Source organism: Microcebus murinus, chromosome 3, assembly GCF_040939455.1.
Source record: "Microcebus murinus isolate Inina chromosome 3, M.murinus_Inina_mat1.0, whole genome shotgun sequence".
In the NCBI taxonomy this organism is placed as follows: Eukaryota; Metazoa; Chordata; class Mammalia; order Primates; family Cheirogaleidae; genus Microcebus; species Microcebus murinus.
In genome coordinates, this window is record NC_134106.1 from 54,683,842 (window position 1) to 54,755,930 (window position 72,089).

Consider the following 72,089-nt stretch of genomic DNA (forward strand, 5'->3'; position numbering starts at 1 on the left):
TTGATTCTGGTAAGACTATCAGTTTGGAGAAAAGGATGATGAAGGCACCACCACTAATAAAGGGGCAAAGTTGGAAACATTTTTGGTTGTTTACATCTGTGTCTTGTTACAAGAGTCTCCACGTCACTGTATGTTGTTATGTCTCTATGCAACACTGATGTTTGTCTGCCTTGGAAAGGTCAGAGGATGGCCGTGCCAACGGCCCCTTTGATCCTCTGTCACCATATCCAATCAGCCGGCCTCATCTGTGAGGACCTGGAAGTGGAGAGGGTACACCAGTAAATGGTGCACACTCTGCTGATGTGTGATGTGTGTAGCATTAAGGAAGATTCTGCCATGCATGTCTGCATTTTGCAACAGTTTCCCTATCCGTTTTATTTTCAAATATTGCTGGCACATGGCCAGATATCCTAATAGCAAAAGTCACATTGTTCCAACACATAGCACAAAAATGCACACACACACACAATCCACATTTACAATGTGTGTTTCCTCAGTGTTTCTCCCCTAGGCAGCATAGGTTTCCTTTCATCATCTCACCACAACTTTAGCAAGCTTTCAACACAACAGGGTCATTTAGGAATAATTATACAAGCATGTGTAAATGAGCCAAGAGCTCCGGTGATACACACATGGTTTAAAAGTAAGAAAATTCACAATCCACCCATTTCCTTTAACTAGTATATTGATGTTGAACTCTGTGATGTTTTGCCTGTTTAAGCAGAAAGCAAATTGGATTATTGGTTTCCTAAGAAATATTTATGGCAGAAATCCTACCCTCTTCCCATCATCTCAAGAAATCAATGTGGAAGTTTCTTGGGTCTCAGCTCCATGATGCAGAGAGACCATCTCTCACCAATTCTTCCTTCCCTGTTCTCCTCGGTCCTTACTTGTAACCCTAGGACAGTTCATTTCCAGAGCTTAGTTAAGAATGCTGACCTCACTTACTTATTTCCCTGCATATATTCTGGGGAGAAAGCATATTAGAAAAACAGAGCTGTGAGTTTGTAATCTTTGGGTATTTTCAAATGTGGCTAAGTTTCTTCTGGGCCCTTAGGGAGTTGGACGATTTTCTAACCATCCAGATTAAAACAAGAGTGCTACAAATTTGGCACAGGTCTTGGTAGCATCATTTAATTTTATGGCAATGCCATTTGTTAAGAGGCAGAACCCAGACAAATGGCACCCTGGCCTGGCTAATTCAATAACCAATGGTATCCACATGTCTGCCACACCGTTTGCTCTCCAAATACTATTATTTATTGAAGTTTTCCTGTAGCAAAAGCACATGGGCTGGATTCTCTAGACAGGCAGGCATTCTTGGGGCACGTTCCTATGGTTATAAGGAAAGGAGTTTGACCAAACTGTGTGACTCTGGGTCTTCATTACTAACCCCTGCCTAATATGGTCACCACTTAGTTGATGTCCTTCACTCTGATGATTAAGAACGATGAGCAACATAGAAAACTGGTGTTTCCACTTAACTGATTCATTCCAGGCAGTATTTCCCAAAGGCTGAGCCAAAAGCCATCTGCATGGAAATCATATGTGGGGGCACACGTCTTGAAAAATGAAAATTTCTGGGCTCTATTCTAGACCTACCAAATCAGTATATGCAGAAAGGACCAGGAATCTGAACTTCAAAAGAATTCTCCACCCGATTCTTTATATGCATTAAAGTTTGAGGAATCCTGCTGTTAATCAAGTGAACAAATTATAGAGTTCTTAAGTAAGCAGGGGTACTAGTGAAGTGGACAATGCCAAGAACAGGAGAATTATTGCAAATGCACAGTCTCATATTTTCTTAAGTTCTAGTTCTTTGTTACTCAAAGTGTGGTCCCTGGACCAGCTGTATCAGCATCAACTGGGACTTATTAGAAATTTGGAATCTCAGGTCCTATGTCAAACAAAATCAAAATCCACATTTTAACAAGATTCCCAGAAAATTCATGTGCACATTTAAATTTTGAGAAGCACCAATCTAAGCGACTTACAGATTCTATTGTCATGTTTGCTTTATATTTGGAAGTCTTCCTTTTCATAAGTCCCCAAAACTCAAGAAAACAGAACAATGTCAAGCAATAAAATATGGAGACAGTGAGTAAAATCTAAAGATTTCTTCCATTAGGACAGAGGGATTATTGTGTAATGACTTGGAAATATGGAGGAAAGGCAGCCAAAGATACCTTATAGCCCTGCACTTTGCCTCCTACTAGAATTAGTGGGCTGATGCTCTGAGAAGTTAGCAGAGTCACCTTTAGAGTTATAGTTACACCACAGCTCAGTGTGACTCAGAAGAACCTCAACAGTGGAGCCATTTCAAGACTGAATAGGTTACTTTGAAAGGTAATGAGTTCCCCATCCCTGGAAAAGTTCAATCATTATTTATTTATTTTTAGAGATGGGGCCTTGCCATGTTGCCCAGGCTGGAGTCCATTGGCTCATCACAGCCATGATCATGGCATACTGCAGCCTTGAACTCCTGGCCTCACGGAACCTCCTACCTCAGCCTCCTGAATACCTAGGAGTGCAAGCCCACACCACCGTGCTCAACCTGGACAGGTTATTAATGAATGCTTTATAGAGGGGACACAAACGTGGGCTTGGTGGTTGATCTAGATAACTTTTACATTCAAGATTATTTTATTCCATACTCATTGAAGCCTTATTTTCCTGTGTGCATATATACACATGTATTTATATCTGCTAATATGTTGTATCTAACTAAATAGTATTTTTTATATTTCTCTAATATTGTTCATATTAAGAAATTCATTAATCAAGAAATCAATCTTGTGTCAGACCAAGAGTTAGAAGACGAAATATGATCTCTATATCTCATGGACCAAAAAAAAAATAAAAATAAAAAAGAAATCATCTAAACCTGTGGAGCAGTAAGGATCCATGGCCTGTTAGGAACCAGGCTGCACAGCAGGAGGTGAGTGGCGGGGAGCAAGCAAAGTTTCCTCTATTTGCAGCTGCTCCCCATCACTCACATCACCATCTGAGCTCTGCCTCCTCCCTCCACCCCAACCATGGAACCATTGTCTTTCGTAAAACCAGTCCCTGGTGCCAAAAAGGTTGGGGATCACTGATCTAAACCACTCTTTGGTTATATTTGCTGCATGTTCCTTTCCAAGTCCATTCATTCATTCACGAAATGAATGTGGACTTGGAAATGTGGACTCCCTGCTGTGTGCTCTAGCAGTAAAGAAAACAGAACCAAAATTCTGAGTTTGTCCTCTGACAGTTTCAATGCTCAGAATCTGAGTTTGTCCACCAGCAGTTTCAATGCTCAGCAGCTGTGTGGCTGTGTTATTTAACCTTTAAGGGGCTGTTTAACCATTCTAGGACTCAGTTTTGTCATTTGTAAGATGAGTGAAACAACAGAAGCTGCCTCCTAGAATTGTTGTAAAGATTAATGAGTGAATATATATATGTGAGCCACCTAGAACGATGGCTGGCACATAGTAATCACTATATGAGTGTTAGCTTTCATTATCATCACATCATCATTTAACAACACTATTGTTATTCCAGGCTTGAGGAACATAAAAATAAACAGGACAGGGCCTCTTTTCTCTAAAGGTGCGCAGTCTGGCCAGAAAAAGCATGCAGGTAAACAGTGCCAGAGGAGGAGAGAATTGCTATAATTGGGCAAGGTGTTAGCAACTCTGACTGAACTGGGAGAATCTGGACAGGGCTCCAGGAAGGTAAGATCTTACACTGGATTTTGAGGACTGAGAAGGAATTTTCCAGGTGGAAAAGGGGAAAGTGATCCAGGCTGAAGGATCGTCACTCTGTGTTTTGCAATACGGAGGTTGCCTTAAATTGGCCTCAGTCCCTTCTGCTGAGTCGAAGCCTCTGCTTTCTGTCCTGCCCCTGCGGTTCTTGGCTGCAGGTCATGGACTCTTCAGTCAAGGCAACAGTCCCTGAGAGCTCACCTGGGGCCATCCTGGGGCAGAGCTCAGAGAGCAGAGCCACATTCCCAGAGAGGGCCGGGAGGCCCAAGGGAGGAGGTGAAGGTGAGTAGACACTCACCTTCTGCTAGAAGGTGGTGAGCTGATTGCATTAGGGGCTGGGTGAGCTCCCTCCAGGAAAACAAGTGCAGAACAGGAAAAACACTTTTCTTTGTCTCATATGCACACCCAGCCGCACCACCCGTATGTGAAGTGGCTTGTCCTGGTCCCACTTCCAGCTTTCCTGCCAAATATTCAGCACTCTCTGAAAGAGAGGCCACAAGGTAACTTCCTTGTCACCCGTGGTTCATGTGATGTTTAAGGCTTATCTGGAGTTTCTTGCCTATTCATAGCATCTTTGTCTCTACTGCCCCTTTCATCATACCTTCCTTTGGGAAGCAAGGAGAGGATGCTTAGCTGGTTTCACTTCTTTGAAGCGGCTCTGCTGCAAATTTCTGGATTTTATATACCACGTTGTATCTCCAGCCTGACTTACAAAGTGAGGGTAGGAAATGAGACCTTTGGGCTGGAGGAAAAGTGGGAGCAAGGAGATGAGTGCCTACAGCAAGAACATCCTCAGCTATAGGAGTGATGTCACCACAACCCACACTGGAGCCAATGCCCCACTGTCCCCTGAGCTCCTTATCCTCACTCTCTCAACTTCCATGTCTTGGTGTCTTTAAAAAAAAATGTAGAAGCAGCAGGTATTTTCTATCGAAATCCATGTCCACAAGAGGTTTCCTTCACTGGCTTCTTGCTGCCAGGTCCTGTCTTTACATTTTAGATTCACTTTAATCCAAACTCAGCCAGTGCTGAGCTGGAAAGTGGGAAGTGGCTGCCTGGCTGGGGGTCAGGGCAAGGGATACACATGGAAGGGGGGTATTGTTTCTAGTAAAAATGGCCAACACCACAGCTGTGGGCTGGTCCCTACTCTACCTGAAACTGCAATGTAAGGCTTGTCCTGTGTCATGGATAGGCTACTGAAATCCAGGTTATTGAATCACTTTTGAAAACAGATGCAAATTCAGACTGATCAGCCTGGAGTAAAATTCTCTTTGGCATGTTCCCTCAGCGAAGCTGTTCTGTAGAAAAGTACTTTTATCAAAAAAAAAAAAAATCTAGGGACTAAAACATCGCTGGAGTCGCTTTATAGCAAATCTAATATATTTTACTTCCCATTGTTTACAATAACGATTGCAAATTACCATAGTTGTTAAATGTTTGCTGGATTCACTCCTTACTTCCGTCTTAAGAATTGGTGTGGGTTTAGTCATAAGAATCTCCCTAATCTCAGAGCATCTCATTTCATCCAAGATGTTATATACATGAGAGACTCACTGCTAACCTTGCTCTCAAGGAAGCTCCAAACTAAAGCATAAAAAATATGATGAGTTTGGGCAAAAAGCCCATCCACAGCTATCAGAATGCTATGTCTGAGCATATGAGATACCTGATTTTCAGCCCAAGGAAACACCATCTGAGAGACATACAGTATCACAATCTGGCTATATTTTATGCTCCCTTTCCATCAGTCTGGGATAAATTGTGTGTGTCAAGTTTGGCAAGCATGGGTGAGCTAAATGGAGCTGTTAGCTGTCTTTTCAACATATTTATCTGTTTCACCGCCTACTCTAGGATGTCTTTGTGATCATTATATAGGGATCACAGATAATAGACCATTTAAAATCTTACTTCAATTAAAACTTAATCCTCAGATGTCAATAACAGTGTTTTATATAGAAGGTTGCAATGAAAGCAATGTCTTTTGCACATATCATTAAAATAAAAAAAGCAAGAATAAGAAATGGCCTGAACATTTTCCAAAACATGATGCTCTACTGTCTCATGTACCTTGTCACTGTGATAAAATTATGGTTACATTTCAATATCTAGGCTAGTTGACAAAGTCACATAAGATTTGTAAGGAAAAAAACACAAAAACTTTCTCATCTCTCAACTTAAATCCATTCACTATTATTGGTTTTTATTTTATATAACAGAATTGACTACAAAAGATGCTTTTATTTTATACAATTATTGATATAACTCAAGTTTATAGAGGATTTAGACTTCTCATTCACATATTATAGTACATAAGGATATCCAAAAAATTCCAGAAAATATAAAATAATGGAATGTATTTATTGGGGAAGGAGCTGTTGAAGAGTGAGAGATTGGAATGAAAAAAAATTTTTTTAGCAAGCCAGAAGCTTGGAAGAATTACTCTGTTTGTTGCAATGAAGCAGGTAAACCATTTCATCAAAATGTTTTGTGAGGGTGATGGTGATGATAAAATTTCCTCTCCTTCTCCCCATTTTACAGCATCATTAGGATTGAAGATGTTCTCTATGGTTTACAAATCAATAGAGTACTTCTGCTATTTTTGGCATCCATTGTCTCTTCCTCTTGTTAATAGTGCCTTGATTTTGCTTTGGGTTTCTAATCCCTACTGCGAAGTCCCAGTGCTTCAGTGTAAGATGACCCTAGCTCCAGTCAAGGAGTAATACACGATTAGCTTATGCCAGGCAATACTTCCCATCCCTGAGGCCACAGTGACTGGTTCAGGATGGGCTTGTGAATGCCAGAGTTCCTGCTTCTAGGCAAGCACTTTATAGCCATGAGGAATGAAGTCTCTAGAGGGAAGAAAGACAGAGGGTATTGTAGAAAAACATGACCAGAATCCTCATCTAGAGATGTTAATCCTAAAGGTTCCGATGGAGGGGATATGATACTGACAATGATAATATGCTCTCCTTGCTTGTGGCTAATTCATCTACTCAATATTTATTCAACAAATATATATTCAGTTCTTACAATGTGCCAGACAGTGTTGTAAGTACTGAAGATGCTACTCTCATGGAACACACATATAGTGGTGGAGATAGACAATAAACAGATAAATATACACTTCAGTGTCAGGTATTGACGAATGCTATCAAGAAAATGAAAACAAGGTAAAGAGAGCCAAAGCAGGCTGCAAAAATAATGGTCAGTACAAAAAGATTTGATGTAAATTCATCAGTATAATCAAGTTAAAATTTCCAAGGGCAAACAACTCCATTCTAATCCATAAACAGATATTACAAGTTCAAGCAGATCAGAGACATCATGTCCCTAGATATAGTTTCTATCTCTATGATACCCAAGTGTAGCTATCAGGAAAACTGCAATTATCAGAACGGCACAGGAACATCGTGGAAGAGCACAATCCACGAAGCATGCAGGCATCCAGACAATCAAGGCAAGAGGCCTCCAAAATCAGTTAACCTTCTTGGTAAGATGGCTTAGGGTACAAACACCAAATATCAACAACCAGAGCCAAGGATCAGCAGATGATCTTGGCCAGGAACTGCCAGAGAAATAGGAGATATCTGGGGTGGAGAGAGGAGGACGACTGGGTATGTATTGCCCAGGAAAATTCATGAAAGGGAGGCAATAGCCAACACTAAATGCAGTATAATTTTTAGCAAGAAAAAATATATACTTTAGAATTTTTTATACTGCCAGGATTAGGAACCAGCATCTGAACCTAATAGGAAGTTATTGCCATCAACTGGAATTTAAGAGAAATACCTGGGGAAAGAGCTTTCAATTCTGTTTAGGTATAAATGATGGGTCGAAAGAAGTGTTCTACACTGGTTAAAACCATTTATATTAAGCAACAATTAATATGAGCAAATGAATAAACAATTAGCAAACAGTTTATTCATAGATAGAACTTATTCTATCTTCAAATCTTGTTCTAATTGACTATACTTAGATGAGTAATAATAGTTAGTAATAGACTATTTAACTAGATTAGTAAGACTATTAAAAAGGGAGCATGATCAGTTCTTTTCCAATTAACCAGACATTTGATACTCTTGACTGTTCAGACATGAATCATGGCACCAAAGCAGATTATCCAGATTGAAAAGTACCCACAGGGACATGAAAAAATTGGCCAAAAACAGTGGCACTCTTAAGAAGCCTAAATGATCCAACCGACTGCCTTTTATACTAGGGAGGAATGAGGTTTAGTTGCTACCCCGGTCTTCATGCTTTTTTTTTGGTCAAAATTTGGCATAAACCACTAAAAGCACGTTGAACCACCCACTTGAATTGGGTGCCTCACCCATCGTAAACATTAACCTCTTTGTGCCAGGGGTTATTTACATTGACCTACATAAGTCATGCGCTTGAATAATGGGTTCCAGGGCTCTCACAGAATCTACCACTGCACATTAGGAATGTCCTTGATTGAAAAGTGAATTTGAGGGTTTTTTTTCTTTTTTTTTCTTCTCATTCCCCAGGTAGCCCTGCAAGCTGCCTTTTGGATCAGCAACGATCCACCAACTTTGAGGCAACCAAGACATAACACAGGATGGAAGGAAGAGAAAGGCTCTGGGGATGTCTGCTGTTTCATCAAGAAAATTCAGGAATGGTGCTGCTGAGTAGGTAAAGCTTATGAACCACAGAAGGTCTGACTCTCTCAACCCAGTGGGCTGAACAGGGAGGGGAGGGGAGCCAGCCGCAGAATTGGGACTGAGAGCGGGTCCCAGTGGCTGCTCATCTCCTGCCCCACTGCTTAAGCTGTAAAACGCTCCTGTCCAGAGGTGGTGGGGATGGGGGATGGAGAAGAGAATTATTGTACATACACCATCGGGTCACCCAGAGTCACTTTCTTCGCCTCCAACCAAGGCACAGCAGCCCCACTCGGGGACCTCTGTGGATCCCGCTCTGCACATGTGCAGCAGGAATGGTCTCTGTCATGATCCCCGTTCCTGAGTCAGGGGTGGTGAGTCTGATACGGTTTTACAGCTTCAGAGAATTGCAGAAAAGCCACTGGGGGTATAGGCTAAGTTATTGGTAGGGGCAGAATGGGCCTCAAGAAGAGGGGCTTGTGGGCTCTGGTGTCCGACTGCTTGTGTTCAAATCCCAGCTCCATCAATCACTTCCCAGGTGCCGTAAGACCTTGGGCCAATCAGCAAACCACATTTTGCCTGTCCTAGAATGGATATAACCATTGTGCCTACCTCAAAGCACTATTACAAGGATTCAATGGGATGATAAATTTAAAGTGCTATGCCAGTAGCACCTCAATTCATTTTAACTATTGCCGTTATTATAAGAGAAAGTACAGGGCTCTCCGCTGAGAGAGTAGCAGTGGTCTCTAACTGTGCCCACCCGCACTGCACATGCCCCACTGTGTTCCCTGAATCACAGAAGCCACTCTTATGATTACCTGGACAGCCAGGATTACAATTCCACTTTATGAACATGGAACTCACTTACATAATGCTGATTCTATAACTCATCAAATAATTCAATCCTTCTTCCACTAAGACTGCAAAGTCTTGGGTTTTGCCTCTGCTAGATCACTCCATCCCTGCACAGCACATAACTGGGCTGGTGACACTTTTCACACTATGTTCTAATGGTCTGTTTTCATGTCTGTTTTCCCATTGAATGGCCTGATCTTTAAGACTAAAGACTGTGTCTTACAGACTAGTCTTATATCCAATGAGTGGCATGGTGTCCACAGCATTGTAGACGTTAAATAAATGTTTGTTGAGTAAGAATGTAAAATAAATGAACAGTAAGTGCTATTATTACACAAGATACAGTTCTTAGGATATCCCTGCAAGTGGCTTGAGTGCATCTTGAGGCCTTGGCCAGTGGTAGAGAGTCCCCAGGGAAGTTGACCAAAAAGTGCTATGGTTGTAGTGTCTCTCTGTCTCTCAACATCTCCCCAGTTCCTTCCCTGCCTTCCTCCCTTCTCTTTCTTTCCCTTTCCTTTCCTTTCCTTTCCTTTTTCCTTTTTTCTTTTCTTTTCTCTATATATGTGTGTATGTGTTGTCACTTTTCTAGAGAGTTGAGAAGTTTCTGTAGAAGGTACAGGTGACTTGGTAGGAGAAGGTACAGGTGGTTGGCTTTGGCACTCTACATCTTTCTCACCTTAATTATCACAAAACACCGAAGGGCCATTCCCTATACACTGATTGTCCAATTGCATGGAGGTCATAGACTCTATAATTTGGCTTAGCTGGGAAATAAGGAGTGTCCCTTTCCAAGGCCATTTTCATACCAAGATACATTCTAGGCCAAGCAAAGTGGGAGAGCACACTGATCCTTGGGTATAGAATAACCTTTTTTTTTCTTTTTTTAACTATCTGAAAGTTCTTGATTCCTTGGTGGCCAACCTAAAAATCTGGTATGCATTGGTTTCCTTCCCAAAACAAGTGGAACTTTAGTCCTTTCTTCCAGCCATATTATGGAATGTGTGTACATCCCACATCTAGACTCTTAGGGCTTCCTGCAACATGGCACCAACTCAGTTATCCTGAGTTTTCAGAAGGATAGTCAGAGGGCACTATCCAGATTATAGTTACATTTTACAGTTGCCAGAGAAACTGTAAAATGGCACGAGGAACACATAAATCAGAATGAGCAAATAAATCCATGTCTTCTCCATGCCTACCATTGGCCAGCAGGGCTTCCGGCTATTCAAGGAATGTTTATTATAAGTTGCCCCAAGTTTATATATGTCTACAGCACCTTCTCTCATTAACTCCTGCTGCCTCTCCCCAGCACCAGTACAGCCTCTTCTGACCCAAGACCTAGTGATGTCTCTGAGTTTCCTTTGCTTACTACCACCACACCTTTTGAGCCAACTCCTTGGGAATGCCTCCCTTTTGCTCTTCTGACCTTATCAACAATTAAAATATTTTAAATATTTTATATATTTGACATATTTTTACAAATCCATCTAGCAGGGAACCCAGACCCTGTATTCACTTGGGAATATCAAATTGTTACTTCTGACATTATCTTCAGATGACTATATGCTGTCATTTGTCCATATAGCATCACAGGGATACATAGAGAGGATTGAAAAAAAAATTATACAAATTGAATCCAGATTCCTGTTCCTGGACCACATTGCCTTTAGGGTACCATGGATTAATATATATCTTATTAATAAATCCTGAAGTTATCTTCTGAATAATTCAATTATATTGCATTTTTTTCTTAAAAGTGTTAATTTGTTAAATGTAAACATTTTTAAAACCTGCTACAATTCTTTGTAACCCTGTTTTGACATATCTTCATGATATATGAAAGCTTAAAGGAATTTCGAAAGTGGAAAGAAAGAAAAAGAGGTGGCCCTGCCTTCTCTCACACTGAGAAGCACTCCTGGTAGTTAAGGCCCCCGCCCCCTCAGGCTGTGACGACTTTTGAGGGGTCCCGCGCTTTGTTTGTGAAGGAGACAGTGCACCAGCTTGGGCTCGAAGTTCCTCTTGCAGTAACTAAGAGCCCTCCTGGGTCCATGAGACCTGGTCCTGTTTTTCCTTTCTACTCTGTCCTCTCAGGATTCATAAAAACCAGACAGCTAAACATTTTAAATAAGTAACTTGAAGAATTATGTGATGTTGAGCCATTCAGCTTTTTTTTTTAAAAAATAGATAATCCTGTGGATTCTAAAAGCAAATGGTGGACTGTAATATAGGGAATTAGGCACTAAATTTCTATTAATTCATAAAAACTAAAATAGAATCCATTAAGAGTGGTAGGGCATTGGTGCAAAAGGAGATGTAAATTATCCATGATCATGCTTGAAATGCAAAACCTGATCATGTTTGGCATCGGGCCAGCTCCCATTAAAGTAATTATTTTTAATCATCAGCACTTGGTGACATGAATACTCATATTTGTTGATTTACTGTGAAAAGCACTTTATATTGTAAATAAAAAGGGTGGAAAAATATACATTTGGATTTTAGAACAAATAATAATGATTATTCTTGTTTTTTGAAGAGTCTTTCCTTTAACAAAGTCATTTTTTTTAAAAAAAAAGTCTTGTTTCCATGTGGCTCAGATGTGGCCCTGGAATAAAAGTCAATGGGACAGGATGGAGCTTATTTTTATGTCTCATTTTCTAATGGTAAAATTGATCCTATTCTTTAATAAAGATTGGGTAATAGAGAATTTCTGGTGATTTCTTTCATGGTAACCAAAGAAGACATAGAAAGTGGCTATTAAAATGCACCCTAAGAACTGCCATGAGCAACCTTGGAAGCCTTGGAACAAATAATTACTTTTCTTCTACCTCAGTCTGCCAGTATCTACTGGGATTTGAGAGGTGAGTCACATTCCAGACAAGGCAAAGACACATGCAAAAGAATCTAGGAAACAGCCTTGTGTGTGTCAGAAGAGAGAGAAGTGCCCTTGTGGACGAAAGAGTGGTTTCCAAACATAAGTGCATATTATCAATAGAAAAAAAAAGTCAAACTTGCTTAAAAATGCAAATTTCCAGGTCTTACCTCCTGCCTCCTCCAAAAGATTCAGATTCTGTTGTCTCAGGGCAGGACGCAGGGCAGAACCCAGGAATCTGCACCTTAATAGCATTAAGCTCACAGCTTTGCTCTACCTCCCCTGGCCCCGCACTGCTGCGGAAGCAGGCAGTCTCTCTTTGGGCAGTTCCGAAAGGTTTTGAACAAAGCAGCAGTTCCTCTCTTGGAAATTTGGAATATGGACCACAAGGGGCGTGACTGAAGGCAGGGAGACTGGATATTGTAATAACTGAATTACTGCAGTGCTGCTGGGGATGGGAAGGAGGAAATAAAGTTGAGAGACATTTGACGGGGAAATTTGAGAAGATATGAGGGCTGATTACATGGGAGGTCCAAGGAGAAAAGGCAAAAGTGACCCTAGTGCACCTGGCCCAGGTGACTGGGAGGTGAGAAGAGGGTGCTCTCAACTACAGCAGGAGGGAGAGGAAGGCTTTCTTTCTTTTGTTCTCTGGGGGAGACAGAATTGGGAAGGAATTTGGGGGGAATGAGTGTGCTTGGACAAATCTCACTCGATTCATCTGTGAGACGTGTCCATAGGAGGCATGAGGTAGGTCTGATGTTCAGGAAGATGGTATGAGCCTGTGGGACAAACCTGAGAGTCGTCACTTTATAGTCAATGGGTAAGAAAGAGGTCACCTGGAGAAATTTGTAGGGAAGACCAGAAAAGGGACATTGGTTTTGATATAATGAGAAAAGACTGCAAGAAACCCACCATTTCTTGCCTTCAGAAAACTACCACTCTTCAGTTTTTCTTTTCCTATCAACTTCCCATTTGTAAGCCTCCAAACCAATCCTGAAATGAGCAACTTGCAGCACCAAGGAAAAGAAAATTTGTTTATTTTGATAGAAATGTAATTTAATAAAGAACAGTGCCATTAATTTTGCAACCCCTAATAGTGCCTGGAAAGCCCCCTTCAAATCTCCATATAAACCTACATAAAAATTTTCCTCTTGTTTACCTACCTTTCCTCAACTACCCATATTTAAGATAAATGATTCTTTAGGCTTTTGCTTGTTATCATGTGTATTTTTTCAGTAACCTTTCTGAACTTCGTTTCTCCTCTTGCATTGTTATCGCAATAATTTTTAAAGCTCTTACCTTTATTTTTCTCTGACCATGACAATGATATTATTTTAGAGTATTTTTTTTTTCATTTAATTAGGCACAATTGTATAGGCTAGCTTGGAAAGGTACAACGTGTAGTAAATTCTATGGAAAACCATGTTCCAATAATGTAGTTTTGGAACACATATAAATTGTAATTGGTGACTGCCAGTGTTTGGGAGTATCACTATAGACTATTTTAAAATAACATAATGTTGCTGTCCACAAATGAATAGAGGTTACTACAGGTGGGTTTAAAAAAAACAAAAAAAAAAACAAACGTTAGTTTTGAGGAAAAGCAGCTTGATTTCACAGGAATATAATGGCTCATTAGGAAAACGTGTTTGGACAGAAGTGGCTCAGAAATACAAGCATACGATTTAACCAGAGGACATTAAGGTTAGAAAGAAAACTCCACCTGCACTCTTCCCATATGTGAAAGCAGCATGGCCAAAGTCTGGGGAACAGACCTCAGAGACCAGCAGGGACCCCTGTTCTTACAGCTCCCACTAAATCCTCACGATGCTGCCCTCAAATCATTCTATTAAAAATACTGGATTCTTAGTCATTAATCCCCAGGGGAGTTTCCTGGGCCTGTGTTGAAGAAGAAAGGGGACTTATGCCTAGCAAAGAACATTAAGCTCGCTTTTTATCCTTTCATTTTCAAGTTCTTGGGCAAGAAGCCAAAGCACTAATGTGAGTGTTCAAAAGAGAGGTTCAGGCCAGGGGGGTGGGAGATGGGATTGACGGGGTGATAGATTTTACACTGGAAAGATTTGGCCTTGCAGAAGCCAACTCTTCCCATCATTTAGGCGATTTTCTTCTGTGAGTTAAATTGCCTTTATTTGTTTGCCTCAATACCAATATTTCCTATGCTGTCTTTGGACCCATGCATGCTAACCCGCCCAAATGTTTTACAAGTGTGGCTCTCCTTTCTGATTGGACAATAAATCTAATGCCATGTGTAGACTTTAGATGTAATCCTTTATATTAATTTTACTCACACTTAGAAATGGCAAAGACACAAGCCGCTGCCTCTTTCTTGCTGACCACAACTTGTACGGCTGTGTCTCTCAAGAGAGTGGTGCTGGGAACAGGGTTGGCCGCTGCTGCCTCCAGACTTTCAGGTCTGGGGAAGAGGGGTCCTCACTATGGGTGTTTTATTCTAAGGCAGCCGTGCAGGTAAACACCAGCTTTCTGGCCTGGGAAGTTTCACAATAGAGCTCTGCCATAGACAAGTAGAAGAGGCATCATTGTTTGTGTGTTACTCTACAATGACAAAACTTTTATTTTAAACATACTTTACTTATTCTTATTTTAGAGACCCTCTTGAATTTTATGGGTGATCTTTTATTCCTCTATTATGTCCCTGGCACATATCTGGCAATTTCAGGCAGTTAAGTATCATATTTCTATTATTGTCAACTAGTAATTACATTGCTTTATTAAAGAATCTTAACCTAAATTTCTCTTTCTTTGTCCTATCAGTCTCTTTTCTTCTTCCCTTCTCTTCTCTTATATTTTCATTTATCTCGTTTCTCTCTCATTCTGTGTGTGTGTGTGTGTGTGTGTGTGTGTGTGTGTGTGTGTGTGTGTAGAAAAACAATCTGCCAAAAGTTTTAAGCAGTCAGGTTTCTTGAGGTATGATTTACATTACAATAAAATTCATCCTTCTAGATTATGCAGATTGTTTCATTTTGAGAAACATAGTCATGTAACCATCAAGACACAGACTATTTAAATCACTCCCCAAAAGTTTCCTCATGTCCCTTCGTAGTCAGTCCCCTCTCAACCTGATGCGCCGATGATCCAGTTCGGATTTTTTCCATGATGTCATGTAAATGGAACCATACAGTACACAGACCTTTGAGTTTGACTTCTTTCACTCGGCATAATGCATTTGAAACTCCTCTCTGTTGTTCCACATAGCAGTTCCTTTATATTGTTGAGTGAATTTCATTGTGTGGATATACCACCATTTCTTTACCCATTGATGGACATTTGGGCTGTTTCCAGTTTGGGGAATTTATGAATGAAACTGCTATAAACATTTACATTCACATCTTTGTACACATAGTTTTTTAAAAACATCTAATGCATAAGCCTACAAGGATGTAGGAAAGCAAAGAAATATTGAAGGTAAAAACTCTAATGTATGTTTTTTGGAGACAAGCTGAAATTGGGAGAGAAAAACAGGATGACAGAGTTTGTGCATGAGGATGTGAAAGAAAATGAATGTTGGAAAGTTTGTCTGTGTTTAGAGCCTTTATTGCTAGGAGGCAGGTGGAAAGGTAGACAGACTGGCAGTCGTTGGTGAGACCAGTTGTCATGCTGTCTTACAGGGATACAACCATATAGGGAGGTGCCGTGATGCATAAATATTTGTTGAAGAAACAAAAATATAAGATCATGAAATGCATGATCATTGACACAAGGCATTGGTTTTATTTGAAAAGATTGAATGGCAGATTCTGATTTTGCAATTATTCTGATTAAAAGAATTTCATATACATGGCTTCCTAGTTTCCAAAGTACACAACAAAATAGATTTACTGCACACATTACACTAAAGATGATAAAATTTCTCTTTGTTGATTCTAAAATTATGACCATTAATGCTCAAAGAGCCATGGATGTGAGTGCCATAGATGCAATGCTGCCCAGCCTGGGGATCTCCTGAGAGTCTCTGGGTCTATCTCTAGGCTTGCTAGGAGCATCACTTCGCGGGTGGTGGCAGCCTTCTTGTACAAGATCTCCTCCCAACCCAAACCCATCCCCAGCCAGGTGCTCTGATGACCTGACTTCCTTCCTCACCATGGAGACTTAGGGCATCTCTCTTGAGTTCTCTGACTACTCTACTGAACATCTCTACACTTCTTTAACTTCTTTTCTCCCTCCGTTTCTGGTGCTGGTGAGGCACTATGGAGGGACCACAGCATTTCTCATTCAAACCAGGATACTTCTGAGAGTGAAAGGAGACACAAGTAGCATTTACACAATGACACAATACACTAGAACTGTATATGCACAGTATAAAAGAGCTGTCCTGGGCAAGTGGAACCTGTGGTCACCCTGGGAAGTAGTGCCTTTCTTTGAGAAGGACACTGCTGTACCTCTCCTTTGGTTACACTTTATGTTTCTCCAGGACCTGGTTCCATCAATTTATTTCCTCTTATATTTTTCAGTTTGTTCCTTCATGAGTTTACTCACCCAATATTCAAAAGGTGCCTACAGAATCAATGTTGTCTCTGATAACTCTTTTTTAATGTCTGCTTAGGAGCTCATAATTGTATTCAATTATGAGCTCCTCCTCTCTCACAGATCATGGAGGTTTCCAAAATTCTTACCATTATAAACTGTCTAGATCATATCCTCATCATCTCCACCATCACACAAATCCAACCCACCATCACTTCTCTCTTTGATTTCCTTTATAGCCTTCTAACTAATTTTCCTGCTTTCTCCCTTCCCACTCTCCTTAAATCTACTCTCCACATAGCAACCAAAGTAATTTTTCTAAAGTACAAATTAGATCACATTTCTCCCTCCTTAAAAACCTTCAATGACTTCCCACTGTAGATGGAACAAAGTCCAACCTCCTTACCGTACCCACCAAAGTCCTGTAGGAGTGGCCAATGCCTACCTCAGTGCTCTCCACACACCACTACCACCCCTCCTGCCAGCCTCTCATGCCTCCTGCCCCACCGCCATTTCCTGGACATCTGTCAGTTTCACAAATCGCCAAAGGCTTTCCCCACCAAAGGCTTTTACATGTGCTGTTTCTTCTACCTGGCTCTTCACAGCAACTGTCCCCTCTACAGCATTCAGGTCTTAGTTTAAATGTCACCTCTTAAGAAAAGCCTTCCCTGACTCATCTGACTATCATAGCATTCCTGTTTCTTTCTTGAGAACACATTGGACAATTCCCACTGTTTGTATTTATTGATTTGGTTACTTATTTACTATCCGCCTTTCCTACGAAAATGAAAACTTTATGAGGACAGAGATTATATCCTGTATTCCTATGTCTCAACCTGTAGTTACAGTACCTGGAACATGGTGCACAATAAATATCTCATAAGCAATTGTGATGAGTGACTTCATTTTTAAAGTCTTTGGGCATAGTTTTAATTTGTGGAGGAAAATGTTCTGGAAATGGATTTTTTATTCAAATGGACAATACTATTTTTTTTAGGCTTTTGACATGTATCACCCTCCAGAAAATTTTTCACAATTTATATCACGCCCAGCAGTACAGATGTTAATTTATCATTTAATGTTTATTTTGTCAGATAGGTAGGTGAAAATTGTAGCTTGCTACTGATATCATTTGCATTTCTTTGATGACTAGTGAAATTAAACATCTTCTTCGAATGTGAGACATCTATATTTTTTTCATATGTGTGTGTGTCAATTGCCTATTCTTATTATCCATTTTGGGGAAAGTTTGCCATTTAAAAAATTTGATTTTTAAGAGCTCTATTCATTAAGGGTATTAAAATTTCTCTATTATGAATGTTGCAAATATTTTTCTAGATTACCATTTAACTTTTAACCTTGTTATAGTTTTCTAACAAAGAAATTTTAAATGTTTATGTAGCCAAATAAATCGGTCTTTTCCTTTAGAATTTCTGCATTTGGTGTCATTATGAAAGCACTTTCCTACCCAAAGTAGGTTGTTTTATGGGTTTTATGATTTTGGTAGAAAAGAATAGAATCTGGAAAGAGTGATAATTTTGCCTCTTCCTTCCACCTTCACTTCATCATAGTTATTCTGAAACACTTTTGCCTCAGATAGGGCCAAGAGCTTCCTAATGTTTCTCCCTACCTCTGTTACTCACTGTAATCTATCCTTCATATTGCTGACAGATCTAAGCACTATTCAAAAATATCCAGAATGTTCTCTTTGTCATTTATTCTATTATTTAGCAAGTCTTTTGAGTACCTATAATGTGCCAAGCAATGCCCGTAGTCAATAAAACCGATGTGACTTCTGCCTTAAGAGCCTTCCATCCAGATGGAAGAGCGACAGATGTTAAACACAGCAACCAACAAGTGAGCATACTGCCATGTAGCAGAAAAGACTGGAGAAGTCCCTAAGAGGACACAAGCTTTGGACTGTGACAGGCAGGATGAATAGGATTTGCCCAGGGGAAGAACAGAGGAGTATTTCTGAAAGATGGAGAGTGTGGGCGAAGACCCGAAGGCAGCACCCCAAGGTGCTGCTTTTGAGAAACTCAAGAGAGGTCAGTGTGCCTGGAGCAGGAGAGTCGGGGTGTGCAGTAAAAGGTTGGACCACCTAATCAAGTTGGAGGTTGGCTACTTCAAAGACTTTGAGTTTTATTCTAAGTGCAATGGAAAGCCATCCAAGAGTTTAAGGGTAGGAATAACATAATTCATTTGCATTTCAAAAGGCTCTCTCTGCTTCTGAATTAGCTCATCGTTTAATCAATTATAGATTTGTATTTGCTACTTATGCCCAAGGTTGGCAGTCCTCTGGCTAATGTTTTGTGTATCAATCAGTTAGTGATTAGTTTCTGTCTGTTAAAAATGTATTGACTCATTATCAGCTCTTTGGGAATTCACTAAATGTTTATTGAGTGTCTAATCTTTGCCAAGCATTATGATAACTACTAGGGATACAAATATATGTAAGAAAAGATCTCTCAGGAAGTTCAAATTTAATGGGGAATAAGAGAGAACAAAATGTAGTTAGAATTCAATGTAATTTGAGACATATTATAACAGTTATACATAATACACTATAGAATCAGAAGAAAGGGGCTATAACTCCACTGGGGTCTTGGGGGCCGGGGTGCAGGATGGAGCCAGAGAGATCAGAGGTGGGACAGTGTTGGAAGTGAGACTCAAGTAGAATGTTGGCTATCAAGTTCCTTAGATGTAACACTAAGAGATAAAAGGAGAATGGAATGTACATTTCTCATAGGCATGAAGGAGAGAATGATTTATTCAAGGCAATGGTAAGTATTTTAGTAAGACAGACTTTAGAGAGCAAGTAAGGGAATGGAGGGAGATGAGGCTAAACATTTAGGCAGGGTTATAAATGTGGAAGGGGAGTGTATTCCTGCAAAGATGTTTGTCTAGGAGGGAATGGGCATCACTGAAGGATTCTAAGTAGGGAAGTGACATGATCAGATTTGCTTTTATCAAAATGTAACTGTGGCGGTCCTGTAGAGATACCAGATCCTATAAAGAGAGAGATGTCGGCTCAAATGCATTGCATGGTTGTATGGTTGGTTTGCCGGGCAGTGGAGAGGGTGAGATCATCTGGGAATGTGTTACTTTAAGGCAAAAAATTGGTAAACTTTTTCTGTAAAAGGCCAGATAGTAAATATCTTAGGCTTTATTGACCACATGTTCTCCATCATAATTACTTCACTCTGTTTTCATAGGGTGAGGGCAGCCATTGATGATCTGTATGTGGATCGGGGAGGGGCCAGAGCGAGCCCGCAGGCTCCAGTGTGCCAAGCCCCGCTTTAAGATATCTAGGAGGTTTGCACATGCAGATAACTATTAGACAATTGATTACAAAAATCAATCTGAAACTCAGGAGGACAGCTCAGGCTTAGAGAAGAAAATTCAGAAGAAGTCAGTATATAGATCAGAAGGTCACTGACAGCCCAAATTCTAGCTAATGGAGATGATTTGTTGGGCCAGAAAAGTATAAATAAACTTAAATTTCAATGCCTCTAGGCAAGCACGACAGTCCATTTTACCACAAGCCGCAACACTCCTGTCCACTGACTTGGATTTGCATGTTCCCGTGCCATTCCCTGCTGTCACTGAGTTTTCAACACATCATATAGATAATATTTGGCTTTGTAAGTAGAAAAGAAAGATGGTCAAGTTCAAAACCAGAAGAATATCAACACTTAAAAGGGAAGAAGTAGAAGAACATGCAAAAAAAAAAAAAAAAAAAGAGCAAGAAGTAGCAATCTTGGTTTGAAAAAGAAATGAGTTAAAGTGGAAAAATTTTCTCCCAAAAATTGGTGAGCAATAAAACTCTTCAAGACCCAGGTCAAATGCCACTTTCCCATGAAGCCTCTGACAGTGATCTCAAAGTTTCTATGAATGAGAACCTTAATTTTCATTGATGCACGTGTCTCCATAACACTGAGCACTGGTCCCTGATTATATTGCTTGATTGTGTTGCTTTCTTAGAGCTTCTTATTGGATCTAACCCTGGGCTTCCCAATGAGTTTATACATCCCTTGAGGTCTGGGACTTCTTGTTTCTCATACTTTTGTCTTTTCCACAAATCCTAACATAGTGATAAATGCATAGCAGACACTCCACAGAGAATTGTTGCTTAGATATGACTTGCTTTCAAGATAGAAAGAGTATTAGCTGGTGCTTTAAGGAAATATGATGGTTGGTTTTATATTTAGGTTTCTGGAGCTTCATTTGTCCAGCCAGGTTCTCATCAGGAACCTACCCACCCTTCTCCTTCCCACTGCCCTCTCCACAAATCTATTTTCCTTTGGCAATCCCCTGTAACCCTAGAACCCATCCATCCCACCACATGCAGAGTTCCTGTCAAGCGTTCTACTTTCTCCTCCATGACTTCTCTTATTTCCTCCTTATTTATCCTAATGCATTGTCCTTTTGACCCAAAAACTTATTTAATGGTTTTTACAAAAGGTGTGCATAAAAGCAACCTTCCTCAATTTAACCAAAATAGCACTTAGTATATCTTCAAGCTGCTTTTCAGGCAAGAGCTAATTCATTGCTTTTTAAAGAATCTCTGCTAAACAGTTAAGCACTGAATCTCCACTGGGAAGCTGGGGAGACTGAATCCATAGATTGAGGGGCTGGTCAAACATCCCGGTGGACGTCACTGCTGCGGACTCTGCAGAACTCTTGCCATAGGGCTCCCATCATGCCTCAGCACCTGACTCCACAGTAGACACAGACTCAATGTAGAAAGAGCTGGTGCCAAGAGGCTTCTCTTAGCAAGCTTTCAGTGGAGTTTAATTCCCTCTACTTTCAATGGTGAATTTACCCCTTCCAGAGTATAAAGATGGCCCTTGCCTAATGAGTCCTTTTAGAAGTAGACCTATGTCTAGTGACATGAAAATTAATGCACATGTCAGGGAGTTTACTAACCCTCATATAATTGTTTAATGATCTTCAGACATTTAAATTTGAGAATGGAAAGCAGTGACTGCTGCTTCATGGAGTTAACACACTTGTAAAATATTATTCCAAATTCTATACCATTCAAGAGCATGAGCATCTTCTTGCATAATGAGGTTCATCACTCATGAAACACAAAGCCATGTTTTTGGAACATAGCAACCCCCTTAAGGTTTAGTAGAAAAAAAAAACAACTTTCCCTCTGAATAATTTGTAAATCTAAAATATAATAAAAGATATATGTATTAATAAACCTGAGCCTAACCTTTCAAATAAATTCCATTTCACTGTAGGCTTACAGCAGCTGGTAACCTTCTGACATTCTTATCTTCTAACTTTTTGTTTTCTATCCATCTGTTAAGTATTAAACGATGTCAATTCTGGCCTCACAACTCAAACTCTACCCCCATCAAACTAGACTAAATAGAACTAAATTCAATTACTACATTAAGATATATTCTGCCTTACTGAAAAACAAAATATCCCCTTTTTTACTTTAAATCAAAAGGCATGCTTGAGCCATGTCCTTTCTGATAACTGCAGCTCCTGAGAGGGAAGAGGGAAAGCGGGAGGTACGTGCATTTCTTCTGATGCACTTTCTATGAAATTCACTCATAGGAACTTAAATCTCTCCATCCGAGATGTTATCAAAGGCAGCTTAGGAACTTAGCTATTTTGGCCACACTTGCACCATATAAAACCTAAGACAGCAAACTTGGGGTGTGCTGGATACAGTTTAAAGGTCCCCAGGAGTTTGCTCTGTCCCCAAAGCTCCCATTCTGTTCTGCATGGCCTGCGTGGAACCGCCCAAGTCATTCCTCCAAGGCAAAGCATTGCTGCACCTACCTGATAGAAATCCATAACAGGAATAAGCCACAACTACTCATGAGCAAATGCAATCTGCCAAATCCAGTTCAGACTACTCAGTGGCCATCAGGCTGCCTCACCCCAAGTAGTGACAGAAGCTATAAGCGACCTTGTGGGAACATGGGAGGTATTTATTTATGGGCTGACTGCTGGGACTGGGTGGTAATAAATGACATTTTTAGACTGTCATTGCTGAAAGACAAGGAATACTTGATTTCTACTCAAGATATGAGATAAATGATTTTTTTTAATAAAAAAAGAAGATCAGGCATGGCAAAAATCATAAAAGTAGTACATAAATGCCTGAAATTTGGGACACTGACATTAAGGAAAATGAAGTGCTGGAAGACGGCTCAGACTGACCTTCAATTCCCTACCAAATGACCCACTCACACCTTCCTCCAGGGCCAGCCCCAGGCATGAACATGAGACAGCAGCTGGAGCATCTGCTCAGATATGTGGAAACTCAAGAGAGGTCCCTCTCCCACCCTCACCCCCAGGTCCTTTGCCATCCTGGGCCTGGGCCAGAAGAAAACAGGTTTCTGTTGAGCCATAGGATTCTGCTGCTGGTGTGGCGTGGTCCTCAGAGGAAGCAGAGCTAAGACAGGCATCACCGTAAACGTAATGCCCTTATCTCCAGCAAGGACTCCATTTGATGAGGAGGTAGTGCCTGTAGGTCAGGGGCTGTGTGTTCTGCAGGTCCACTGGGGTGGCCTTCAGCTTGGAACCATGGCCCCGGCTGTGTGCGTGAACCCAGGCAGGCTGGGGAACTTGCCCCGCCCTACTCACAAGCGATAGGCACCCTCTGGGTTTCTGAACCACCAGCCTCCTGATGGTGATCAGAGCGCCAAGAAGGGACTAATTTAAAAACCAAACAATGTGGTAATTGCCCCTGGTCACCAGGTTGCCTTGCTTTTGGAGGGCTGCTGTTTCCGATTAGTGGGGCCTGGATCCGATGAGGACTAACAAAGTGTAACGAATGATCAAAGCGGCAGTTACAACAGCGAGAGTGCCCAGTGATTGATCTGGATGACATAATAATGATAACCAATGAGGTGAGGCGGGCGGTGGTCCCCTCAGGTAAGGATGGGGGTGGGCCCCCGGACAGGTCAGGACTTTCTTCTGTTTAGGGAAAAGAAGGTCAAAGGGTGGACACACAGGCACGTGGAAAGGAAAGAATAAAGCATTCACACCCTAAGCCTTGGGACGGGAAGTAAATGGTTTAGCATGGCTGAGAAGGAGATCCTAGTTGGGAGATGGAGGTAAACGTTGCTAGTTCTGCAAGATCACTAGCCCAACCCTGAGGGTACCGCACAAAAACATTTGTTAAGAAGTAAACTTAGCTATCTGTAAATAATTTACATAAAAGAGAGCTCATTTTAAAATTGTTTTTGATAGTTTTAAAGTTGTTTCTGAATAGCAAAGGAATGACCTCTTTAAATACTAATAAAAGTAGATTCTCAAAGAGATGCATGTATGCTCACATTCATAGCAGAACTATTCACAACAGCGGAGAGGCAGAAGCGCCCTGAACTTCCATCCACAGAGGAATGGGCAAACAAAATGTGGTATATGTGAATAATGCGATCTCATTCAGCCTTAAAAATGAAAGAAATCCCATCACATGCTATTACATGGATAAACCCTGAGGACATCATGCTGAGTGAAATAAGCCAATCATAAGAAGACAAATACTGTAGGTTCCACTTAAATGAGGTATCAAAATCCATAGAGACAGAAAGTAGGCAACCTTCTTTCAAGACAAGCAAACCAATGAGGCTGGTTACCAGGATCTGGGAGGGAGGAGAAAAAAAAAAGAGTTGTTTAATGGGGATAATGTTTCAGTTTTGTAAGGTGAAAAGTTCTGAAGATTGGTTGTACAACAGTGTAAATATACTTAATATTACTGAACTGTATACTTATAAATGATTATGGCTAACATAAATTTTATGTTATGTGATTTTTACCACAATAATAAAAACCAATAAAGATTTATTTTAATTGATTTATTTTAATCATTTGGATAAAAATCATTTTTCAATAATACTATACATTTCCTTTTCTTTCAAGTAATGCGTGCTGACTCTAGTTTGATTGCTCAGTTGAGAGTTCCTCTATCTTACAGGGTAGTAGAATCCTGTTGACCCCAAAACCTATAGAGGTGGATGAGAATATTGGCTCCTAGACAAAATGGTCCCAGAATGATGAATCTCAGTAGTTTGTAAGTCTGTGTCCTGTGGGCTTTACGTTGCTTTTGTTTTCAGATTTCTCAACTCTCCCTTCTTTTCTGTGGGCTGGTCTCTTGCCTCCTCTAAATTTATGGAGGAGCTGTTAGACACATGAATTCAAGTTCTGCATAAAATGAGGATAAAGATATACAGAATCAGCGTGGAAAGGTCCAGTTAATGCCCTGAACTTCAGTGTCCGGTCTTGGGAACTTCTGCTTTCTTCTCCTTGGAAGGAAGCCTGTAGTGAGACCATTGCCACCTCTCTTTGCAGCTCTACGTGGGCAACATGGCCAGCTCCAGGGCCGTGGATACAGGAGGCAGAAGTTCAATATCAATTTGACTCAAGAGTCAATAGGCACAAATATTATCACCTCTCAGGTTCTCCGCTGATCAAAATGAAGAGACTGTCTGACTAAACATAAGTTCATCTCCTGAGAAAACACTCACCAGCCGTCTTCAGCACAGAATCAATGTTATGAATAGTTCTAGTCTTTAATATGACTTTGTTTCTTACTGAATAAGGAAACATTGTATTATATCCATGAAAAAAGCTAGTATTTTTAAAGGGCATATTCTCAAGAACTGGTCTTAAGTGAAGCTTGTTGAAGAAAAATGAGACATCTTGTTCCTGACCCAATCTACTGATGGATCTGCAGGGAGAGATTTTCTGTCATATCTGATATTTGAGAGACTTTATTCCGAAGCCTCATCGCAGCAGCCACACATGGGGAGCAGCAGGCAGTGTGGTGTGGGGACAGACACCTGAGGGCCACACTCAGGCCAGGTATGAGTCCTGCCCTCCGAACATTCACAAGCTCGGTGATATTGTGCAAGGTCCTCCATCTCTGCAAGCCACCTTTTCTCCATCTTTTGACATGGTGATGCTTTCCCGCCTCCCCCGAAAGCTTGCCATAAGGATCCACTAACCCGTAGCTGTGAAAACACACTGCCAAGTGTTAGGTCCTTGCCCAAATGTGGGGCGTTTGTGCCGAGTGCCATTTGGCAGATGCAAAGCCTTGTGCTGTTGACACAATTGCACTTGGCAATTCGGACGTTGCTGACAAACAGGGTAAAGGTGGGAACATTTGCCACTAACTTCAGTTTTAAAATAAAGGTTAAAAGGTTTTTCAGCAAACTTGCCAAAGGAGGTGGGCCCAGGCTTTGCATACTTCCGTGTCCACACTGGCCCTCTTTCCCTGAGCGCCTTCTCGGGCTTCCCGGACCCTGTGACCTCTCTTTCCACTCCAGCCTTCTTTCAAAACAAACAAACCAATGAGTAAATCCATAGCATTTGTCTTGTCAATAATGCAAATGCAGTTTCCAGCAGACTAGTGGATCTTGACAAAAAGACCTCTGTGCAGGTGTAGCCGGTTACTCCGAATCCTGATGCCTCACCTGGTCAGGGGTCACCGCGCTGATGCCACCCCTTAAACCAGGTGATTCTAGGCGCACTTGCAGTCACCCAGATCCCCAGGCCGCCTCTGATGTTCGTTCAGGCATTCCCGCCCCCCCAAAACAGCTTTTCATTGTCACACTATTTTCCTGAAGGGTCTTGAAAAATCATTAGCCATGACAAAATATTTTCCAGAGCTCCAAGATTTTTCTTCCTGGCGACTTTTAAACCTCTCTGAGACTCCCTTTTCTGTCAGTGCCCACCCTCTGGGGCTCCAGGCATATTCAACTTAATTAGTTTTAATACTTTAACCATTTAAATAGTTAACAGTAGAACTTAGACCTTGCACACCCCCAGCCCAATTGCCTATGTGTCTGAGGTTGTCAGACCAAAATGGAAAAATACCTCTAATTGTTTCCAGACAATACACGAAGCTCTCACTCTGGGTGAGAGTCAGTATAACTTACATTTTCACAAAGGACCTCGGGGGCCCGTGGGAGATTCCTGCGAGCCATGCCGCTTTGTACATTCCAATCCATGGAAAATAAAACCCAGTTTCAAAACTGAACCAGAAGCTTTCACTTCCCCTGGTTTATTCCTGGATGAGTAAGGGTAGATGGCTGTATTTTTTTTTCTAACCAACTAAATTTCTTTTCAGATCTTAATAGATTTTTATCTTGGCCTTGTATGTCAGAAAGCAAATACTTGGCCCAGAGGAAAGGAAAGCTCTTCATTTGAATGTGGTAAACATGGATTCTTTTGTACCCTATGTGGACCTAACGAATAATCCCTGTGGTGTTCTTTTTCTATCTCTAGGAATATCTTTCTCCTCAAGAATGTCCTTTCTGGGCCTGAAATTCTCTCCTTAAGAAATTCCTTTATTTGTGCCTAGAAGATTAGCTGGTTTTCATACCTTCCACAATTAGAATATGAAGACATTGCTGACACTTAACACCTCAGCAAGACTTTGGGGATCAAAGTTTCCAAACTGTGGTAATAAAACTCCAGATTAGGACCTAGGGTAGGGAATGCTGGGGTGGGCATGGGGAGAGAGGAAAGTGGGAAAAGAGGAGTAAACCCTGTATTTATTCACATTTGCATATTGTTACGCCAGACACATTCTGCTCCCGACCTCATACGCTGTCCATAGCGCTCCACCAAGGTCCGTAATGCTGACTGTTCTACAGAACAGTCAACTGGGGTTCAAAAAGGCTGACGAGATGGCTCAGGATCATACAGACAGCACTTACTTTAACCTTGCAGTCTTGTCTATGTCAGTATGTGCAGATCTGATTCCAAATTCTTTTTTTCAATCGACCCACATTTCTTGTAGTAGGTATTATGTACTTTTTGGTTTTTTTCTGTAATAAATATTAAATTAATATATAATTACTAAATTGAAGAATGTTTACCTAGGTGCCACCTCATCAAATTCATCTGGCATATTTCCTGGAAACAACCACCACAGTTTAAGAAATGGCCCCACACTAAAGATTAACGGGTTTTGCAAGAAAAAGGGGCCGGTGCAGTGGGTGTGAGCGAGCCCCCCTGGGCAGTATGCACTGACTGGCCCACAGCTCACTTGCTAGCTTTGGTGCCTCCCACAGGAATGAGGCGGTGGGGACAGAAATGAGCTCAGGGGACCAGGGAAATTAGACAGCACAGCCTGGAATCATGGCTGTCAGTCTTTCATAGTATTCTTTTGTGGCGTTACATGATAGAAGAAGAGCTTGTCTGTTTCTGAGGCTAGGTTTGAGCAGCAGTTCTGCAAATCAGATTCTTGCACCAGCCTCACCCCTGATGAAATTTTCACCGATCTGCACTGAACATATATAGTAGGACTTCCATCTCTCCTTTCTTGGAGAAGACTGTCTTTTTTGTTTGCTTTTTTATTTTTTCTATAATTATGTTCTTCTTAAAGTATGTGATTGTCCTTTTATATTTTTATTTTAGAAAATAGTGGGGAAAGTCAATGGAAGTTTGCTCTTTATTAAAACCCTAAGTTGGAAAGAAAATAGCAAGCTATATTCATGTCTCTGTGTATATACGAGCATATTTCTTTAGGATACCCACACATGTGCAAAGAGAAGCATGTACAATGAAATAAGAAATGTTACATAAAGCATTCCAGAATCACATTGAGGAAGTGGGTACAATAGTTTAAAAAAGAATGAGATAGAGCTGCATTAACATAGAAATGTCATTAAGAGTAAGAGGGAAAAAAAGAACCGAAAGAGAATAAACATACTGTATGATGCCACCTACTAAACAAACCATCCAAAGTGTGTACTTCTTATGTATGGACCTACGTATGTATGTAAATGTGTGGAGAAAGATCTGGAAGGAGGCACAGCAAACTGATAACAGTGACTCCATCTTTAGAAAATACTGAGATTAGATGGTGTCATCAGAGACTTTTGCTTTATAGATATGCTTCAACATTTTTTAAATAAGGAGAACATGTATAGTTGCCACTTATGCAATTAGAAAATAAAAGTTTTAAAGTTCCAAACTTTATGTCAGTCCTCTCTTATTATTATTATATTTATCATACTTGTTGTTATTCACATTTAATTGTACCAATCTATGAAAGCCAAAATCTGCATGTCACTGGACTAGAGTTAAGGCAAAGATTCAATGAACATGATAAAGTGCACAAAAAGGGCCACCTCTAATATAATAAATATCCGGAATAATTGTGCATTTTAAAAGGGCGGTGTAAAAAGTAGTCCAGTATTATGAGTGCAATAACATGACTTTTATTCATGTCACATCAATAAAATAAAGTTTAATTCTTTAAAACTCAGTGTTATAATATTTCATGTATAATATCAGTCTGTAAACCTTTTCTGTCACCACTATTCCTCTTAGATTCTATAAAGCACTTAAGATTATCATCTTGAATTTTGCATTTGAGGAAACTGAGGCACTGCTTTTGAAAACGACTGCCTGTGCTGCTCCATTACAGCAGCACGTGCATTCAAGTTTGCAGGAACTCAGATTGACTTTTCCCCTCACCCTCCACGCGGCCTCCCAGGCTTCTACAGCAAAGTCTGGCCGTCAGTTCTGCCACAGCCTGAAAAGGGCCCAGGTCCAATTTTCAAGCATTTGTCTCTTACATCATCATCAGCCCCATACATTAGACTTGGAATCAACATCAAGGTAAGCCTTGGGGAGAGATCAGATTTGTAGAACTGGAAACTTCAAGCCAACGCGACGGCGGTTCCTTGGACATTCAATCCAAAAGCCTCGGTTGGGGGTTGCGGAGTGGGGTGGAGGGTGAGCTGGCAGATCCACACCAGAGACCAGCCTGCCTCTGGAGCTGTTCCAGACCCTGATGCAACCACCAGCCAAGGACTTGGTATAGGACAAGCACCTCCACTGCCTGTTGTGCCTCATGCACTGCCATTACCCAGACCTGGTCCAGGTCCCTGAGTTCTTAACACAGAGAGGCAGTCATTTCCTTTTCCTGTAGCTTTTGGATTGTGGATGATTTGGAGGGTCCTTCTGTTTCCTTGGACCTCAAACTCAGGGCCCCCAGAACTCTGTTAATATTGCCTCCTAGAAATCAGTCAAAATGTGATTCTTTTCTTTCCCTTGATTAACAAGAATAAAACAGATGTTATCTGGGTCTCCTGGTCCCACAAGGTCTAAGGAAGATGGGCTCAGACATACATTCCAAACCCCATAGAAGTCCAAAACCCTCAGTAAGAGTTCTCTAAATTAGCTGTTAACAGAGAACAAGATGATAGATTCGCGCCTGACCTCATTGTCCACATTTGAAACCTGATCCCACCTTCTTGCTGCTCAGTGATTCCCTGGCAAGTCATTAGCATCTCTGTGCCTTGATTTTCTCTTTTATGTAATAGATATAGCAACGGTATCTCTTAAGGTTATTTTAAAGATTAAAGAAGAAAATGCCTGTGGGGGACTTAGTATAGAGCCAAACATCATAATGACTCTATAAAGATGAACTGTTTTATTGGTGTTACCAGAGGTCCTTGGTGACAAAATAGCTGTGACAAAGCAGTGGTAGCAAAATGTTCATCTTGGTTCTCAAACTTCTGACCAGAAAAGACAAGTGGAATTAACAGATATCAAAGCCTTAAATGTAACGGTTTAGGTTCTCTTGGTGGAACTTCTAGGACCAATCAGCTGGTGAGGAACCTGGTGGATAACTCCTGTATTCATTTCTAATTTCATCCCAGCCTTTCTGACTCCCTGGGGCTAGCCTACAGTATTTGATGAGAGGTACCACAAGCCCTTCATTTAAAAGCCATCAGCTGGATATTCAGTGTGTGTCACATAGAATTTCCTCTAGTCCTGGGTAAGTCTATCTCCTCGATGCTCGTCCTTAGACCCAACAGTACTACACGCTCACCTGCTCACAACTATGTTCATGAACTTGCCACAGGGCTCCCACAGGAGACCTTAAGAATCATGTCTTGGCTTGTGCTATTCCAAGTCAGGCCTTACTTTTATAGTAATCATCGAATACCATGTGAGTAGGCAAGGAACTGATCTTACTAAGGTAAGACATCTAAAAGCAGAAATGCAAAATGATCTTTCATTTTCTAAATTAGAACAACCAATGAAAAAACAATCTTCCAAGTCTTACTACCTGTGGTGATATTTCCCTCTGTAGTAGTGAAACATTCAATTGAGTCAGGTCAGTACTTTCCTAAATTAATGTCCTTCTGTGCCTTCTGGATTTTAAAACATTTCGCCATAGAATGGAAGCCATTTAAATATTTGATAAGGGAATAAAAAGTCTCCAGGTAAATTTAAAATTGCATCCCTAAAACCTTGTACGTATTCTCAGGGCACTTTATTAACAAAATATAATAACTTATAGCAATAACACCATTAAACACACTTTAGTGAATACTATTTTGCATTGACAGTGTAATAAGTTGCAATTATATTTCTTGACTGTAGTTTGTTTAAAAAAAAGCCAAAACTAGGAAAACAAAGAAAGGATCAGAATAAGTGAACTTGTTTTTGGAATTCTAGAATTATAAAAAAAAAAAATAAAATCACAAAGACAAAATTCTTTCTTCAGCCATTAAATATCTTTGGTAAATGACCATATATGCTAGGAAAATGCTATGGGATAATGATCTCAAGATATTGACTTCTTATAACTCAGACCTCTGCCCCTCACTCACATCTTGACAATTACAAATTCCAGCTTGATGTCAAAGAAAAGAAAAAGCCCATGATTCACCCTGTGGATCATAAACAGATCCACTCTGAGCTCCCTGTTCTGGGGGCTGGCACACTTCTAGACCATATGGGTGTAGCCAAAAAGCAGCTGCTTGGAGAGGAGGTAGACAGAGCTTGAACCATGGACTATGACACCCATGTGCACACAGGTCCTTTGTGGTAGGACAGAGGTAGGGTGCAAAGAGAGGGAAAGAGGTGTGGGGAGGGGTTACCCTTTAGCAAAGGACTCCAAGAAGTTGAAAATTTCTAAATTTAAACTGTGCCTTTCAGATCTTTATAAAGGTATGTTTATCAAGGAAGAAAGATTGAAGTTTTTCCTTATCAGTTTTTATAAATTTTAGAAATTCAGATGTGTACATGGGCCTCCATTTCTAATCCTGCCTCAAGCATTCACAGTTTGGGGCAAGCCCAACCCTGACCTCTTGATGTAGCATTTACAACTTATAAAGCCCTTTCATAGTGGTCATCAAATCTTCCCAACCACCCCATTCATAGAAAAAAAGAAAATAAAAAAACAACTGAATTCCTAGGAGGTTTAATGTCATATTCAAAATCACACGGACATAAGAAGAACTTTATCTCCTCTAGGCAGGAGGAATTTTGGATATGGGCTAAGAAGCAAATCAAAATCACAATGGCATTATCATCACATGGGGTGGAGTTTTGGCATCTTGTGCAGTTGTTGAAGTACAAAGGCCTGGGAGAAGTCCTCTGCTTGCAAGATGCCCTGGTTATGAGAAGAGAAAAAGACGTGCAGAGAAACCATGGAGGGTGTACAGACCAAGCCTCAGGAATCCTGGAGGAAATCAAGCTATGAACATTCAATCCATGCCTTAGCATCATGATCCCTGATTTACTAATCTTCTGCCACTTAAGTAAGCAGACTAGTGATTACTTAGTTGTTTGCATTCAAAATTTACACATTAGGGTTAAAATCATTGCAGGGAGGAGCCAGCTACTAGGCTAACTCTCAACATAGCCTCTTACCTTCTGTCTTCTTGCCTGGAAAAGAGGAGAAGGTATAGGTTACTCTACAGGGCCACAAGCAAGTGCCCAGTCACACCTGGGGCAGTGCCACCCTACTCATTATAAAGACCACTGGGGCACCTGGTGTATTTGAGGCCATCAAATGGAATTATAGGGACTGATGTTCTTTCTCATGGGTCCAATGAGTTCAAAGACCTTAGAGAACTAAATCTAAAACAAAGATGGTTTATAGGTGCAAGAAGAAATGATGTTGCAATTTAAAATAAATCAATCAACCCTTTAGAGATATGAGTTTTTCTTTAGAAATTTTGAAACAAAAATTGCCCTTGATGAACCAAGAAATGTCAGATTTTAAAAGATTCCCTAAGATCAATGATATATTTTTAAATCACTTTCCTTAAGCAAATCAGTCTTAAAATATAGCAGAAGGAAGCCTACGAAAGCCATTCCCAAAAGTGCCATTGTAGGTCAAGGATGAGATCATGTGTAGAATCAAGCAAACTCTCATTTCCATCAAACTGAAATGGGGTGTCTGGAGAGCCAGGCTCTACACTGGAAGCCTGTGATGTCACTTCTGGAATGCTTATGCCCCACATATATGCTCACCTCTAGGTTCTAATTCAGTGTTAAAATCCACAAAACATAAAAAAAAAAAAAAAAAAAAAAAGCACTTGAGACCAGATGCATTTAGAATGCTCACTATGCTTTGCAACTGATTGAAGTTGCTTAATCTAAGAAACCTGAGCAAGTTTTCTTCTGCAATCTTGTATTTACCTTTCTTCATAATCTTAAATGGCCACATTAGGTTTCTTACATTTCTTTTCCCTCTGTCTTCTTGCTCCTCTGCCTTCCATTTCATTCTTCTCCACTTTTATTCACTACATTTTTCTGGAACTCTTTGCCTTTGATGTTTCTAGCTCCCCATGGAATTACTGACTTCTTCCTATCCTTGGCCTCTGTTCTTCCCTACCTGGGGTTGGTGCAGACAGCTTCCCTGCAGGCCATGTTTGAAGATATTTGAATAACCATTCCCAGGCACTTCCATTTAATGGTTAGAAAATCCCAACCAAAAGGGATTCCTCCAAGGTCATAGATGAAGTAGCTCAAGCCCTAGGTTGTTATAAATTGGTGTCCACCTTACATAGTCAAAAGCTGTTCCTCTGAACTCCAAGAGCATTTATTATTTACATCATTTTTGTGATAAAATGGCTTCCCCCGTGGGCTTTAATAAGAGTCTCAAGGGTGCCTGGTCTTTACACCCATTCCTGGGCCTCTGAAATGCCAAGCAGCTTCTTAGCTATGCGAAAGACCCCAAGCTATTTGGAAGAACAGTGCTGAGTAGTCTTTGATTGATGGTGGGTTCCTAGATGCCAGGATTCAGAATCTCAAACTAACAAGGAATTTCGGAATTATGGCAAAGCCTTGGTAAGAAAGGAATGATCCCAGAAGGAGAAAAACAGCCCTCCCAAATGTAGGGCTGAGTTGAAAATCCCATGTCCCATCCTGGGACACAGAGAGAAAGCTGGGGAGGAAGGTCAGGTGAAAGAGGACCACTGGCCTGGTCTTTGTAGTAAATAAGGCACACACTTAACATTAGATAATAATTAGACAACAATAGCAAACATTTCCTAATAGCCTACTATGTGCTACACTAAATGCAGATCATCTCACTTAGACCTCAAAACAAGATGGGTACTAATTTCTTAGCCCAAATTGTCCAGACATAGAGACTGAGGCTACATTATTTGTTTGCGCAATGTCATAGCTAGGAGGTGGTAGAAGCAGGATTTGAACCCATGCATTCTGGCTCCAAAATCTCAGCTGGCAGTCATTAACATCACTGGCTGAGGATGTTGCAATAGGTTCTACTTGGGGCAGGAGAAATGACAGCTCTCAGGGGAACAGCTGTACCCAGGCAGGATGGCTTCCTCAGCCCCAGCCTCCACAGCGACTGGCTGTAGCAAAACAGAAGCAGCCAGGAAGTGAGGGCGTAGCCTGCAAGGAGGTTGCTGGGGACTGTCTGCAGGAAGAGCGATCATGGCGGTGTTACCACTAGCAGCCATGTCACCTGGTAAAAGAGAGAGGCTACACTCTGCCCCCCACAAGAGGAGAGTAGGAACTAGCTGCTTTAGGGTGGCTGAGGGCATATTCAGGAGCCTTAATAACTAAACTAGACAGTGACAAGACTCTAATGTCTTTACTCTTCATCTCTGAATGTGGACACTGCATGTATCTTGTCTTCCCAGTCTCACTGTATACTCATTGAGGGCAGGAGTGAGTTTTCACCTCTTTAGCTCCCCTAAATGAAGTCAGCTAACACCATTTATTGTTTTAGAGATTAAGCATTTGCCCATATTTTGGAAAGAACTTGGCTATATACTCTCATTATCTCTGGCTGCTAGGAACTGGTGCTTCAGAACAGAAGTAATGGGTTCTTTGAAAAAAACTCCCTTGAAATAGTATTCCAGGTATATGTCTAAGCAAGGAGCAAAATGTAGAGTTTATTGAGCAGCTACTATGAGCCAGGCACCATGCCAGACACACTAAAAATATTTTCTCATTTACTCTTCAAATGGTTGAATAAAGTGTGGAAAATTAGTAATATGCATCTTGTACAGACATAAAAACTTGGAGGCCCAAATTTACACAGTTAATGAATCATGTGAGGCCAGGTCATTGTGGCTCTAAAACCTCTTTTTCCCCATGTCACTGAGAAATTTGCCTAGATCTAATTCTAGAGAATAGATCCTTGTGGGATAGAAACTTCCTGGTCCCTTGAAGCCCTCTGGCCACTGGCTTTGGACATCCAGGAGTAACTTTCCAAATTCCAGGATTCCTACCCTGATCTGAGGCTGCTGTCAGTGGGGCAAGGAGAAAAGCAAACACCAGCCCCATGAGACTGACACAAACATGGTGAGTGGAATAGAGACCCGTGGCTTAGCACCTTTGTCCATATCTGAATAATCAGCACTCTCGGGATGCTTCAGTGCATACTCCCCTGCCCCGCAATTCAGCAGGCTTTACGATGCTTCAACAGCCTTTTCTCCTCCACATGCAGTGTGTCTGCTGACTGTCCTCACAGCTCCTTCCCTCCTCTGTTACTTCAAAGAGGCCTCTGGGTGTTCTCCTGAGCCGGGCCCACGTCACGCTGCAGGGTATCTCCAACACTCACGGAGGAGGAGAAAGGAACTTTCTGTCCATAAAATTACGTCATGGCAATGGAGCTTTCTCTGGGGCCCCTCAGCTTTGACCCCAAGTGCTACAGTAAAAGAAAAAGAAAATTTGTGCAATAAATAAACCGAGGGAAAAAGGAACTCTCTTCCCCTCTTTCAGGAAACATTAAACCAAGTTCACTGGGCCTCTGCTTCTAACGTCTTCACCAAAGAAGTGTAGTCCGTGAGCCTAATGGAACTCGGATTTTATGGCCAGCTGTGTTTGAAGGCAGTGATACTCTACTTAGAGAGCCCAAGGTGAGACGCTGCCAAATATATTTTCCGTATGTGAAAAGCCAGGGGAAGAGGGCGCCCCGGTGGGAAAGAACCTCAAGAGGTCGCCCAAGCCAGCTCTCTGCTTGGGCGCAACCAACACCCACAGACACTCTCTGCCCTTGGCACTGGTCTCCCTTGGCACTCGGCTCCCAACCAGGGCAAGGGACCTCTGAGCACTCTGCCTGCAGGATATTTGCTGCCTGCGGCACTCTGAGGTCAGTCCTGCCTTCTGAGAGTTTCTTGGGCTTCTGGATAGAGATTTGGGTAAAAATCAGTGGAAGACAAGGACTGCAGTGGGGTGTGGGGCAAAGGCTCAGAGGGGCTTCGGGGAGCCTTTGGGAGCCATGTCCATTTGAGGGAAGAAAGGGAGCACGTGAGAAGCGTCAGGGCCTCGGTTTCCCATCCACGCACAGCGCTGGAGAAGTGCAAGCAGAGGGCTTGATTTATTTTGAAACCACTTCTGATTGCATGGACTGTGTTCTTTCAGCCGTAACACTTCGCCCAGACCAAGCCTCACGGGGCGTGACTTCATAAGCATGACGCTGGTGTTTCCAAAACCAGGTCCTGTGAGCTTGGGGGCAGCATGACGTGGCCTGCAGAGAGCCCGAGAGCTGGAGTGCTCTGTCCCGAGGGAGCAAGTCCCCGCGGCCACGGCCGACCGAAAGCACCGGAGAACTGTTTGGCTTCGCAGTGATTTCAAGGCAACTCAACACGTTTCCGTTTCCTTTACTTTGAGGAGTGATGAAGAGGTCATGGGAATCTTTGACGCAGGGAGTGACGAGAACGAATTACAGGAGAAAGAGAATATATGCTTAATTAAAGCTCTTCTCACACAATGTCTGTTTCTTTTTATTTAGACTCTCAAGTTCTAGGATTGAGAGAGACTTTAGAAATCAGTGCATCCAGCCCCTTGACTTTGCACAGATACACTGTAATCACCACGTAAACAGATAGGCCAAGGGGTGCAGGCCCCACGGCCACCTAATCTATGTGACAACCAGGCCCCACGCCCCAGCTGCTGAGCACAGAGACACAGCTGGGGTCCCATCTTCAGAGATCCTGGCCTCTGTTGTCGGGGGTGCAGTCTGTGTATCCGGGTTGTAGAAAGCTCTCTGGGGGTTCTAAAGCCGGGCGGGCAAACACTCACATCACATGGATGCCCATCCCAAGAGCTTTCTCTGGGGAACAGCTGGTAAGCACTGTCCCCCTCGTTCAAAGTCCCCTGTCCCCACCCAGGCTTAAAGGCAGGGAGGCAGAGAGGCAGGGTGGGGAGGGGAAGGAGCCCTGCCTGACACACTGCAGACCTCTGCTTTGTCACTGCTGAGACCAATTCACTGAGTGACTTCCAGAAAATGACAACTCTCCCAGGCCACAATCGCCTCCGTTGTAAAAGGAAGATTTGGAGTGGAAGACCTTTATTGTTCCTTTCCACCTGCACATTCTGCAACTCTAAGAAACCCTTCTCGGCAGGCACCAGCCTGTGGTTTCTTTAGATTTGTATGGCTTCGGTTTTTTCCCCTTTAATCACATTTTCTCCCTTTTCTCAGTTCCTGTTCCATTTTCTACACCTACCCTGCCTATAATATTAAAAACCTACAACCCCCAGCTCGGCCAGGCTGTGGGCACAAACAAAGTCTCATTAGCAGTTAAACCCACCTCTCACTAGCAAAAGTCCCCATAGGTTCAAACTGGAAGTCAGTCTCTGCAGCAACCCTAACAAATTTTGTTTCTGGGCTCCCCACTTCCTCACCGGTGTCGCATAAGTGCTCCTGAGCCAGTTTGCCGGGAGCAGTCATCGTTGCCCTTTGCTCTGTGCACGTCTCACTGCACGGGCTCCCTTCTTTTCTGGAACTCCATTCTCCTGTAAGTTACAGAAACTACTTTGCTCTTTCTTTTAATTCAAACAAACAGTACATAAAAACAAACTCATACAGAAAGTTTAGATGGGAGACAGGAAAAATTCCAAAAAAGAATACTAAAGGTTGACACTCATCTAATGTTGCATAAATGTCTTGCTCACTGGAAGGGGCATTTGTGAGGCAAGAAGGTAGCTGACATTAATCAGAAGATGGTGATGGAAACGGTGATGGAAAGGGCGGAGTGGGTCCTGGGGAACCAAGATTTTATTCTCTTGCTGGAGGAAGGGAACTTACCGCTGAACTCATTTTCTTGAAAAAGGTATCTAGGGTTGTTTGCACAGCCTTTTTCTTTCTTTTTTTTTTTTTTTTTTTTGTCATAAATGGCCTTGTAGCAGCTGATGTTCTCACTAACTGCACAGTAAACCTTTGCAAACCACTCAATGTTAGCATCTTGCTCTTCAAGCTTAGCAAATCCTGCTTCAGTGAGACTGAAGGCTTCAGCTAATACTTTTATTGTGAACTTTCTGGGATCTGGATCTTCTGATTTTTCACATTCTTTTGTTTCTATCAGCTGCTTTTCTGTCTACCCATGAGACTAGTCAGTAGCATAAAGATGCTATGCCAACAAACCGCTTATGCTATGTGGGCTTGTTTACATGTTCAGAAGAAACTAGTTCCCAAATTATCAATTTAATTATTTAATTATAAATTATCCTTATGGGGAGCCTTGGAAGGTGGTTCATAGGCATGGAACACCATAAGTCGGGATGTCTGTAACCCGGGGATAGCCTGTACACTGTATCTATACACTATATATGTCTATACATACACTAGTGTACTGACATACACACATGGTGTATAGATAGACATATATAATGTATATAAATGTATATAATGTATAGCATATAAAAATAATATATATATATTTATAGTGGAGATGGGGAGCTCCGTTTCACCAGTTCTACAAATAGCCACTTCCACTCCTAGTCTGCTTTGGTCAGCATTCCCTGCAGCTCTCTCCACCCTTTCTAAGGAAATTAAATCTCTCATAATTTAAAAGCATAACCAGCATTTATCAAGAGTCATTAAAAAGACCTTTTTAGAAAAATCCAATAATTTCATCCTAAGGAAATACAAATGCAGACTAAGATGAGCACCATGATGTTTAAAAAAAGAGGAAAAACTTTAATTCCAATGAGAATATCCAAATAATGCAATGTTACAAAACCCTTTAAAATAACATTTTAGTCATCTTAAAAATAATATTTAATGAAGTGGGAAAATGCTTATAAAATAACATGGTGAAAGGCTTAAAGTATGTGATAATGTTCCAATTTAATAATTCAAAATAAAATCATAGAAAAAAGACAGGAAGTGTGTCAACCTACAAATAGTGGTTGTTTTTAGGTGGAAAATTAAAAGTTATTCTTATTTGTGTCCTTTCTTCCCTTAAAATTTCTAAACTAAACATCTAATCATTTTATAATCAGCAAATAAGGATCACATATTTTTACAGTTTTTTTAATATGACAGTCTCAAAACTGATAGCATTTATCCTTAAGAAGAACAAAGTCATGCTGAGAAAACCAAGAGCGTTTCTTCCAGGCTCCTAGTTGGAAATCAAACCGTCCCCACAGCAGCCAACATTTGTGGATCACAGATGGAAAAACACAATCCAGGATTATAGCCCAGGCCTTCCTTACATTCGCTTATTTTCTCTTCTCAACATGTCCTTGAGAAAGGTACCATTATTAGGACTCATAGACAGTCAAGGAAACCACTGTTGGCGAGAGACAGAATTGTCATGGTTGTAAGCTACAGAGATAGAGCCAGAATCTCCATATTCTCACCCCGTCAGTAGGCTGTTGGCCTCCTCAGTGTTCCCCCCAAGAGAAAACAGTTTGAAATTATCATCAAGAGGTGCCTCAAAGGTTAAGCCAATCATCGAAGAGTAGGCAGACAGACAGTGGTGACCAGAGAAAACCCATGTCCCCCAAAAGAAGGAAGGGGCCAATTCCCTCTGTGTTTGCTCCGGGGCCCCACAGGGTCCGTGTTCTAAGGTGCTGACTCTGTTTGCTGACCATAAGGGATGCCCGGCCTCCTTCTCTCACTACTCAAAGAAGAAACTGAGAGAGCTGGATAATAGTCTCCAGTCCCAAATAAGCAGCAAGAACTAAAATTGGGAGTTCCTCTCCTGGAATCCTACATTCGAAACCCCAAGCCAAATCACCCAGTGCAGAACAAGAACAAAAGGAGTCCCATTGCCACTGCCAGCTGGAAGAGGCCCTGCAAGCCTGAGGAGCTCCATTTCTCCAGCACATTCTCCTCCAATCAAGACATCCCAGGGTTCCCCGCAGCTCAAATTGACAGAAGCACAATGCTCTCCTTTCCAGACATCCCGGGTTAATTTCTTTATTTTTTTCTGGCCCACATTTTGAAATCTTTCCAGACTGATGGACTAAAGTGGGAATTACAATCCAATCGGCTATGTCCAAAACAGATGCCACATAATCACAATCATATTAATAAAGCTGGCAACAATGAGTATAAAGAATTTAAGGGGGAGGGGAAACTAACAACTTCCAGAATGTGTCTAAGTGATGGAGTGCCCCTGCTTAGAAACAGGTTTCCCTGAGAAATCTAAAGTTGGCTTTTCCCTACCTAAACTCCAAATAAATCCTTTTCTTTATATGTAAATTTTTTTATTTTTTATTTTTTGCAGTTTCGATGAAGGGAGAAAAAAAGGGGAACATTTGCTCAAATATTCTCAGTCTTCACAACACTCGAGGTCTTATTTATGCGTGGGTTTCCAGCTGTGCATGACATAAGTCATTGAAAACTGGCACATCTTTCCATCAGCAAGTACAGCACAACCACAAGTTTGGCAAGCAGTTCATGTTGCCAGATGCCTTCACTGTTTCTTAAACTATGTATTCAAGGCACTCCACTTTTTTTTTTCTTGCTGGAAATACTTTCAAAGAAGAACACAATGTTTTGGGTTGCCTGGCCAAAGTTTAGCTGTACTTTTGCATCTTTGCCAAACTTCCTGTTTTTAGCAAAACAATTTATTATCTTGCTGATTCTTTAGACCCAAAAGGATTTGCAGACACAAATAACTACTTGGTTTCCATGTCTTTTCAGAGAAGAAACTTATTCCCTTTCCCATAATTATCCCGTAGATGCTAGAACAGAAACATATTTAACCTTTGGGAGTGTTACCAAGGTGTAGAAAAGGTTTTAATTATTCAAAACCTCTACAATCTGAACTTTAAAGAACTGACAATTATTTTTTGTGCACAAGAAAAATAATTCTTTTCAGGTGGTTTGGCAAGATCACAGATCTGCCGCATGTGGTACTGTAGAGGCAAGTTTGGAGTCCAAGGTTAGACTAAAGAAATCTGATTAATCAGCAGCAATCAAAGAGAGCGTCCAACCAGACACTTTTATGAATAGTTCATTTCTGATTACTAAGCTACACAGTCACTCTTTTAATATCACCAGAAATCAAACCGAAATGAAACAGGAACAAAACAATAAGAGCCTTCCCCCATCCTCACCAATAAGCCACTAGCCTGATTTACCAACCAATAAATAGATTAAGAAGAAATTTTAATTCTCAATTAGATTGGGTTGAGGTAGCCACACATAGTCTCAGTTTCCTTCTACAAAAACACCCTGGCTATAGATAGAACATATGCTGTCTATAGCAACCGCCATGCACAGACACATATAGTCACTTAGATAAGCTTTTCTAGTAAAGACCTGTAAGGTAGCAGAGCAACACTGGCAATCCTATGCTCAACTCCTCAGCAGAATACATTCTAGGCTGGAATGTATTAATACTTCCACTTAGATAGACAGACCCAACCACAGCTTTTCCAAGCCTTTCAAAAATTACTTCACACTACCTGCAAAGGCTAAGGAACTGATAATGCCGATTTCCTGTATGTTCCTGCTTCAAAGATCTAAGAGTTCTTTGATGGTGACTTAGAAACCACTATTAAAAATAACGGCTCCTTAAAACAGAATGAGTCAAAGGGTAAGATGTTTAGAGGAAATGGTTAATATTAATGAGAGAGTGCAGTGTAGCCTGGCATCAGCACTTTGGGAAGAATGCATCTGACTTAAGCAAGAGAGGACCAACTTCTGTCTTTCCATTTGTGAACTATTCCCCCACATTAAAGCAGAGAAAGACAGCATCTATTAGACAGCTGGGTAGATAGATTGATAGATGATAGACAGATAGATATGGAGGTAGGGATGTGTATGTATGTGTTTTGTTGGTGTGTCATCTTTTCTTTACCCCTTTTTTTCCTTCTTTTATTTTATTTTTTTAAGATTGATTCTCTGATGATTCTCTTGAGTAAAGAAAGACTGGCCAAGAAAAGGAGCAATTCAACTGGCTGGAGCACATGTGTAGAGGAGAGAATTGAAAGAGAAGGTGTTCTTAAAGAATTGTCCCACTCGACTCAAGCTCTCTCAGGCATTGCAGCTAAGTATATGGCTGCAGAAGGAAGCCCAAGATTTCTTGTAAACTCTTCTAAAAGGTGAGAATGTGCCTTTATAATTAACCTTAGGGCAAGTTACTTTAAAGAGTTATTTTTAACATTTAAACATAAACAATATCAGTTCTAAATATAGGATCAAAGAAGTACTGTTTCCATGTGGAGTTGCCAAAGCACAGAAGCATGGCTGGAAAGTACAAGTTTCCTTTGAACGGAATGTTGCTATCAATATTGCTTACTCAGCAGTCTGTTAATATCAAAATAAAGTGCACATATACTCATGTAGTCATTATATCCTGCCTAGTACAAAAAAGGTTTCACTCTTCCAGCTTTTAAAAACAGAACCCAACATCCCAAACCAAAGCCTTAAGGGTCCCTTCACTAGGTTTTTTCAAAATGAGCACATTTAAAGTAATGTTTGAAGCCTGTGGTATCAGAATTTATTTCTACAAAGTTAACTCTATTTAATATCCTTGGCTCTAAGCTTAATTTGCTAAATCGTGCTGTTTTTGAAATTTATTGCAAAATTATTGTTCTCTAGGGAAATAATTACCATTCCTCTTACTTCTATGGCATTACTTTCCTCTGCATGTGAATTTAAGTAAAGAGATTTAAAATGCAAGTCTGTGTTTTGAGTAGGTATCAATCAAGACAGGGTGATTCTTACGTTTGAATTTGAGAGAATATATTCTGTTCACTCAAATATCCAATTTTTCTGAATGAGAACAATAGGACATCAAAATTAGAAAGAATCCTAAGAAATCATTGCATGTTTCTATTTATTTATATGCTGTCTTGTTACAAAAAGGATTCTAGGCAGTTTAGGAGGATACATAAAATGTAGCTATATTACATAAATTTGGAGTGGACATAAAGCAAAAGAGAAAACACCAGAGTAAAAAATATAACATGGAACCGGGAATGAAGTTAATATAGGCTCATACACTTCTATAAATGAAGCACATATTTGACTCTCAGACTTTTTAGTTTCAAGGTAAAAGCAAAAACTTTCTCAAGCCTATATGACTCAGGAATAATTGAGGTGTTCAAAACTTCACAACAGAGGTTCAGAGCATTTTACAAATTATGTGCTGTGAAGTAAACAGTGATTCCCCATCTCTACTGAATGTTGCTGTGGTAACGGGAGGCAGATGTTGGCCACACTGTGCCTATTTTTCAGTATTTGGAGGATGCATTCTGATTCCCTTTGGAGGAATTGCCTTTCTCCCATTTTATGTGAGGTGGTCTGTACCTATCCCTCCCAAACTCCCAGCTGGCCCAACCTGATTTTGTCCTCCTAGAACATTGAATCTTAAACAGACTATGCAATAACAGGATAAACGTGCAATAACAGGATAAATGGCTATGGCTGAGTCCTTCCCAGGGGTTGTGTGCTACCAGGAAAGTGACTGGTTTGTGCTAATTCCCTGGTTCCAGTCCTTCTCAGAGCCTGGTTTTCCTACCTTCCCATCAGTTCTTTGAGCCATCCAATAATCATCCAGTAGATTTCTTTTCTGCTTAAGTTGGGTTCTGTTGCCTACAACCACAGAATCCTAAATGAAACATATGTGGTCCAGGCTACTTAAATGCAGGTGGGTTAAATCATGTGTCTGGAGCCTGCAGGGAATTTTAGGCAAAGTTAAGCATGGAACTCTGAGAACCTAATGCCCAGTGTTCAGCTATTTAAATTCTATACATTGCAAACTAGATACAATGTAGAAATAGTTATAGGTGAAGAGCATTTCTGTCCACAGCAATAATCTCTGCCAAATGATATGCATCTTCTTTCTTTATTAAAATGTTTAGTGCTTGCTTCTCTTTTTTGTGTAGGACATGGATGTATTTAGGAAAATGTTTTGGGAAATTACCAGCATATACCCATTTTCAGCATTAGACATAAACATGATTATTAATATTGCAAAATCTTCTATTTTCCCTAATACTTAATGCCTGATATCAACATTGGTAAACCTAACACATGAATAATACTTTATATGTTATAGTTCTGTGCTGATGATGAGAATTGTTTCTCCCTTTTAAAATTCCCAACTGAGAAGAGAGTGGAACAAAAACTACTGAGTGTCCAGAACAGTCCAGAAGGCCCGTGTGGCCATGGGGAATGTGCCCAGTGGTGTCTTGCTAAATATTTCACAGGTGATTCTCCAAAAAATAAAAAATAAATTTAAAAAATGAAGCTCTGATTTTTGGTGCTTGCAAATTTCTATGCTATACACACTCCTATCATGGCCAGTGTCAAGGTACTAACGTGATGTCGCTGAACACAGAATTGGAAAGAGATGTGCACAAAGGGCTCTCACAAGCTGGTTGACACTGAATCCACTGGAAGGGTCCCTCTAGCTGAGCCCAAGGAAGGACCTCGAAGGAACAAGCAATACATTACTAGGGTGGCTTATGTGCTTCTTTTAGAAGGAGCATTTGAAACCTTCAAGGTGAGGATGATCTCTGTAAATCCGTCGACTAACATGGATAATACAAGTCCCATTTTCCTCCTTTCTCAGAACATCAGGGTAACAGGAATGATTCATCGTGGATAGACTTGCTATACGAAGAACATCCTTTAGTTTCCATCAAGAGAACATTGCCATTTAAAGACAAAACAACCTGCTTTATCTATTAAAAAAATCAGTTGAGGAAAATTTATGCTTTCTTTTTTGCAGGAAAGAAAATCACCACTGGAAGGCAAGTGTACTAAAGTACAGTATCACACAGAGTAATGTGGTGGTGAAATCATCGGCCCTAACTCCAGCAATCTGGATTTGAACGCTGGTGCAGCTTCTTTCCAGCTACATCTGCCCTCAGGCAAGGAACTTGAGTTTCAGAATCTCAGTTTGCTCCTTTACAAAATGAAAATGGCAAAAGGGTTTCTAGGAGAACTTAGATAATATGCTGCAAGTAAAGGGCTTGGAGCAGAGTCTGGCACATGATGAGCTTTTACTGTCATTGCCCTTTGATTGTCCAGTCTGCCTTTCACAGGACCCAGTGTGTTTGGGTTTTCTTTTCTAAGATGCAGCAGCTGCTGCTACAGTGCATTCTCCCCAGAATAAGGGTCTGGTAAAGGGACTATTCACAGAAAGCCAGGCCTTGCAGGGTGCTTCCGATGGGCAAGAGGACACGATGACAGGCGCCGACCAGGCATTCCTCCCCACCTCGTGGGAAAGACCACAAGCCTGGGACAGGTGCAGTCACGGAGGCCTCAGTAGGGGATGGCCAAGAGGATGAAACTTCCATTATCAGGGTTTGGCCGAAAACAATCCAATGCAACTTATAACTGCTTACTCATCTCAAATAACTTAAAGCATGTCATCACCATTCCTGGCCACAGGAATGAATCCTGCCACAGAGAGGAGATCTGTTTTCTTCCTTAAAGCCCTCAGAGTGTTCTGCTTCAATTCCCTGTGTGGGATGTAGATATATTAAATACAAAAAATGACCATAAAGTGAACATTAAGGTTGAGAAATGAGGTCCAAGGATGCCAGGAAATTCAAAAGTAAGTGTTCCCCCAGCACCTCTAATTCAGCCATCTTTGAGTAATGCATCCTTTCCGATTTCCGAATCCTCAGTGGAATTCCTGTTTCATATGGACTTTGGATCCTCCAACTAAGCCAGGGGAGGGTTGTTTGGGGTCCCTCCCCCTCCTTCTCACTTCCCCAGGTCATGGGAAAATCCTGTCTAGGACCCTTCCACCAAGCCCTCGAATGAGGCCAGGCATGGCAAAGCACTCTCAAGAGCCCGAGGGAGCAGCTCGGCCCCAGAAAGCTGGACCAGTTCCCTTCCCGGCCCCTCCCTGAGAGCCTCTGCACAGTGAATGTCTCCATGTGCATATCCAGGATGCATTAGTGGTTCGACACACTGGTGTGCTCAGGCACCTCCGGGGTACATTAGTTGAAGTGGCTACAGCAGCTGGTGGCTCTTCTTCAGGCATAATTTATCTATTGCACTTTACTTAATGTGCAAAATTAAATTTATGCTGAATCCATGTGTATTACCTACTGTGCATGAGTGGCATGAAATATACCATAAAGCAAATCAGCACAGAGCCATGCTCTTAATTGCTAATGGCTTTCAACACACTTCATTGTGGTCTAACCCAACTTGGAATCCATCCTGCATTGAGAATCGCGCTGATATCAAAGTTGAAAGTGCTTCTCCTGAGGACCTTCTGGAGAACTAGAGGATAAAATGTGCAAGGCTTTTAAGTAGATCTTTCTAGAGCATTATGTTCTTTAGATCACATATTCTGCACTTTTCACTAACATTGTGATCAATACAATTCCTACAAAGGGCATGAGTTTGTTGAAAAATAGGCAAATCAATGTGAAATATATTTTTTAAGTAGAATATAGGAAATAACCAAAGATTCAGTCCTAGTTCTGCCACTGCCAGTCTGTGGGACTTGCTCTGGGTGTCTGGTTCCATGCATCAAAACATAGGAATTGGAATAATTTGATTCTGCCCCTAACTAGAAAAAAAAAAATCTATGCAACCAAATAGAGTGGATTTTACAAAGACAAATCTCTCAATAGAAGTTTTAAAACAATCTGGTGTAACATGTACTCACACACACTCTCACACATCCAAATTGACACAAAGCAGAAATTAATTCAAGTTTGAAACCTGATTCCAATAAGGAATCAGAAAGAGAGAGAATAGGAAGTACACAGGCAATAGAGAAACTTAAATGTGATTATGTCTCCACCAACAATAATTATTCAAAGTATTTTCCATGTTTCTTATGACTTTAAAGTATGCTTTGTATGACTACAGAGACCATTTCTCTTGAAAAGAAAAAGTTCTTTGCTCTGCAATTTACATTTGTACTGGAAAGTATCCATCTGTGGAAATGTCATATTCCTCCCTTGAAAATAATTTGTAATTTGTAACTTTCCTCACCTAAAGGACAGAGGAAAAATTAAAAAAACAGTGATTACATTACTTTTTAGATGTCATATTTACATATTTTTTAGTAGGTGACTATTAGTATCAAAATTTAGAAAATGTACGCCTTTTAAAGCATAGAATTTTTACAAAAATAAGAAAATTTTATTAGGAACAGGCAGAGTGATAATTTTACTTATTCTATTTCTCCTTGTTTTGTTTATCATGTGAAAATCAGGACATTATTTACCAAAGCTTTTAATCTACATTTTAAATGTTTTGTTCTGTTCTAGGAGTTCTGGATTTTTTATGGTTTGTGGTTAAAAGACTAAAATGTAGATACGAAATGCTGGCATTCAAGCATAAATATATGTACATACATGTGCATACATATGTATTCTCTCTGTCACAGTTCTATTGAATTATAATTATTTGAATAAATATACATGTAGAAATGTGTTTTTCCATCACTTTTATGTTCGGATGCCTAAGTTACGTCCTTTTTCTGACTATTTAGTGCTAATAAATACACTTCCAGAAAAGAGATGCACTAGTAGAATCTGGATCATTTTCTTTTTCTGGAAAAGATATGTTAAATCAAATTCAACCCAGGAGAAACATTAATTGAGCAACTACTAAATATAAGGCTCAGATAGGAAAAAAAAAATAACTTGTCCCCTGTACTATGGGAGCATGTGATTAAGAGGCAAAGATGGACATATCCACACATAACTCTAGCACAAGGTAAATAGTAATAAGTGATAAGGAGAGGGTTAGGAAGGAAGTAGGTGGCTGTGTGATGGGGCTCTAGGACATCTGGAGATCTGAATGAGAGTTGAGTCTTGGAAAATGAGTAAAATTTTGATTGGAAGACAATCGAGGGAGAGAGGAGTGAAGAATACCAAAGGCAGATGTCACTGCTGGAAGAACAAGCTGGAGAAACAAAAGGAAGGCAAAGTGTCAAAGTGTGAAGTTCCTTACCACACACCCATGGCCTCTAGCAAAGGCTGCCCTTGAAGGCTTAGAATGAGGCTTAGGAAAAAGCAAGCAAAGCAGCTACATCTGCCTTTTCTAGCCACAAAGACATTGATATTTATGGTCGTAAGTTTGCTCCGCTGTTACTGTTACACAAGAAGAAAAAAATTTTCTTCCTAAATCCACAAAGGTAATAAGCTTTAACCCAGCAGCTTGTCCTTACCCTCTTAACTTCTTAAAATAATGATTTTTAAAATTTTTTTTTTAGCCTTTGTATATTATGATAGTTTAGCTGCAAGGGCAGTTAGAAGAAATGAGGACATTGTCCAGCTCATTTTAAAATTCCAAATCTGTAATATTTTACTAGATGTCTTTTGGAAACATGATTTTGCTAGATTAACTCTTTGCTATCCAAAAACAGGAATTCCTTTTCTCTCCCCCAACCCATAACTCATTCTTTCCCTCTCTCTCTTCTTCCCTCCCTCTCTCTCTCTTTTTCATTATCAAGGGGCATGAATTTGAACCACAAAATGAAGTTGAAAGATACTTTCTTCTAACTGAATATTTTCATGATGTGGATTTTAAAAATCAAAGAGGCTTATTGTCTTAAATATTTCATTAAATTCACCCACTTTCCTCTTCCCTGGGACAGAATGCTTATTTACTGTGTTGCCCCAGGCCTGATCTCCCCATCTCATTCAACACCAAGACTTTGTCAAAGGAGAGGTCAGTAGCCTCTTGGAATCTTTTGGAGATAGATAGAGTCTGGTAATCATTTCCCACAATGGGGTTATCTGCTATCTGCCAGGGTTGTTTTCCTGAATGATATCTGATCAAACTGCCCTGCAGTCTTGGAGGGTATTTAGGGGGGTCTTCACTAACTTCTTTCTCTGCTTTCTATCAATCAGCCCAAGCCAAGATAATATGTGATCCAAATATTTTTTAAGTGTTAACAGGGACCATGGTGATTGGGTCTACATTTAGATAAAATCTCATTTATATTCTCTAATCTAGCTCATTATCCTAGATGGTTCCACTGATTTCTGCTGTGTTGTCCCTTAGGTCAGGATCCAACAGGAACTATAGCAAATTTGCATTCTTTCCTTCCTCTTGTTTTGGCCCAGGCACAATATTCACTGAAATTCAAGTGATAAGTAAAGGAAACAAACTACCTTGGAATTTGGCTTGTTTTCTGGATCTCCAACCCAGTCCAGGGAACTTCAAACCTCTAATCTCCAAACTGCAAATTATGCTTTAAAAACTGGAAACATGAACTTCTGGTAACGTTGCAAGAGAAAATAAAGGACCTGTGCACAGTAAAATTGAAAAAAAAAAAGTCATGAAGAGCATTATTCTCATAATTTCCATTCAGCTCTTGATATTGTCCTTTTATAAAATCAAGGGTTGCATTTTATGTTCTTTTTGCTTTAGAATCATCACGAGCATGCCATGCCCAGATGCCTATATCTAATATTGAAATTGTCCAGGATCCACTTCACTAAAATCAATCCACTGAATTTCTTCTCTTACTGTTCCTAGACAATGAGAAAGGTTCGGCAGGGATAGAGGGCCTCATTCTTGTAAATCTGACCTGAAATGGATTTCTCCAGGTATCAGTGGTCTTCCTGCGTGGTTCAGGATTGCCACCAACCGCGAAGCAAGACCTCTGGCTTCCCCACGCAGGACCTATCCCGAGATCGGCAAGCACATTCCTGTCTAAACCCTCCAGGACACATGGTCACAGCCCCTTTCATCAAGTTAATTATAGAACCAAGGGGCTGGAAGGGGAGCTCAAGACATCATCTGGTCCATGCCCCCAGCTCTTTGGCAGGGCCACATTTAAATCATCCCAGACAGATGGAAATCTATCCTTTTTTTAAAAGACCTCCAGAGGAGGGAGATTCCACAAGCCCGGTCAGTCACCCACTCTGCTGTTTAACAACCCCTGTCAGAGAATCCCCCTTTATCTCCCGTTTAAATCTCACGCACTGCACTTTAAGCCAATTTCTTCTTGTTCTGTAAGTCAACCCTTCACATACCTGAAGATCATTATTAAGGCATCTCTCCAACTTCTCTTTTCTGGGCTGATCAATCCCAATTCCTTCCAGCTCTCCTCATAAATCTAACTTTCTAACTTTTAATCTTCTCTGTGACTTTTCACTGAACTTTGGTAGACTCAAAGATTCATTGGAGAGATAGGTTCATGTCTTTGAGGGCGCAGTTTCCAAACTTTTTGTTCTCAGGACCCTTTTCCCACTCTTAAACATTGAGGACTCCAAGAGCTTTCGTTCACGTGGCTTATATCTTTGAATATTTGCTACATTAGAAATCAAGACTGAGAAATCTTTAAGACCCAAAATATGCAAATAAGTAGTCCATTACCTATCAGCTCAACAATATTATCACATAATGTAGCTTTTAGAAGATTCCATTGTATGCTTGTGAAAGAATGGAACTCAGAAGGCAAATAAAATTAGTTTTATTATAAAATAGCATAGACTCTGAAGACCTCCTGAAGAGTCTCTGGGATCCCTGGGGTCCCAGGACCACACATTGAGATCTGCTGCGTTAGGGGAAGCATGCCATGATTCTCAGAGTAGACCTGGATGTACAGGCAGTGAGCAAGGAGTCTAGTCCAAAGGCAGCCGAATCAAATGGTACCCCATTCTTTAGCGAATTAAAGACTTTCACTGTCAAAGCATCCATGCTATCAATCTGAGAAAAATAAGAGAAACTTACCACGTTTACTAAGAGAAGAAGTAATTAACTTTATTAACAAAGGAAGAAGTTGCTTTTTGTTGAGCTTTCTTATGGGAAAACATGGTAGTGTCAGAATAAGCAGAAAGGCAGAGGAAGATTGTGCCTTAACAGTAAAACTAGATTCCCTAACTCATCATCCTCTTACACACAAAACTATTCTGCTTACACGTTGTTGATTTGGGAATAAATAAGTTGTTTGCTGTGAAACAACAGAGTTACTCCAATCCCCTGCTTTATCCTTGTTGTCACAACTGGAACCAGCCCTGTCTGCTAGATGCTATCGAGGTCTGGTATCAACTCCTAAGGACTCTGCAGTATGGGCAGGACACGGGGAGAGGGAAAGGTCTGTGTAAACTCCTTTTTCTGGTTCAATTCTGAGCTAAGTCAGAAGCTCAAATGCCTTCCTTTGTCTTCATACTGCCTTTCCCAATGTTGTGTTGTTTTCTTTGTACCTGAGAAACTGTCTCTTTACCACCACAATTTTACATTTTTAAATCATTAGCTTAAGTCTTGTTTAATGTATTTATTAGGCATTATAGGTTTATCAATCAAGTAAAAAATATTTATTATCTACTCTGTATTCAAAATCCTGCTAGGCACAGTAGGTACATACCACGGAGGTATAAGTTTTATTTTCTATCTCTAGAGACTTATAGTCTAATTGGAAACAAAACAAAACAAAACTCACATAAAACAAAAGCCCACCGTACGTGACAGAATATAATTGAATTCTAAACTGCACAGTACAAAGTATTATAAGACTTGTCAGAAAGAGAATTTCTATTAAATTGTAAAGTATACCATACAAATGTTTTAAAATGGGAATATTTCATTTACGGCATAGGTGAATTTTGAGTTGGAGTTTACAATGTATTTCTTCTGAAAACTTTCAGGGTCCTTCTGACCAGCAGGCCTGGGCCTGGGCTAGAATGTAAATTCTCTCTGCCTCCCACCCATCACCCCAGACTGAGGCCTGCCCCCTCTCTTTCTATCTCTGGCTTTCTTTTGAACAGGAAAAACCTCATCTGCATGAATGGGAACCCTACCATACAATGCAAACTAAGGCCACAGCCACACCCCACACTACAGCTACTCTTAATATCCCTTGGGCCTAGCAATGAGCCCACCTGAAGCCTGGTCAGCTTTTGCAGGAGATGAAAGGGGTTGTGGGAAGAGGCCATGCAGGCACTGGAAGAGGGCTCAGTCCCTCTGGGCAGGGAAATCCAGGTCCCTGGGACCCGAGATGTACCTGAAGGAGGATGGTGTAGTACGAACTCCAGGTGGGCATTCCTCATGTTCTCTTAGAATCTTCCCCTTGAAGAGAGGAAGGCACCTGGTCTTGTCTACAGCAGGGTCTCTAAAGTGTGGGACCCAAAGTAGGACCCCCACATGCCCAGGTAGGTTTAAAATAAAGGAATTCCAATACAAATATTTCTTTCAAAATAAATACTCCTCATATTAAAGTTCTTTCAATATTCCTTCAACATCTTAAGTTATACATTTTCTTCTCTATTAAAAGAAATCTGTGCTTTGATTAGATTTTCAAAGTAAGACTACCATAAACTTTATTTTACATAGATAATTTTAACTCACGTTTTAGTATTTACACAGATATAAAACTTTAAGTGTACTTTCCTAGGAATTTTCAGCTGTACCTTGATTTAAGAAAAAGATGCAGACAAGGAAAAGTAAAGCTTTGCAAGTCAACTAATATTTTGAACACACACTAAAGGGGAATGAAATATTCCTTTTTAAATAAAGTAAATTCTCAATTCTCATTCTATTTTTTAATGATAGTTAGTCATCCTCTAAATCACCCATTACATTGTATTTTATACATCAAATTTTCTTTATTTCTTGATAGGAGTCAGACTTCTAATCTGGCTACATTTCTTTAAAAGCATCTTTTTGTGTATATTTTCCCTTGAGGCATCCTGGCTCTACTCCCTATCTTCCTTTCATCACACCAGATTAGTGAGATCTTCCTGTCCCTGGTAGAAAACAAAAAAAGAGATATTCCTAGAATACAGACATGGAATATGGAACCAACAAAAGATATATTAGAAGAAAGTGACAGGATGCTTTTTCATGAGAGCTGACTTGTGACCTATCATGGCCGACATTCAGAATAGTTGGAAATCAATTTGATCTTTTACCATAGCATTTCATGAACATACCGTAGGGAGAGTACCGTCACAAGATAGAGGAAAAACTTCAAAAGCCTATTTTTCTACTAGAAAATGGGCAAATGACTTGGACAGACACCTCACTGAAGAGGATATATGGATTGCAAATAATATATGAAAAAGTGTTCAAAATCATTAGCCAATAGCAAAATGCAGATTATAATATGAAGGACATCTACCACTCTACACCTGTTAAAATGGCTACAGTAAAAATACTGATAATATCAAATGCTGGTGTGGCTGTGGAATAACTAGATCTTGCATACATTACTGGTAGGAATGGCAGTTACTCTGGAAAACAGTTACTCAATTTCTTATACAGTTAAACATATTTACCATCTAAATAGGCAACCACACTTTTGCATATTTCTCCTAAGGAAATGAAAACTTATGTTTATACAGAAACCTGTACCCAAATGCTCACAACTTTATTTGTAACTGAAACAACCCGAAGGCCATTTGATGAGTGAATGGGAAGCATACAGCAGTATGCTTTTACAATGGAATGTTCTTCAGCAATAAAAAGGAGTAAATTATTGGTACATGCAACAACTTAGGTGAACCTCAAGGGTGGTATGCTGAGTGGAAAACCAATCTCAAAGGGTTACAGACTGTATCATTCTATCTACATTTTCAAAGTGACAACATTATAATGAGGGATAAGCTTGGGTGAGAAGGCAAGTATGATTTTTAAAGAGTAACTTGAGGGAGACTTTTTGCAGTGCTAGAACTATTCTATGTCCTGATTGTAGTGGCTGACAATGCTGTAAAATTTATTGCCAAAAAAATAGGCATCAGACAATGACCTGCACAAGCCTTTCCCAAAGGGCAGTCCTTACTTGATTACTTGCATTTTTATCATGCCTCTGCTTTTTGCAGTGCATTCATTGCACTCTGATTCTCAGTGCAGCCCTCTGGGGTTGGAAGGGCAGTGCCAGTACCCCTCATTCATTCAGCAAGTTTAACCATCATCTGGGTGGTTATGGCAATGGGCAAACAGAGAATTCCCAAGCTTCTAGATTTTTAGTCTGTTGTTTTTCTCACCACATCTCTTTCCAGCCAGATCCCAGGTAAGGAAGTGGAAGGAGAGCATAAACCCTGCTCAGAACTATCTTCGGGTAGCAAAGATAAATGACCCTGAGATCCCTAGAATTGGTTTTTCTAACTGGGCCCTCACATTGTGACCAGAGGCTGCTGTACACTAGAAAGAAACTCATGGGTTTGATTTTTCATCTTCTCAACATAAATATATTCTTACTATATTTGCATTTACAAAACTTGTGACTCCTTTCTCAAGGGTAAGGACATAAACCCTTGCCAGACTGTGGGTCACATTATATTTTATCTTGATAGCTTCAATTCTTGTGGCATTTTCCCCTCCATTCCTACCATATCTACCTTAAACTTCAAATAAAAAGCTATCAACAGATCCGGGTAGCCTCCAGTAAAGGGTGCTTTCTCTTTGTCTATTTAAAGTGCACTTGTTGTTTTAAAAAAATTACATTCTATTAATAACAGATGCCTGGAATCTCACTTCTGTAATATACTGTAATTAACAATGCAAATGTGAAATAAAAATCTCATTATTTATCAGATAGACATGAGCAGGTGATTATGTACTTAGAGGTATAAAATGCATAATGAAAATGCACAGTGATAATTGTTCCAAAAGGGCTTCTACCTATCTACCTACTCCTGAGCCACAGATAGAGTTTTTAAAGTTAAATAGAAAGACTGCTGGCTTCTCTACTTTTTTTTCAGTCTAACCTTGTGCATAATACCATTTCTTCTCAATCTATACAAGCTCAGCTTAAATAATTTAAATTTTATAGCATCTTGTTTAAACTCAAGGCCAACTGAGAAAAAGTGTTAGGAAGCCTATACAAATGATACATTTCTGCTTTTCAAAAATATTCATATAACTCAGGAAAATTAGACAGACCAGTTTTATTAACCATTTTAAAAAATTCTATTTGAAAGGAAAGTACTCCTGGATGAAGAGCTTATAAATCATATTTCAGACCTAAGTAAACTTTTATAGCTGAGCTGTAAAAATAGTCATTTATTATATAAACACTGCCAGATTTTTAACTATAACCCTGCCAATGGACAACTGTAATAATCCAACAATAATCATCATGATTATAATAAATCACCCAAAAGAGAGGCTGCTACGCTCTCCAGCTGGGCAGAAGCATTCCCCTCAAACAGGGGTGTGTTCCAACAGAGAGAACATAAACAGACAGTGGAGTTATCAGGTGCCCTTTCTTCCCACAGTTCAATGGCAAACTTTGCGAATAAAGTAGTCAGGGAGACCACCCTGCCCCCCAACCAATACCCTGTTTGCATCCAAAATGACCTAAAAATGCAATTGATCAACAATGATGATTGTGTTACTCCCTAGCTGAATTATATTTTTCTTTGTCCCAATAACACCATAAAGCTTTAACCCTGAAATAACAAGCCCAGTTCAGTTTAAATGTTTGCAAATGTCCTGTGGAAAGGGACTCTCTCAGACCCAGCTTAACTCAAACCCAAACTGCATTCTACTCCTAGGTACTGCTGGGTTTCAGGTTCTCTTGAATGGGTTCCTGCACAAGCCAGCCTTAAAGGGCCAGCGTCTCAAGACAGTATCTCAGGCTGGCCCTGGCAGGCCCCCCTGCTCCCAAGCCTCTTAGTGTCTCCACCAAATGAATGGGTTTTTTTAAGGAAGGAACAGAGTGGAGATCAGCCACTCTGGGGGATGGGCAGCCCAGTGACAAAAACCATAAGAAGCCCTAGGGTAGCCACATTTCTCTTCTAGAGAGAGCAATTCTGCCACCAGCCTAGAATTGTTAAAGTGCTAAAGCAAACCTAATTCAGGCAAGTGGAGAGGCATAAGGGAATCCTTGTTGAATTCATTGCCATTGTATTCATGAGTTAGAGACTATTTTCAAGAAATGTCAGTCTCTATTTTCAAGAAGGTAGAGAAACTTGAACAAGTCAACTGCAGTCTAGCCATGTAGACATTCTAATGGAAATTTTTATTAAAAAAAGATAAAGAAATAGGCCAGGCGTGGAGGTTCACGTCTGCAATCCTAGCACTCTGCGAGGCCAAGGTGGGAGGATTGCTCGAGGTCAGGAGTTCCAGACCAGCCTGAGCAAGAGTGAGACCCCATCTCTACTAAAAATAGAAAGAGATTATCTAGACAACTAAAAATATATAGAAAAAATTAGCCGGGCATGGTGGTGTATGCCTATAGTCCCAGCTACTTGGAAGGCTGAGGCAGGAGGATTGCTTGAGCCCAGGAGTTTGAGGTTGCTGTGAGCTAGGCTGACGCCACAGCACTCACTCTAGCCTGGGCAACAGAGTGAGACTCTGTCTTAAAAAAAAAAAAAAAAAAAAAGTAATAATAATATTATTAACATACCCATTGTCATTTATGCTATTAAAGTAACTTTAAAAGTTCCTGAAAGTAAGCTTCTTCTCTCCTTAAATGACTGAAAGCTTTGTTGAGATAGTAAATGGTCTTTAAGGAATTTGTTAATATTTTGGGTATTCAAAGAAAGTTCCTCAATGCTCACAACGTGAATTTGTGAAATTTTACTTTTTGATATCATCACGTGTTAAACTAAAAAAAAAAATAACGATTTTCTTACATTTATTTTTGGGGGGTGCTTATTATTTCTTATTCTCCATGTTTTTACATAAATGAATTACCATGATTAGAGTAATTTTCTTAGTGTTGCTTATCACTTTCTCAGACTTGTGAGTTTGAGATGGGTAACTGAACAGGAACGGCCCAGCACTTGCTGGTTCTCTCCTGAGGAGCTACATGCCAAGGTGCCCTTTGTCGACTTCTTCATGCCCTGGGGGATGCCCCTAGCACAGGGGGAGCCTGTGACCCAGCAAGTATGACTCTAATGCAGAGGCGACAAGCCCCATTGTTAACAAGCCCAATCACTAATCATTAGGGAAGTGCAAATTAAAACCACAATGAGATACCACCTTGCCCGTGTCAGATGGCCATTATTAAAAAGTCAAAAAACAATAGATGTTGGTGCAACTATGGTGAAAATGGAATGCTTATATACTGATGGTGGGAATGTAAATTAGTACAACCTCTATAGAAAACAGTATGGATATTCCTCAAAGAATTAAAAGTGGACCTATCATTCTATCCAGCAATCCCACGACTGGTACCTACCCAAAGAAAAGAAATCATTATATCAAAAAGACACCTGCATCTGAATGTTTATTGCAGCATAATTCATAATTGCAAAGATATGGAATCAACCTAAGTGCCCATCAAATGAGGAGTGGATAAAGAATTTGTGATAAACACACACACACACACACACACACATACACACATACACACATACTGTAGAAAACTAGTCACTCAGGAAAAAAAGAATTAAAAATGTCTTTTGCAGCAACTTGAATGGAATGGTAGACCATTCTCCTAAGTAAAGTTTCTCAGGGATAGAAAAACAAATGCCACATGTTCTCACTTATAAGTGGAAGCTACACAATGGGTATATATGGTCATACAAAGTGGTATAAAGGACGCTGGAAACTAGGAAGGAGGGAGAATGGGAGGGGAGTGAAGAATCAAAAACTACCCATCAGGTACAATGTACACTATTCTGGTGGTGTGTACACTAAAGCCCTGACTTCACCATTATACAATTCATATGTAACAAAAAGCATTTGTATCCCCTAAATCTATTGAAATAAATTTTTTTTAATTAAAAAGTAAAAAAAAAATAAATAAGTCCCATTTCTGAATGTGCTTTGTAGAAGCCTTATCTAGAGATTTCACTTGTGATTTCACTTTTCTTGGGGTATTTCTTTTTCTCTGACTTAGTTTTTCTTCCCTTTTCTATACATACACACACATTCTGGCTTCTCTTAAAGTGAGCAGTAAGCAGAAAACATTATTCTGTATTAGCCAATGGTTTTTCCCTTTTTGCATCTAGTCATCAACTAACATGTTTAAGCTACCTACAAGCCTTAAATTAAGAACAAGGAAAGCAGCAATTTAGGGTTAAGTCATTCTAAGCTTGTTCTCTTTGAATCTCGCTTTCCATGTCAGTAAATACAGTTTTCCTGATTCAAAAGCAATTCTGAAACCGTCTGTGGATGCAGGTGTATGAGGTGTAGTTGCAAGAATGCACAGGTGCAAACCAAAGCTTGTCAAGGAGCAAAGGCACCCCCCCCCCGTCTTCCTGCAGCCATTTCTGCAGATGTGTTTTAAAGTGCATCGCTGATCACTGATGAAGATTGGTGATGGGTGCGTGGAGATTTCTTATATTATTCTATTTTTGTCTGTTTGAAATTTTCAATAATAAAAATTAAATTTAAAAATGGAATAAAGCGTGTCCATCCCCCAAATGTTGTACATCTTACTCGTTGTGTTTGTATATACCCATCCCTTCCTCCCCCCTCCCACCCTCCCGACACCCGATAAATGTTACTCCTATGTGTCCACTTAGGTGTTGATCCGTTAATACCAATTTGCTGGTGAGTACATGTGGTGCTTGTTTTTCCATTCTTGAGATACTTCACTTACTAGAATGGGTTCCAGCTCTATCCAGGAAAATACAAGAGGTGCTATATCACCATTGTTTCTTAAAGCTGAGTAGTATTCCATGGGGTACATATGCCACATTTTATTAATCCACTCATGACTTGATGGGCACTTGGGTTGTTTCCACAGCTTTGCAATTGTGAATTGTGTTGCTATAAACATTCGAGTGCATGTGTCTTTTTCATAAAGTGACTTTTGATCTTTTGGGTAGATGCCCAGTAGTGGAATTGCTGATCAAATGGTAGATCTACTTGTATCGCTTTGAGGTATCTCCATATTGCTTTCCACAGAGGTTGAACTAGTTTGCAGTCCCACCAGCAGTGTAGGAGTGTTCCTCTCTCTCTGCATCCATGCCAGCATTTGTTGTTTGGGGACTTTTTGATAAAGGCCATTCTCACTGGAGTTAAGTGATATCTCATTGTGGTTTTGATTTGCATTTCCCTGATGATTAGAGATGTTGAACATTTTTTCATATGTTTGTTGGCCTTAACACTTGTACCCCCATAATAAGCTAAAATAAAAAAAAAAATTAAAAAAGCCAAAAAAACTGGAAGGGGGCTGGGCATGGTGGCTCACTAAAAAAAATAAATAAATAAAAGTGGGTTTCTTATAGGAAAATAAATAAATAAAAATGGAATAAAAGTAACAAAAGAAAGTCTATCAGTGCTGCTTTTGAGTCCCAGATAGCACTATTTCATCAAGAAAACAGGATGGTGGAATAAAGCCTGTGGCCACCAGGTAGCTCAGAACTCCTGTGCCCTTTACTGTTTCCCTGCGACCAAGCAGTGCACTGTCACCGATGCAAGTGACCCACCTTCCCTTCCTATACACCAGCATTTGCAAGGCAAGCAGAATTACACTTCTTATTCTTCATTGGCAAACATTGCCTTAAGACAGTCTTCCAAGTTCAGGTCTAAATAAAGTGAACAAAATGACAAGTGGGAGAAAAAGAAAACTAACATTTATTGAGGTTCCTGGCTAGCCCTGCCCTCTGCGAGGTACCTGAGCCACAGTATTGTGGATCATGCTCACATTTTTCCCTGAAACAGATGTTTAAGACATACACAGCATACTCAGGGATAGCCAAGTGTCTGGGGCTCGCAGGTGGGCAGTGAGGAGGAGGCTGGGAATGAGCCATTTGTCCCAGGGCTCGTCTTTATGAAAGCCTCCAATTTGGACTTTTGATCTTCTCTTTAAATGAACTTAAACCTATGATCATTGCATTTCTGTGTGTTTTACAATTATTAGTTTTGTTAAATGTAAATATTTGAAATTCACTACAGTTTCTTAACCCACGTTTTGACCATGCTAGCTTTTTAATATACCACTAACATTTTCTTCCTTTTACTTCTACCTCTTCCTCCTGCTGTTTTGTCATGTTTCTGTTTTCTTGGGACTGCAGAACTCATTCAAACTAAGTAACAGGGTAATATATGAAGTGACCAGTGAGAACCATGTTTTAGTAAAAAAAAAAAGAAGTAAACAAAACATACTTTGGGAAAATTGGGCAATGGTAGAAAAAAATAATTTTCCAAATTCCAGAGAAGAGCAAATGAGAGTTTAATAGCTTTAATATTTCCCAAATGTGACCCAAAAAAGAGTCTGGGGGAGGAGGGTGCCTCAGTCGCTGTGTTCGAGACATCCTCTGTGACGTATCAGCTGCCGTGCAGCCCTGTCCTCCAGGAAGCCATCGTGTGCTGACAGCCTGCATCCTTTAGAGACCTGCCCCTGCTTCCTTCCCCTCCCCACGGAACGCTCCATTTGCTTCCCAAGTCTCTTGTAGTCTTCTCAGTAACATCAGAGAGTAAAAATTATTCTTTGAAAAATTCAATTTCTAACTTCCACAGGTGGAAGGGCTGAGAAAGAATTAAAAGTCCATATATTACTGAATAAGTCACATTCCATATTTGTTTTTTGTTTAATTGTTTATGTTTTCCATCTATTTCAAGACCTACAGTCTCAGTTGATCAATAGTCAGTCTTGCTGGGAGACATGGTCAGGAATTCAGAGGAGCCTGGTTAGTTCCAAAGCTCTAATTGCACAGCTATGAAAATCCCCGAAAGGGATACAAATAGTTTGACAGCAGTCCCAAGGGTCCCTTTCCTGCAACTGCATCCCGGAATGTTCTCAAATGGAGGCGTCAATGAGCTGGGATGTGGCTAGGGAGGAGAAGGCAGCAAGGAGAGTCCCTCAAGATGGCAAGCCGCAGTCTCTATCCGGAGGTGTGAGCCGTGAAGCCAATGATCACACCAGAGGCATGCCCAAACCCGGCCCCCAGCTTTGGGAGGACAATCCTCCACTCCCAGCACAGGCCCTGGGAATCGGACCAGGACTTTGAAATGCAAAGAAACTCCAAGCACCTGATTTGGGCTTCTTGAGTATTACATATAATGATACAATGATAACAAACTTTTATACAGATAAATTTAAGGACATATAATATGTTCCTATGTTATTATCGATTAAAGAAACTGAAATTCAGTTGTCAGTTTATTTGGAATAAAGCAGGCCATATATACGTCAGCCTCAATCCCCTTGAAATCTTAACCAAAGCTAAAGTCAATGAGAAATTTGCATAATTGACACCGAGTTAAAAAAATAATAATAATAATGAAAATCACCCTCCTCCACTGCTGAGTTTTGGTCCTCATTATAGATTAGGAGTTTAGTGAGTTGATGTGGAAATGTTCCTTATTATCACAGTTTTATTGCCTACCTCGGTACATCTGTTCCAAAATTCATATAGAAATGGCCAGACATTTCAATAAACCAGTATGTCTTGGAATTTTCATATAGTTCCCAATGCACTAAAATCTGGATGGAAAGCTGGTACTTTTAAAATTTACAATCGCACAGACTGAGCAACATCTGGATAGCTTTGCTCTATTGCTTTTCCTGTTCCTTTAGATTTAGACTCGAGTTATGATGTGCATGAAAGGCCAACAAACCTCGTGTGTGGCAGGTGTGAGTTGAGGCTGACAAAGACCTAATACTATGTTTGTTCACTTTGATACAGTTTTTTACAAAACACGTGGAACACTGTGGAACACTGCTTCAGCCCTTTACCAGATAGTTTAACGAAATGGGAAGACTGCAGAGGAAAGGGAAAGGAATGTTTTTAGGAAAGGAGAGAAAGAATTTGTTACCTAAACTAGGGTCCTTGAATTAATTATCTCTGATCACATCCCTTGTTAGTTTGCACAAGGCTGTGTGTATTTGTGTGTTTACAACAGACCAATTTCTAACACGTGGAGAGAAACAACATCTAGAGTTCCCAACTAAAGGATCTGCTTTCTAATTTGATCCTTCTCCACACTGGCTTTTATAATTTCCTTTTTGGCTATCTGTGTTAATGAGAGACCAAGGAAGAGAAGAAGAGAGAAAGGAAAAACAGAAGAGAAGAAGGAGGAAAGTTGCGCTTGCCGTGACCTGTATGGGCAAATGTAACTGTAACTAAGTACTTAACTAGTGACAACTTCCTAGTTCCTATGAATCTTTATAGTGCTTCTTATAAAAGTGGCTGAAGTCTCTTCTTTCATGAAGTGTTATTAAAAGTCATATTGGAATAGTCTTGCATTGATGCTTTGCTTTAGGTTTATGGTAGCCAAAGTGTTATTTTGCCAGAATAGGTTAGATCAATCTGAATTTTCGACCTGACCTTCCCCTCACCCCTAATAACTTCCTGGTTCCTTGGTCACAGAGTGATTTATGAGCAAGAACAAAGAATGATGTGTCTATCCCAGCAGCAAGGGAAACTAGAAAACTTATTAAGGGGGAAAACATGCAGAAGGAAAGAAAAGGGAAGAAGCCAAAGAGAAAATACTAGTTTCAGAATGAAGTACCTCCGATGCTAGGCTGCTGTAATTACCTAGTCACTGAAGAAATAAAATGTGGAAATTCATTTTATAAAAAATCAATGTTTTGGCCGGGCGCTGTGGCTCACGCCTGTAATCCTAGCTCTTGGGAGGCCGAGGCGGGCGGATTGCTCAAGGTCAGGAGTTCAAAACCAGCCTGAGCAAGAGCGAGACCCCGTCTCTACTATAAATAGAAAGAAATTAATTGGCCAACTGATATATATATAAAAAATTAGCTGGGCATGGTGGCGCATGCCTGTAGTCCCAGCTACTCGGGAGGCTGAGGCAGAAGGATCACTCAAGCCCAGGAGTTTGAGGTTGCTGTGAGCTAGGCTGACGCCACGGCACTCACTCTAGCCTGGACAACAAAGTGAGACTCTGTCTCAAAAAAAAAAAAAAATCAATGTTTTAAACAATTTTAAGAGCTCTAATAATTTTAAATCTTGCTACAATGTCCGTTTTCAGAGCTCTGATCACCTCTAAAGAGGAGGGCTCCAATAATTTTCAATTGTTCTTCACTGGGAAGGCTCCAAAGCCCCATTCTCTTCCAAAGGAAAGTAATCTTAAAACTATGAAGCACACCAATAATTTTAAATAGCTCTCCCCTCCTACCTCTTGTCTCTTTATGACCCTTCTTTGTCTTGTCTCAACTTTTTAGACAATGACTTTCCCAATTTTAAATCTAAAAAATTTTTAAATTCACAATTGCAAATTAACCCACAATAACAATGGATTCTCTTGTGATTTGTTAAAAAAAAAAAATAAGTAAACATAACTTTTTCTCAGATGACTGGTAACAAAAGTGTAGAGCTTTATTTAGGAAACCCTCCCAAGAATGTTTTTATTTAGCGCTTGCAAAAAAAATAATGTACAATTAATGAATAATGATTTGATTATTTCTAACCTCCAATTCCATAAGGAATACGATTTTATATTGAATTCCAGTCTCATTTACAAAGAACCTTCCATAATTAAAATGCCTCAATCTTCTTCAAATTAGAAAAGCAAATTGTTACATATCATAAGTAGGCGCTTTTCTGTTTAATGACAGTCACTCGGATGATTTATGACACACATTATTTTATATCAAAGTACAATGAAATAGGCATTACCAAAGGTAATCTCCATAATGTCTGGAAAGGGATCAGAAACCTCAGCGCAACAATGAACGCAGTATTTAAAATGCAAAACCCAAAGACATTATTATGGTTTTGATTTCTTATGGCACAGCTTCGCCTGATCAGTTATATCACCAGCGCAGCACAAAGGGTGTTTGCGTATGAATGCTGCTAAGATAACAGACGGGAAAAATGAAATATAAAGTCAATTTTCATGCAGAAATTGTTATCAACGGGATGATAAAGTAAAACTGTATAATCACAAGAAAAAACAATTGATGAAGAACAATCGAAAATAGACCAAGCCGACTATGTCTGATTCTGGCTTTTAAACCCTTGTCCTATTAAAATATGTAATAAAGTGTTAAGATAATGTATAAACAAATCCAACTAGAGCGCTATGTTGATTATTATTTAGACACTGGCTTCCAAGGTCTCTCTCTGCAAATGAAATCGAGCAGCAGCTTAAGTGTGCACATCATGAATGGGGATGAATTTTCATCAAGTTCAGACTCCTAACTTAAATGAAAGAGAAATAATTGTGAGTTTTAAAACTCATAGTTGGTTTAGCATAGAATGAAATCAGCAGGCATCGAGGAAGAAGGAACACACACACACACACACACACACACACGTGTACGCACACAAATTCTTTTAACATGCACAAGTGAAAAGTCGTGATGTTGGGGGGAATGTGACTCCCTAAACTTTATCTTTCTGAAATAAGATATACATAATGCCCAAGCACATCCTGCATTAAAGGGCTCCCAATGAGAATAAAGTCCTCTCCCCACTAGGATGCTGTTTATCATGCAGTTTGCAAGCAGAAAGGTGGCTCTTTCTAATTCTTTTTAAGACATTTTGCTTGGGGCCTCAGAAATTAAACAGAGAACAGCAGGGAAGGGGTTTACTATTTAATGCTCTTGGTTGTAATTTTTTAATTAGCCATTAGGAAGATGAAGGCAGGTTCAGACAGGGATGAAAAGAAAGACTTGGAAGAAATACGGCTTTCTGCAAAGAGCCCGTGGAGATTACAGGAAAGACCCGGGTCTCCAGAGAGGTTCCCAACACAGAAGGAACTCGCAGGCCACTTCCTCACGTCCCCTGGGCAAATCTAAACCTAGTTGTTTGAAAGCTTGGGGTTTAACTGGATTTCCTAAAAGATGTCATGTCTCAGGCTCAGATTCTTACAGCTGAAAAAAGGAAATGACTGGAAAAAAAAGACAAAAATGCTGAAAGCACAGATGTGGCTGATCTTGGGGTCTCAGAGCCTCTGGGGGTGTTTACACACGCCTCTCCACTTACGGGAGGATTCAAGGGATGAGAAGACACCGTACTTCGGTGACAAAGAGCCTTGGCCTGTAGCTTATTCTCTAATGACAAGACTTGGCAGGATAGTGGGGAAAGGCAGGGAGGAAAATGCAAAAGACAAGGGGGACCCTGGAAGCTTGAGGGAATATGCCTTTGTAAATAGTGAATCAGGTCACATGAATTCAAAGGCAGACCTGTCGGAAACCCTGAATAAAGACATAGTCCTAAAAGATGGAGCAGCAAAAATGTATTATTTGCATTCACTTCAAATCTTGAGGTGATTTTAAGCTGCAAGAAATGTGGCAAAAATATTGAAATGATATTAAGAGAGGAGACTTAAATATTTTTAATACTTGCAAAAGACCAAAGCTGTATTCTCTAGTTTTTATTATTCATATCTGCTCCTTTTATATTTCCCATCTCAGTAATGGCACCATCCATTCAGTTACTAAAGAGTCAACGCTACCCTCATCTTCTCCATTTAATCAGACAAAAGGTATTGTTTATGAAACTCCAGCATTCATCTCACACCACCCTTCTCTGCCCACCTCTATTGCCAAACTTCACCCTTTCCTTGTCTTTCTCCTGGACAATTGTCCTGGCTTTCCAGGTAGGCCTCCTCCCCCAGTCTGTTTCCCACCATCCCTCAATCCAACATCCACATAGTAACCAGATGGAATTTTTCTAAAATCCCATCCTATTAGCTAGAGATTCTGAATCAGTAAATCTGGGATGAGACCCAGGGAATATGCATTTTTTAAGCTTCTTGTTATGAAAATTTTCAAATACACTCAAATGTGGAAATATGAGAAATCAACCCCCTTGCTCCTATTCTCCAACTTCAACAACCCTCAACATTTCCCTATATCCATCCACTCCTACTTTTATTATTCAGGGTCCACACTCTCCCCTTTTTTTCTACTGGAGTATTTTCAAGGCAAATCCTAGACATTAATATCATTTGATCCCCGTAAATGTAATGAGAGTCACTTAATGTAATTAATACCCAATCCCTATTTACACTTTTCTTAATTGCATAAAAATATTTTTGCTTTTGGTTTGGAATAAGTCTGTGTTTAAAATTCTTTCCAGGTTTTCTGAACACTAGCCAGGTTGAGTTCCAATGCCCTATAAGATAAAGTTGAAACTCCCTGCAAGGCAGCAAGGGCCCCATGTGATCCAGAAGCCCTTTCTCCCTCCATCCCCTTTTCTTATGGCTCATCCACCCTTGCTTCCTACACTTCAGTCCTTCTCATCCCCTTTCAATTCCTCAAATGTTTCAATAAGCCTTGAAACCTTGGAGCCTTTGCTTTTCTATCACCTCTGCCTGCAACACCTTTCCTTCTCTGCTCAAAACATTTTCTTTGTGAAGGCTTTTCTGCCACCCAATCCAAGAGAGTTGAATATACCTTTCCTTATGTTCCACTCAACTTCATTCTTCAGCTGGTATGGCCTCTTCACATTGGCTAGCTGCCCCAGGCAAATGTCACTTCGGAACAGACTGTCCTCTAAAGTGGCTGAAGACCCTAAGCTTTCAATAGACAGTGAGCAACTGTGATTTGATTATGATATAGTAGTTAGTATTTGGGCACAAAAGCTACACTTTGAATGTAGTGACTTTTAGTTAGGGTGACCATATAATTTATTATTCAGCTTGATAGTTAAAAGGAAAAGGGGCTATTAATATTTAGGACATAAATGCCTGGGGTTGTCTCGGGCAATCCTAGGGTCTTATGGTCAACCTATTCTTTAAGCGGTATAGTTTCAAAGGACGAGCAGATTCTTTGTAACTGGACAATTTCCCCTCTCAAGGTTTGGCCATCCTCAGCAAGCACCAGGCCGCAGGCAGCTGGCTCCATGAAGAACGGACCCAGTGCCTGTTTCTCTAGGCACTGAGGCAGCAAGATGCAGAGCCAAGCCTAGTGTTGCACCTACTGAAACCTACTACCAGAAATACGTTCTCTGCCTAGATTGGACAGGAAAGATCCAGTGTCCCGAGGCCTTGTAGGGTGTTAGAAGTATCCCATACTCCTCTCTTTGGGGAGGAATCTTACCTCTTCTTCCTATTGCACATCCAGGGGATAGGAGATGGCAATAAATCTTTCCTACCTTCCATGTAATTTCTCATCTTTGGGTCAAGGCCTATGCAAAATAAGAACATGATTCCAGCCCCACTGTTACATTCGAGATTCACAGGGCCACAGGACAGAGAGACAGAGTCACCGAGGCTGTAATTATCAAAAGGAGCTTTATTGTCTAGCTCGAGCTAGGGTCCGAGCCCCCAGAGTGCCAGCGCAGTGGCCTCTTCTTCGGGCAGGGACCCTCCTTTGTGTGCTAGTGGCCCTTTTATAGCAAAGTTGTTTACACACTGATCATGCATCCACCCCCACAGTGATTCTTACTTCATCCTGCCCCTGATAGGCTCTAACCTGTTCCGGATCCTAGCTGAGAGACTCCGATTTCCGCGTTCTTTGTCTTTCCTTATAGCCCAGTATCTTACACCCACCTCTGTGGACTGGAGGGGGCGACATGAAGAAGAAGAAGGAGGAGGAGGAGGAGGAGGAGGGAGAGGAGGAGGAGGAAGAGGAGGAGGAGGAAAAGGAGGAGGAGAAGGAGAAGGAGAAGGAGAAGGAGAAGGAGAAGGAGAAGGAGAAGGAGAAGGAGAAGGAGAAGGAGAAGGAGAAGGAGAGATGCAGGGCAACAGAGTAAGCCCATGGCTTTTCCTCCCTCCCTGCCACCTCGTCTCCCCTACCACCCTACCGTGTCTCCCCCAGCCCCCGCTCCATTGCTGAAGTGCTCTGACAGCTTAAGTCCAGGCTTCCTTCTGAAGTATGCCCAAATCTCTCTTGCAGTATACCCAAGTTTTCAGGAGGAGGAAGTGTATAATCATCTTGTGCCAATTATGCTGAGACAACCTAAGTGGACTGATGTTCTTTGCTAGTCCTTTTAATAATTTCTGTTTCTTTGAGACTTTAGTTTCAGCAGCTGCATCTCAAATGAACCCTTGTTTCTGCATCCTAAGGATAATATCCATGGCATTATATAAGGCCACCTTTTTTTTTTAGAAAAATAAATACTTTTCTTGTAGAAAATTTCACACATATATAAAATAAACCATATACTCTAATGAATCCCCATGTATCCACCCTAGCTTCAGCAATTATCATCATTCTGCTATTCTTCTAGCATCTATATCTCTACTCATTCCCCACTCCCATGCAATGATGGTTATTATCTTACAGTTTTTAGGTAAAATTATGTACATTGGAATACTCACATTTTAACAGTACAATTTTTATGAATGGTTATATCCATACACTGCTTTTTTTTTAAATTGTAAAAGTCAAGAAGTGAAAGTTCCTCTACCCTGGGCCCCACTGTTTATTGTTTTCTGTGTGTTTTTTTTCAATATCTTTCCCTTGATAGAGTTGTACCAATGTATCTCAGTACATAAACATATTTATACATGTATGTGTATTTTTAATGACATTGCACCAATATATGTTTCTTTTTAGGTCAGTACATATTACTTTTCCTCTTTCTAATAGCTATATAATGTTACCTTATATGGAATTATCATATTGACTAATCATTTCACCACCATACAATTAGATTCTTTTCTACTTTGTTATCATAGACAATGACATGATGAATATGGTGTATATATATATACATATATATATATCCTTATGTACACATTATTATTACTGTACAGTTTAGTCTCAGAAATAACTCTAGGTCATTTTAGTGTTAAACTATAAAGCCATTTTTTCCCCCAAGGTGCTGTGCTTGACTGTCTTCCATGAGAGTCTTCTAGCAGTAGAAGTTTTGTGCCATGAGATAAAAGTTATAGGACTCCATTATTTGTGTACATCACTTCACAAATAAACATATGCTTTTGAAGCTGGTGCTGTGATGATAGGGAATGATAAAGTGGAAAATATATACATAGTCCAGGGATGGCAAGATGTTTCACCTTCTGAGCCAAGTTTCATTGTAAGCTTGCTTACATGGGTGCACCTAGAATTTAATGGGTTCAACCAGGCTCAGATACAAAGTTACACTTGATGAGCAGTAACTGTCCTGGGTTTATGTGGGGAGTTAAGTATTGGCTATCCTTGGTATAGAAAATGAACAAATGAACCTTAAAGCAGAAGAACCCTTTAGTTACACCAGCTTTTTTTTTTTTTAGTTATGAGAGCATATCAATAATCCCACTCCATGGGCTATTTGAAAGTTTACCCAGTGAAGTGTTTGGGGGTAGAACTATCCTGTTCCTAAAAAGGACATATATGAAGAAATGGGCATGGTTTCTACATACGTGAGTCCTACCTCTAGTCCTACTTCTGAATGTTATTCTTCTTTTAATTAAAAATAAATCCACAGTATTTGCAGACTCTTGTCAAATTAGGTTGGCAAGAATAGAATATAAAATTGATCAATGCTGAGTTATTTGGGTGGTAAAAGTTGAACAAACCAGTGGCCTCAAGGGCTGCAGGTAACCTAACCCACTGTGATTTTGCATGTTTTGCAGTCCAAGGAACCACTAACAAAATTATACAATGTTATTTAAAAAGCCTCACTGAAAGGCTACTATGGGGAAAAAAGTAGAGAAGGGATTTAAGAAGTATTCTGAGATCTCAGGAAGGGCTCTTTCCTGTTAGGGTACATATTGAATCTAATGTTTCTGCATTTCATTCTAAGACAAGAGATGGGGAGACAAAAGGACTTGGAAATTTGAAGAGGTCGGCACCAACCAGAAAATCTCCAAGCCAAAAACAGCTGCTTCTGCAAAGGTGGTGCACGATATAACATGCCTTCTGCTACCAACCAAGCACGGATTTCCATGTGACATTTTAATAGAGGTATCTATTGCATTTACTAGCATAATTTTGGCTTTCTGCTTGGGAAATATTTTGCTACTAAATATAAAGGTAAGAGCAGCCAAAGACTTGGTCTAAAAGAATGAGGTTCTTTTATTTTTGACAAACAAGGTCTTGGCACACGTCTTTGATGCTCTGGCCAGGCATCAGAGCACTGCCACAGTGAAGGTTGACCAAAGCCAGCTCTCTGTGGGTGAGAGGTAAGGAAATGGAAAATACAGAAAGGAAAAAATATGTCTACTCCCTCTCAAAGTCAGTTTGGGAGTGTATGTATTGGCATATATAAGTTCTGCAAGAGAGCTTGAATCCACTAGTGCTTACCAGGGAAGTCCAATTCAGTGTTCCTACAGATTCCTAATCTTCTAACTCAGAGGTCAGCAAACTGTGGCCAGTGGGCCAAATCTGATCCTCTGCCTGCATTTGTGTAGCCCACAGACTAAGAGTGAGTTTTGCATTTTTAAATAATTGAAAGGAATGTCAGAAGAAGAATATTGTATTAAAATTATATGAAATTCAAATTTCAGTGTCCATTAGTAAAGTTTTGTCTGAACACAGCCACACTCATTTGTTTATATATTGCCTGTGGTTGCTTTTGTGCTATCATGGCAGACTTCAGGGAGCAAATGGTCCTCAAAGCCAAAAATATTTAGAGAAAAATACTACTCTAACTCTACTCTTATTCTAATGCAACTGGTCCTTGAGCTCTGGCCTGATTGTCAGGTAAGGCAAGGTTGGGTTTGAGGACTCATTCATTACCCAACCTCCAGTTGCCTTTCCCAGGGCTCATAAATGTCAAGCTTTTTAGTTTTTTCTCCCCCACTGCATGGTTCTGGAAATGTACTCATCTGTGTTCTTATTTCAACATAACATTAAAATGTCTTTTATTATGAACTGTATATTTTACGAAATTTGAATAGTATTAGTATCATATACATACTGGATTTCAATATAACAATATGAAAAGTGCACATGTGATTTTACTGTATTATTTAATGTGATACTGTTGTATCACATTAATACTAAGCTACATGATGGCAATATTAAGCTAATGTGACAAAATGATGCCAGGGTAAGATGTGAAACTGCTAATATCACAGCAAGTTATAAATGCCTTGCAATGGCCTCCAAAGAACACTGTGATTAAACTTTCTCAATCTTTTTCAGCCTCAGTTGAAACCCCAGTGACAAAAGAGGATACATTCCCCTGGCAAATGTTCGTGCCAGGCTCTAACAAGTTTGGCTTTCTAGCTATGGCACTGGATGTCTTTAGAGAAGCCAGAGGCATTCCAGGAAAAGAAAATCTATGACTGAATTAGGGGACCTGCCTTTGGTCTTGGTTTTAGCAACAATTAGCTGTTTTATTTCTGAACTCTTAAACTCTGGTATCCCATGCACTGACAACAAACGCTCATTTTTCTGTTTGTTGTCTCTTTTCTTCTCATGTATTCCCATTTTTCACCTTCTCATCCCAGCAAAGCTTCCAGCCCAAACCTCTCTCCTTATCCTCCAAAGCTGAGACCACCCTCTTAATTCACTTCTCTCTCTTTGAAACAGAAATCCATCCACCTTTCTTTTACCATCACTCCAACTTCATTGTCTTTTGCTTTTCCATCCTGCACCTGTCCTACTCCCTCCAGTCTTTTGGTTTCTCTTCTCCTCCACCTGGGATGTGGATACTGCTGAGAAACCAAACCGCCACGTGGCTTGGTGCCCCATCTTCTATCAATGGTTTCAAACTCTCCTGGGCTCTTCAATGGCCCTGCAGTTCTAGGAGTTCCTGCCCTGTCCCTCTCCTGGTCCTTGCAGTGTTTTTTTTTTTTTTTTTTCTCTAATAATCCCCTTTCTCTTCAAACCCTTTGCACCATAGCTTTTCCTCTTATTCTCAGCAAATGTTCGTGTTTCCTACTTCACCAAGAAAAACAGCTCCCTCCAACACAAACTCCCTCAACTTGCTGAATCCTCACCTATGAACTTATCTTTATTGGCCTTCATCCTTTCCTCTTTACCTCCATGGAAGCATTGCCCCTCATCCTCTCCAAAGCCAATCCCTCCACCTGTGTCTGCGGTCTTATATTCATCCGGCACCTTGCCCCATCGGGCCTCCTTTTACCTAACTTCTCTTTTCTGAGTTCATCAACCTGTCTCTTTTCAGTTCACAGTGCCAAGTCTGCTCTGTATCAAACCAACAAGCAAACACATAACCTTTATTTGGTCCCATGTTTTCTTCACCTTCTTTTCTTTCACAGCTAGAATACACTTACCTTCTTCTCTTTCCCTTCCTCTCATATTGTAACCAATTGTCATCTTATGTTGTCCTCACTCTTTTAGCTTAGGCCTCAAACAACTTCCCTGCTGCTAAAGTTAATGAATGGGTTTTGTGTCCTTAGCTTATGTGAACTTTCTTCTGCACTTAGGATTACCGATC